Source organism: Scylla paramamosain, chromosome 5 (assembly GCF_035594125.1).
Source record: "Scylla paramamosain isolate STU-SP2022 chromosome 5, ASM3559412v1, whole genome shotgun sequence".
Classification (NCBI taxonomy): domain Eukaryota; kingdom Metazoa; phylum Arthropoda; class Malacostraca; order Decapoda; family Portunidae; genus Scylla; species Scylla paramamosain.
In genome coordinates, this window is record NC_087155.1 from 15,631,892 (window position 1) to 15,703,980 (window position 72,089).

Sequence of the window (72,089 nt, forward strand, 5' to 3'; positions counted from 1 at the left end):
AACGCTGGCTGCTGCTTCATGACTAAACGTACCGCCACGTTAATAGATTGACGTAGCCGGTGCCTCGCTCCCAGCACCTCGACAGGCAGCCCCACACACGGAAGATTATCTATCTATATACCACGCAGGCAATCCTACACGGGGTGGCCCAGACAAAGCACCACACTTTCACATACACACACACACACACCTCATTCACACTCTTAGCCCCGTCAGTCCAAAGTGGAAAGGGAAAATCTCGTGACCCACACAAATATGATTCCCTGGTGTGTCATTGTCCCCAACATGCCGAGAGACTAATCATAAGTCTCGGGATCCACGTCAAGAGGGACACACCAACGAAAATGCAAATAATCCTGTAAAGTTTCCCTTGAGCGTGCTAATCCTCAGACGCAGGAAGCCGAGACCGCCTGACACACTCCAATTAGCAGCAATATTTCACGGCCCACCGCTGGCCAGTCACTCAGCGGCGTCCCTACTGAAGCCAAACTGATCGATGCATTCCAGACACGCACCCATGGAAAAAAGGTAGTACAAAACGTGGATTCCTGACTCGATAGTGGGTAAGGCTGAGGATTCCTAACATTGCTTTCACGGATTGGATGATGGAGGATATTAGAGGTGGTGATAAAGGGGGATTATTGTGGTGGTGGTAGTAGTAGTAGTAGTAGTAGTAGTAGTGATAACAGCAGTAATATAAACACGGTTCCTTCAAGAAAAATCAGCCGCCATCCTCTGACACAAATCCTTTCGTCTACGGGAAGAAATTCACTAAGGAGGGGAAACTTTACCGGAGAAGAATCCTGGAATCGCACAAATCTAGACCCACCATAACATTTAGAATCGCTCCTCTGCCCAAGACCAAAACAAATCCACGGATAGTCTTTAAAATCCGTTGACTTTTTTTTTTCCTTTTCTTTCTTTAAAGGTCTTCTGGATAGACAAAAGAAATAGACCGAGATAGTGACAGATACATGTACTTAATATCAATAACAGCAAGCATCACACACCACGGCAAACAGCACGCCACGCCTGGTCCACAGACGCCCCTCGCCTGCCACACCACCGCCTCGCTTCCCCGCGTGTTCCTCAAATGTTTCACGGACATCAAATTCTTTCCCTTTAGTGCCACATAACCACACGTGAATGCAAAGTCGTGAGAGTATTTTTTTCTTTAATGGGCATCTGTTGGTCGTGCGTGTGTGTGTGTGTGTGTGTGTGTGTGTGTCCAGTTTATAGTCTCACTTAACTGTTTTCTTTCCTGTGATCGTTTATTGATGATGATGACTGCCATTATCATTATCATCACCACAACCACCCTCACCACCTTCCTCCTAATTATCTTCACTATCCTTCTTTACTTCTTTTTCCTTTCCTCACCCACATCTTTCAACGTCACCACCACCACCACCACCACCACCGCCATCACAAGCAAACACAGGATCACAGTAACCACACAAAACTTTCGCCACTTACTTACCTATGCATCACCAAACTCGCCCCAAAAATAGCACAAACCCGCAACTACACACGCAGAAAACACAAAACCAGAGACTACGAGGCAAGAAAGGGTTACAGTGCACAGTGTTTTCAAGGCCACGGGAGCCGCCGGTCCATTCCTTAACGAGACTTCGACTTGTGTAATCTTTTGTCAGCACGCACGTAGTTTTAGTCCAGCAAACAACGCACCACCATCACCACCACCACCGCTACCACCACCGTCATCACCACTACCACTACTATCACCTTGCTTAATAACACAGCATTACCCGCTCTAATCCCGTGTTTTGTGCCTCTCGGAGCTTCAGTCGCCGCTCAGCAAGAAAAGTAGGTTTCCTGGATGCGGCGAAACTCAAGGGAAGGGAAGTTATGAAATTATCGTACTGCGGTGTGATTCTTGCTGCGTCTATTCTCGTGTGTGTGTATGTGTGTGTGTGTGTGTGTTAAGCAGTAGATAGAGAGTACGAGCACGTGTAAGATAACAAAAACAACAGCAGCAGCAAGAACAAGAACAAGTAATATGTAGTAGCAGTAGTAACAGCAACAGCAATAACAGCACCACCACCACCACCATCACCACCACCACCACTACAAACTCCACTAACATATACTCCACGTAACAAGAAACACTAAACTAAACATGAATCAACACACGATCACCCTTCACCCCGCGTAGAGTTAAGCGAGGTACTATTTGCGTGTATTTGTGGAAGCAGGGGATCGGCAGGGCAGCAGAGAGAGAGAGAGAGGGAGAGAGTGAGTGCGGTGTGTGGGGTAAGGAAGGACGCTCAGGGCAGGGCAAGAGTAGGGGAAGAGTAGGGCAGCTGTGGTGGGATCAATAAGGTGACCTCGTGTTAAGCCAGCAGTGTCATTATGCATCTGAGCTTCTCTCACATTGAGGTCAAGCTGGGTCAGACACGCACTGCGGTTTCCTAATTCCTCCTCCTCCTTCTCCTCCTCCTCCTCCTCCTCCTCTTCCTACAATTTCTTCCTTTCCCTTCTCGCCCTTCACTTGTCTCCCTCCCTCTTTTCCCTCTCTTCCATTCCACCTTCCACTCCTCCATTCCTGTCTACTTGTATATTCCTCCTCCACCTCCCTTCACGTCACTTCCTAGCTTCGCTTCTGCCAGTCTTCCTCTTTCTCCTCACTCCCTTCGGCGCTGCGTGACGTGGGCCGTGAGGAAGAGCCTGAGAGATTCTTGACTTCGTGAATACCTGCCGCTTAAGAGGACAAGAAGGAGAGAAAGGGATAATAGGAGATATAGGAAGAGGGAAAAAAAGGGAGGGAGACGAAGGAGTGAATTAAAGGAATGATTAAAACACACACACTCCCACACACACACATACACACACACACAGAAACATACACACTCCCCCCCCCCCCCCACACACACACACACACACAAAGTGGCGTAGAAAGACAAGGACGGATGAGCGGGGAAAAACGCACCGCTTAAAGAAAAAATAAAACAGGAAAAGAAGAGAAGACTGGGTGCATTTTTGGGCTAACTTCCACGCACGTCAACCCACTCACGCCCACACGTAATCCCAAGGCACATTCCTAAGTCTTGGGTTGGTGGAGTAAACGACCTAAAAAAAAAAAGACTGAGGTGCATGCATGACTTTCACGTGAGTCGTCTTCTACGCACGGGAGGCAAAAAGTACGCTGGTTGCTTTATCCTGGAAAGAATCACTACTGCAGCCGAGCCTTTACGACCCAGTCTGCAACTCTGATTAGCGAAAACCTCCCAGAAGCAGCATGGAAGAGACGTTTTTGGCGGACAAAACCATCTAGCAGAATCGAGTAGCGGGAATGTAGCGTGAGAAGTGAAGGTGGAAAAGTTACGAAAGGTAAACAAATCGGGGAAGTGTGTGGACATGAATGACGCGTAGTGAAGTAGAGAAACTTAAGAAAGGAAAAGAGAAACATCGAGTTGCCGGAACGTGGCAGGCAAGGAAGGAACGAAAGTTAAGGAAGAAATATAGATCACCAAGCTGTGGGAACGTGGCGCGTAGTGAGGGAACGAGAGTTACAGAAGCTAAAGAAAACGCAGATGTGTGGGCACATGGCGCATGTGATGAAAAATCAGACTTGCAAAAGAAAATCCTGTTCTGGGGACGTGGCGCACACAGGAAAGAAGCTTAAGAAAGATAAAGAAAACATTGGGCGAATAGAGAGAATGGGAATGGGAATGAGAACGGGAATAACCAAAAAAATAAAAAGAATGTACTGCATAAATAAGAAGGGAAATAATCAGTATGAGGACATGAAAAAGAGACAAACCGTAAAAGGAAAGAGCAAGCAGGTCGAAGACAGAAAGGATAACTAATGTACTGAACACTAAAGAAACGACGAAACTGAAGTCAGGGAGAGAAGGGGAAGCAAAAAGGAAAACGGATGTATTACTCGTACACAGGAAGGGAAAGAATGAGCACGAGGAAGAGAGAAAGAAAGAGTGGGAGGGAGAGAGAAAGCAAGTCGAGGAAAAAGAAATGGAATATTGGCGTGCTGGAAGTAATGGAAGGGAGGTGATGGAGTTAACTGAAGAAAGAAATGCAGGTAGGGTAAGGGAGAAGAAAAAAGAATAAAAAATACCCGTGTCTGTGACTAAAATAGGTAAAAGTGCTATCTTGAAAAAAATAAATAAATAAATAAAAAGGAAAGATTGAGTACTTTGGCTCCTTCTCCCCTTCCTTTACACAAGCAACATGACAAACCTGCCTGAAACAAACATCGACAAAGATAATAACTCGATACTTTTGACAATAACCACAGGAGGGGAAAACTGACATGGACAAATGCCTTGCTTAGAAAAGTGACAGGCACGGTACAGAGACACGGCCACCAACTTTATGCAAACAAAACCAATGCATATAGACGATAACGACAACACTAATGACTATGATGGTGGTGACGATGACATGTCTAAAACTACAACAGTGACAACTCCTCAGTCTAAGGCAACGTAAAAGAGAAAAACTGAAAAGCGAAAGAGAAAAGAAGAAAAATAACAATGACATGCCTAAAGCTACAACCGTGACAACTACTCATTCTAAGGCACCGAAGTGAGGAAAAGAAAAAAAAAAACAAGGGAGAAATAAACGGAAAACACTATCACCACAATAATATTCTTCCTGGATGGCTATGGCGGCTCATCTCATTATCCACCAATTACCCCAAAAGCAAACCATAATCCCTCACGAACTTCCTCCTTTTCCTCCTCCTACCTCCTCCTTCCCCTACCTCCTCTCCTCCTGCTCCCCTCAGCCGCCTCCGTAAAAGAGGATCATTCTCTCTCGCATCAATTTCCAGCCCCGTAAAGCAGGAAAGATCCAGACCAGCAGAAGGAGAACCACCTCGTAAACTCCTCCAGCTAAGTGTACTATAAAAACGTACTGACCTTGGCCTGGCGGTGGTGGTGGAGGTGGTGGTGGTGGAGGTTGAGGTGGTGGTGGGATGGATAGTCAACGTGAGAGAGGGCTATAGTGATGTTGGTCCAAGTTGTTCCAGTACTCGTAATAAAACTATTTTTAGTCGTGCTGGTGAAGTAGTAATGGTGGTAGTTGTGGTTGTGGTTGTGGTGGTGGTGATGGTGGTGGGAAAAGAAGAAGGACGAAATATAGAAGGAAGTAGTGGAGGATGAAGGGAGGAAGAATTGGAGAGCGAGGAACAGGAGGGAGAGGACAAGAACGAGGCCGAAATATTGTCGTTGTAGCAGTTATTGCATCATCATTGCTAAAAACAGCACGAGCGAGGCCAAAATCAGTGGTAATTTAGCTTATATACATTTCTAAAAAAAATAAATAAATAAAAACAGTTGATGTCTGACAGAAAGTACCATCAACACCAGCAGAAACAGCAGAACCGGCGATCAAGACCATAAAAGGAATGAGAAAGAAAAAGCTGGAAAATCTGTCATTACTTAACCACCCAGAAACAAAAGATGTACAGAGATGGTATTTCGTTATATCATTGCTGCTGCTGTCGTCGTTGCCGTTGTTGTTGTTACCGTTGTTGTTGTCGTTATCTTTCTTGTGTTAGCAGTACCAAAAATACCAGCAGAAAAAAATAATAAATCAGTAAAGGGAACAGAAACAATAGCAAAAGCAGCAGTGGCAGAGGAAATAAAAGCAGCAGTAATAGCAGGAGCAATAATAAACGCAGCAATAATGGCAGCAACAACTCAACACCGGCCGAGGCACTGACTGGATAAAACAGACCTGGACTGAGTTCGATGTCCGTTATTCGTGCACGCTTTATTTGCCTCGCCCCAAGACGGAGGCGAGGCGAGGCGAGGTGAGGCAGGCAGGTCACCGCAATGCCCAACACGCAGCGAGCATCAATACTTCTCTTGACCTATTTCTACTCAGCTCACTATATTTCTTCCCTCTCCTCCTTTACTTCGTTGAACGCACCTCTGCACCTTTTCTCTGTGCCATTCCTTCCCTTTTATGGGTGCCACTTAACATCACCCGTCTTGAAATGCAAATAAGTTTATGATTCCTTCCTTAACTTTGATTCGCTTGGAGACAAAACAGTAAGCGCAAGATAGAACAATACGGTTATCATTTATTATCCATCTTAGAATGCATATAACGTTAGAACTCAAGCGTGTAGGCAAAACAAAACAGATCGACTCTTGTGAACTAACCCCACGTGTCCTTGACCCGCTGCAGAAACCACAAGTAGGGTTAGGTATGGAGCAAGAGGGAGAAGCGGAGAGAACGAGAGTAACATACGCTGCATTAGTGCCACGGGGTGAGAGGGAAAAATAGGGAGTGTGGGGAGGAATAATAGTAATGGTAGTAATAGGGGAAGGGGAGAGCTGTAATTGTGGTCATAAAATGTTTAATACTGGACTGCAGCATGGCGGATTGGGGGCATGAGGGCTGGCTGAGAGCGTCTACGTGTTCCATATTCATGCTCTCTCTCTCTCTCTCTCTCTCTCTCTCTCTCTCTCTCTCTCTCTCTCTCTCTCGACGCGGTATCGGCAGCAGGCACAGATCTTGTTACGCACGTTGGCAGGCACTCCACCTCTTTCACCTCAGGGAGCAGCGTGACAAATAGCGCCAGCAACACATCATAGGTCGTGAGTCACAGGTACAGGCAACCACCATCCGTCTCTCGTCCCCTGGTAGTCTTCAAGTGACTCGACTGACAGCCTCTCGCGCCACGAAGTCTGTTCTCATCGAGGCAATTGGGTTGTCGTATCTCAAGAAACCCCAGAAAAAGATGAAAGACGGAAGAAGAAAGGAGAATATGAGAAAAATGAAAGGAGGAAGTAAGATGGTGGAAGTTATAAATGAAAGAAGAAGTAAAAAATTAAGAGATAACGTGAAAGAAGGAAGAATATGAGACAAAAATGGAAGAAGGAAGAAATGAAGGAAATTCAAACATGGAAGGAATAAATGAAGGAAGAAACAAAAAAGTAGAGGGAATAAATGGAGGAGGAGGCATATAATAATAAGAGCAGGTACGAAAATTACAATAAGAAATTTACGGACGCAAAAAAGCACCGTGCAACATAGGCCTGTATTCAGAAACGCTTTGCTCTCTCACCAAAACTATTTTCAAAGGCCACAGAGAAGGCAAGCCGGGTTCCCATGAATGTTTCACCTGTTAACAATGTAGAAATCTTGTTAATCTGTCACCAGAACCATAATACCACCCTTAAAAACCCGTGTCAATTCAACTGGAGCCTTTTGAAAGTAATCGAGGTGCGATCAGAAATGTTTCAGAATATGGTTGAACGTATATAGAAGCACGACAGCGTTATCATCAAGACCTTCGCCATCACTAAATAAACTGCTGAGGAAATGATGGATTGTCAGCTAATTTCACTGCCGCTGTAAGCATCGTAAAGCTCCTTCCGGGAAGAGATAACCGCGGACGTGCCTCATAACAGTGCCATAAAAGCCAAACTAAATTCCCTACCCAGCCGCTCATTCCGCGAAGCCCAACTTGGGACGACGAAATGAAAAGAAGCCAAATGAGGATCCGCAGCAGCAGATCATAGAAGGATATAAAAAAAAAAAAATGACGCCCTTCTTATTTAAGCTCGAAAATAGAAAACTCGAGAGAGAGAAAAAGATCAAAGCATTAGTGTTTACTGCTCTCAGTTCAGTGTTTAGGCATTTGAAGGCCACAGAGAAGATAAAGAAGCAACGGATAGAAACAGAAAACACAAAAAAGGAATTCGATGTTTATAAAGAAGTAAAAGGAGCAGTAGAACAGAGAAATGTAAAACACATGGTAAAAAAAAATAGTTTACTTCTCTAAATTTAGTATTTCAGCTTCAGCCATTCGCAGTTCATAAAGAGGAAAAAAAAATAGCAAAAAAATAGAAAATAGAAATAGAAAACGCAAAAAAAGACAAGAAAATTAACTTCTTTTCTCAATTCAATGTTTAAGCTTCAAATATTCAAAGTTCAAAAAGAGAGAGAAAAATAAAATAGAAAACTCAAAGAAAAAAAAAAAAAGGGCGCACCATTAGCGTCTACTGCTCTCAAATTACTGTCCCAGCTTTTCCCATTCCAACTTCACAATGAGGCAAAGGAAGCAATGGAGCTGCACGAGGCTGCAACGAGTCAGTGTGAGCGGCCGCCAGCCTGACACTGGGCCAAGGCTGCGAGGCGCCCCTGGATGCGATCTGCCCGCGGCCACTCACAGTAATTAAGTTTTTCAAGTCTGGAAGTTTAAGGACACTCAAACACTGCGGCCTGGTTTCTTAAGCAGCGGTGATGATAACCGTTAATGAAGTGGAGGTAGTAATTGTGGTAGTTGTGGTAGTAGTGGTGGTGGTAATGGTAATGGTGGTGGTAGTAGTACCAGTAGTAGTAGTAGTAGTAGTAGTAGTAGTAGTAGTAGTAGTAGTAGTAGTAGCAGTAGCAGTAGTAGTAGTAGTAGTAGCAGTATTAGTAATGATAATAGCAATAGTAGCAGTATTAGTAATGATAATAGTAGTAGTAGTAGTAGTAGTAGTAGTAGTAGTAGTAGTAGTAGTAACAACAATAAGAGGTGGCAAGGGATTGTCGTAACAGGTGTACCCATAACAGCAGCAGTAACAAAAAACACTATAAACCACACACGCAGAGATTGGGTCATATACAGGCAGAAACGTGATGCTCTGGCGACTGGTACTCGACTCGAACACAATTTAAAGCTAAGGCAACGTCCTGTACCACCACCACCATCACCATCACCACCACCAGCTGACAGAAGGGCAGGAATAGCACAAGTCCAGCCCAGTGGAAAGCCATTCTCGATTTTTCTCCACTAAAACAGTAAAAAAAAGGGAAAAAAAAGCTATGCATGTGTAAACCCACAGTGGAAAAAAAAGAGCACGCAGTAATCTGGTGGAAAAAACAAGAAAATACAAACAAAAAGTCTAAAACAAGAGATAAAAAGAGGACACGCCGCGGGAAGTTCATCCAGTATATAGAAGAACAAGGCGTATCTGTTCACTTTTGGCGTCAATTTTCGTCCTTCGTAACTTGAACAGATGAGTTTTGCTTCATTTATTTAATTTTACTGAGGAGTGCAATTGCATATATATTTAGAGGTTTAAGCATTAAGCATGGTCACGATTTTACGTTTTCTTTTTGCGTCAAGTTTCGTTTTTTTGTAACTTGAACAGATGAGTTTTGTTTCACTTATTTTATTTTAGTGAGGAGTGTAATTGCATATACATTGAGAAGTTTAAGTATTAAGTATGCTCACGATTTTACCTTTTTTTTTTATGGAGAATTATGCCATGTAAAAAATTAATGCAGTTTTTTTAAGTGGCTACGAGGGAGAGAATATATAATTTTTACTTAAATGTTTGACGTAAGAATCGTCCATGTCCACCGCAAGACTACAGACTGTATTCTCAAAAGTTTCGCTTGATTATAATTAGTAAGCTGTAGCAGAAGGTAGCAGGCTTCTCAGATATTTTCGCGATATTAATAAGATTTTGATATTGCGTATTACAAAAAAAACATGGAGAACCCAACTAATCGTCTTTGGCCTTTCAAAAAATAGTCTGCATTAAAATATAAAGCCTTAAAGTACACTGGCCTACATGTTAAAAGGCAGGATTAATTCTCACTCCTGAGGGGAATATTGTTCTCCATCACCTTTTCATCACTTTACCTGATACATCAATAATAAACACTAAACATGCGTCTGTACCTTAATGAATACCCTAATGACCTACTTTGGAATTTTATAACTCTACTTTTGGCTTACTATAAAATCTACAGTTATTATACAGATTTTTTTTTTTTTTTCATGTTGCAGCGTACTTCTGATGTTCCGGCTCTAGAATTAATAAATTTTAGTCGCTATGTTACGGCGTCGCCTCTAATGTTTCGGAGCTAAGATGAATGTCAGTCAGTCAAAAAATGTTAATCACCGCACTGTCAGACGCACCTCTACCGTAAGGAAAAGCGGGACTATAGATCTTGAGGGAAACCATTTAGTGTCTGAATCCATTTGTCACTTCTCTTTCTCTTTTGGTGTTGGTTGAGGGTTTTACTCGTACGATGAGCATTTTCTAATGATAAACTATCTGGATAAGCTAAAACTGTATTTCTATTAAGTACAACCAATAAATACGGTGACTATTCTTTCATATTACACAAGTAGTCTTTTAGCCATGAAGTCTCCCCGGTATCGTCGCCAGGAACCTTCGCACCAGTTCCCGGACCTCCCGCCACGAGCTTTCACGGCGGCGGGCACGTCTCCTTCACTCTCCTCGAGAAACAAATGGAAAAACCAACCCTGTCAGCAGCAGCCCAATTTGTGTAGAGCAGCCTCGATACGCACCTCCCTCCCCTTTCCATCCCTCACCCATAATGCAAGGCCGCCACCTCACTCGCAGGGCAAATCTGGCGTACATTGTCCTTAACACTTCTGGGAGACAGTGAACAAGATCTACAGAAGGAAAATCAGCTCACGCCAGCCACTCTCGTCCAAAAGGGATATATATGTGTGTGACGTCATCAAGGCACTTTTGTGAATTACTTCCCATGGGAAATACACGAGGCGCGCTAAAATAGAATCCTATGACTCGCAATTAATCGTAAAGCATTTCTCGCATATGAAAGTTCAAGGTACCATGTGGGGAACTTTATCTCTTTCTTCGAAATGTTGATGTAGGAAAGATTTGTTGTAGGCTTTTGCTGTGAAGGAATGCTTGCTCTTCTATGGATGCCTCACGGTTATTCAGCTCGGCATGGGGAGTAAATTTCATGGCGGATAAAAAATATTTCTCATTCCCCGGTGCTGAGTATGATATTATGTCAATAAATGCAGAATTCATTTATGTACGTTTGATCACTTAATAAAATTTCCATGTACACATACAAATAAATTTATTACTTATATTCAACTCGGGCTACAATAAACATCTTGCGAGTTGAATAGTTATTTGTAATCTTCCTCTGGCCAGCAATTTTTGCTTCACTTTTTTTTTTTTAAATACTCGCCAGTGGCTGGTAACATAAACTGCGCATATTTAAACCTGAACATGAACACGAAACCATCAGAATTAGTAACCTCATGATAAATATGCTCACTAAAGATAAAAATTTCCTCTTTCCATAACAGTTAAAGGCGCAAAGAAGAAAGAAAGAAGAACACGAGTAAAGCCCTCAAGACACAACACAACAGCCTGCAAAAGATGAAGCGTCGCCGCTCTGCCTCGGTCACTCAAGGAACAATTGAGACAGGTTGCTCGCCTTGGCAGTATTGTTCTCCATTTTCTGAAGAGTGCAACACATTCAAGTCACGACGCGGCACTGAGTTTAGCTGCCAACGTTAGACGGCACTTCATTGCACGCTAGGAAGAATGTAGGAGGGGGGAAAGGCGCGTCGGGGAAAAAATGCGTCGGGGAGAGAATCTTAAGCCTTATGAAAGAGTTGCGCTGCACACCACTGAACACATTATTGAGGTATCGCTGTGGAGAACCTTTAGTTTGCTGTACTTCACTGCACGCTAGGAAGAACACAGAAGAGTAAAAGGTGTGAAAGGATAAAATGTGCTGGATTTGGAAAGTGACAGTGGGCTAATACCAGGAATCTTAAGCACTGTGAAAGAGTCGCTGTACATCACTGGGTATACTGTTGGAGGCGTGGCTGATGTGAGTCCCTTGATAAAATATACTGTAACCAAAACTAGTCCTTACACAAAACAAACTGGCTTTTTTCTTTGGGAACTGACACTTCAGTGGGCATTTTTTTCTTCCTTTTTGTTTTCCTAGGCCAGTACCTCCTACATAAAAAAAAAAAAACTTAGTCTACACAGCTACACTCATTCCAGCTCATTTCCAAATCGTAACGCCAGTACCTACAAATTCTTCGCTGACATGACCACAACCACCAGCCACAATATCTCCCAGAGCTGCCACAAGAACAGGTGTACGTGTGCCCGTCGTTATCATATCAGAAATAACTCCGTAACTCCATATGCCTGAAAACTCCCGATAAACAGCGAAGTAACGTGCTGCCGCGTAATTCAAACTGACGATGATGGCGATAACAGGAGAGCAATTCACTTTGTTCGCGAGTTTTTTTATGGTTCTCTATGACAGGCGTAAATGAAATGCAGGAAGGCGAGTTATGATAATAGCCGGATGAACGCGTCATCGTACCATCACTGGGGAATTGAATTATGAGCGATACATCGTTTGCGCCGCAGTGTTACCAGCTCAGGACGGCGACCTCTGACTACTCTCCCTAGCTGGCTGCCGGGGAGTTAATAAACGTGCGTAATAATGAACAGGAGGCAAGAACAGATGGCTAAACCAGGTGGCGAGAACAAGTGACGTGCAGTGTGCTAAACTAAGAGGGTAACACTTTAGAACTGAGAAACGTAGAGTGTTGATATGAGCATCGTTTCAATTTGGGCAAGTGAGAGAAAACAAGGAACTAGGAGGAAAGATAAGACAAGGAGCTGCATTCTCAAACGTTTCGGCGTTTTACCTCGAATACTAACGGGCCCCAGCGGAAATTAATGGAGGCTTTCTAGAGTGTTCCCATGATTCTAGTGATATTCTAACCATGATTCTACATCGTCTATGGAGATAGACAATGTACCCGCCTGGTCATCTCCGTGGCATTATGAACAAAAATTTTATATATCTTTGTTTCCCCGTGGCCTGTGTCCCTGATACGTAAAAGACTTAAAGGGCGTGACATTAGTAGAGAAGTGAGATCAAGGTGTATTAAGCCTTCATGACGCTACACATAGGCCATCACAATGACCAGGCTGCGAGGAGGACCATGACTGACGCCTCTAAAGGGAGAGAGAAAACTGGGTGTGCTGGAAATACGTCCGTGATGATACACTGATGGAAAATTATCAGTTTTATTTTTTTTTTCCACGTCTATCAGCAGAACGTAATTATCAGCAATAGCTACACACACACACACACACACACACACACACACACACATATGTATCTACGCGCACACACACACACACACACACACACACACACACACACACACACACACACACACACACATATTTTGGCTACATAACCACGGGTGCATGACCTCTAAATATTATCACTGCTTCCACACACACACACACACACACACACACACACACACATTCCACTCAGCACCAGCACACCAGTCACAGGCATAACAGGCAGGTATTTAATTTTCTCCCAGCTAATCTATACGAGACAAAAAAAAAAAAAAACTCATTATTTAGTAATTTCACCGCATGGTGAGGAAAAATAATACTGTAATTTATCATTTGCAATTCTCTTAACTACCATCTGGTTCCTCGATTCAAGCTCTTTCTAACATTTGGGTCGATTACTGGGTCTTTTTTTTTTTCATCAAATGTGTGTCTTTCGTCCCAAATGATGTATCCACCTCGTTGCCTTTTATTTGTCTATTTACTATTGACTTACTGATTGAATGATTGATTTGTTTATTTATATACCTATTTACTTATTCATTCATTTTGACCTCCTTCCTCACATCAGACACACTTGTGCAACTCACAGTAAATATTTGCATGCAGAATTTCAAGTCAAAGGAAAGTTAATTTACAGAATATTATGCAAAAAAAATATACGTTTTTCCTTTATTTGTCAGACACTGATATTACAGATCTCTCTCTCTCTCTCTCTCTCTCTCTCTCTCTCTCTCTCTCTCTCTCTCTCTCTCTCTCTCTCCCCCCCCCATGTATTTGCATATATTCACGGCTATCAATCACCAACGCTTCAACAATAATCATTCAAGTTTTCAAGCTGCTATAAATCGTGACAGCAGTGACGTCAACACAGACAGGTGTTTACTTAATTAATGGCCACTGACACCTGTGGGTTCGGAACACATCATTATTAACTACTAAGGAATTCAATAGTGTTATTTATTTGTGTTTAGGAAGAAGGAAGGGGGGTTTAGGGAGAGGGAAGGGGTGTTTGTGGAGGAGGAAGGGAGGGAAGGGGAAAGGGTGTTTAGGGCCGGGGAAGAGGAGGGGATGGAGATGGGGGAAGAGAGGTTTGGGTGGGGATGGGGTGTGTAGGGAGGAGGAACGGGAGGAGGGAGATGAGGGAGGATAGTTTGGGGGGATGGGGAAGATTACAGGTAATAATGGCCTAGGTGCCTTCCAGCTGACAATGAGGTTTTGATTTGTTCCCTTTGTTTTTGTTTTTTTTTACCAGGTTATTAGGTCATTTCATTAATAAATCAAGAAAAAAACTGCGGGTCCTATTCATTATTCATAACCAGACAATGGCAGACTGGAACCCACCAGTACCCTCCACCGCCCCCCATCGCCCGTGCCGCCCCACACAGCGCTTGTCAATTATTCTACTGAACGATGTGGTGTGAAATTTCTATATTACGTTCACAGGAGCAGTGGCAGCATAGAAATCTGCGGTCAACGCCACGCATTATTCAACTATTATTAAACCCCCACAAGCGTCACAAATACCTAAAAGAAAACGAAAATTAAAACTGAACCACATATACTCGTAGCAAGTAGAAGCGATTTTTACCTCTCTATTTCATGACACAGCGCCTCCTTGTTTCACGCCCCGTCAAGACACCACACTCCAGTGCCCGTCGTATCAACAGTATTCGTGACTGTGACTGCTGGCCCCAAGAATCCCTTCCAGCCACAAATATGGCCTTATTTCATCTTGTTTCTATGTAAATCAGTAAAGTCTGGCTAGATAAACTCATATAAAGACGGAAGGAAGATTGACAATTGACACTTGAAATGGTACTTTACGTGCATTTCCCTAAGAGTGATATTGATAATAATAATAATAATAATAATAATAATAATAATAATAAGAGTAATAATAATAATAATAATAATAATAATAATAACTGATCAGCAGCAGTGTTAACTCAGTTATTTTTTCTTACCTCTCTTTAGCACTTATCCAGAGCTTCCCCTACATTAATAGTAAATAAATCTTTACTATTATGTCGCAGGCAAGGCACGAAGCACCTGACAACTATGGGCAACCTCACTTCTATTACTAATGGTGGAGCTTCCTCGTTTGACAACACACGGACGCATTAAGTACAGGTATTCAGGCAGGGATGCACACTCCTGACAGCTTCCCTCCCTCCCTCCCTCCTTCCATCCCAGCCAACACGCTACCTTCACTCCGTTGCTAATTATCGCGCTGAATTATGCAATACATGACGTTAATGACGGACTTTGTTCTTGACACTCGAGTTCGAAGCGTGAAGTTCAGGCGTGCGTGTCGAGGCGGGTGTTCCACGGATGACGGGAGGAAAACTTTGACCATGAGCTTGTCATTACTAAAGTTGGTGTTCATATCTTAATGTTTTTATTGGTGTTACTTTAATAAATTCGCTTACCTTACCGGGGTGCGAGAATTCTTTTTTTTATGTATCAGGAAGATTGGCTAAAGGAAAAATGGTTAAAAAATGTTCAAATGCCGTTCCCATAAAGAAAACAGAACAGGAGACCCGAGAGAGAGAGGTCAATTTTACTTTCTCTTCCTCCAACAGAACACCTGCAGTACATCACAAACTCGTATAGCTAGCCTACAAAACAATGGTAACGAATAGCAATCATAAATAACGTTGTACACATGAGGTATCCCAGGAAACTGCACTATACAATATATTTCTATTCATGCTTAACTACATGATCTCAATTACTGTTCTCCTTTAACTTCTTTGCATGAACCGCCTTCCACACGTATATGGACAGGGATAATGTGACACAGGTACAAGAACGAAGAAGTGTTAGGAGAAGCAAGGAGCTGCGTAAGGTAGCAGACGTGGGGAGGTCGCAAGTGAGGAAAGGCGTAAGGTGTGGCTTAAGCTCGTGAGAGTTGCGTCAGAGGCAGAATCGTGGACCAGCCAATGGAAGTGCAAGGCCCAGTAGATGATATGTTAGTTCACTTACATATTCACGAGGCAACTTTTGAGCGGAAGTGTTTTATGGCGGGGAGTAACGACTACTGTTTACACTTCGTTGACTCCGATACGTCCCCTCCCCGCATCCCACCCTAACAAAAAAATAAATAAATAAATAAAATAAAATAAAATAAAATAAAATGAAGCGAAGAAAAAAATTAATAAAAACCTTATGTCCAATATTTACTAAGACATTTTACTAAGACATGGTTTACATTTTGAATTATGTACAACAGTTCGGTGAAAGACTTTGCATCACAGTTTTCCTCGTTTTTCCTATAATGTAAAGGGAAAAAAAATCCATGTCAAAAAAAGGCCTCTCAGGCAGTCCCTCCTTCCATCACTCCATCCCCAATATTAGGATTCCAGTTCCAATTCCAGTTCCAGTCTTTCGTGTTTGGGTCTGTAGAAAATCCTGCGTCACTTCATTGTCTTAAGCGGTGAGTGTTCATGTTCCCCTCTGAGTAATGTCCTTCCTTGACACCCTCCAGTGATACCCCCAGTGTGGCAGACGCCTTCAGATATAAACGTATTGCCCTCTCGTGTTCGTATTCTACTTTTAATCTACTGTAATGGGGTTAATTTGGGTTTTTAAGGGTGATTTCATGATTCTTGTGATAGTTGACATCATTATAGATAAAAAATCGCAAAAGCTCTACTGATCATCACTGAGGCTTTTGAAAATAGTTTTAATGAAAGTCCAAATGGCCAAAGTGTTTCAAAATACAAACTTAAATGCATAACATCTTTCTCCTGCGGACATTTTTCCCACCAAGACATGTTTGATAAGACTGTATTATGATAACGATACAGACTGAAGTCCTCACTGTTTATAGTATAGTTCAGATTATGTTAGGTTAACGATTGAATACATTACGGGAAAGTGAAAACGTCTGGAAGGATAAACAGTTCAGGAAAGAAAATGTTCACGGGAGGAATAAGTCAGAGGGAGAAGTGTCTGGAAGGGAAGGGGCAGAGATCTATACTCGTTTGTCCGCAGCCCTTGGTAAAATACAGACTATCAATATCTTGTTATGTATTTACACGGAGACGCTGCTCACCTCCATCCATCTTGTATGCATCAGGGTGTCTACTGTTCATGAATATATATAGTGTCATCGGGGGTCTCCGTTCCAGTCTCGTGGATGAGGTGTCGAGTCTATTTGAGCTCCCGAAACTCAGCCAAACAGGATGGAAATGTCTATCTGATGGGATACTTAATTTCTAACGGAAGAAAACAAAGCCCTGTCTTTCTAGAGTTTCTCTCTCTCTCTCTCTCTCTCTCTCTCTCTCTCTCTCTCTCTCTCTCTCTCTCTCTCTCTCTCTCTCTCTCCCTCCCCCTACCTATTTTGCTACATACCTGTCTATCTTTTTATTTAATACCATGAAAGGCTCTGGCCCGTATCCTTAAAGAGATTACTAGTCAGGTTTTCATAGATATTTTTCTTACTGGAGATACAGAATCCTTGCTAAACTGTGGAAACTCTTAATAACTTCCACAAGAAAACTTCACAGTAATTTCCACCAGAAACTAATCAATATGAGATAAGACAAAGAGAGGTTTAGAAATACGATTTTTTAACTATAACCTGCTCCAGGAATACATATTTCACTAAATACAACTTGGTAGTATCACCTAGTCCAGACTATTAACTTCCACTAGAACCTGATAAACATGAACAATACGACGAAGGAAGATATTGAAATAAGATCCTTCAACCACAAGCAGGTCACTGTTCTCTGCTCCCGGAATACGTCCCACTATAACATAGTTGTCTAACACGGTCCAGCCTCCACCAATCCGCCCTCTCTCGGCCGCCTCCGCCCCGCCACCTGTTGCCCCGCACCTACCACCGCACTGAGGGCCGTCATGTGCAGCGCGGCAGTCGTGTGGTGCACTCCAAATGCCTCTTGACTCACTACTTGACGGCAGCCTCGCATTTGTCGCAGCGCCCCAGAAAACCTTGCTATTACTCCCGCCTCGTAACTCGTGCTCTATCTCTATCCCTTTCCCTCTCCCTCTCCCTCTCTCTCTCTCTATCCTGCACACAAGTGGGAGACAGTACGGTTGAAAATATACATAAGTGCCCGTATTGTGTCGTCCCGTAAAAGAAACAAAGGGGAAAGTTTAAAAATAATACGCCTACACCAATTTTTAACCCTTCCGGGAACTCGATATTCCAGCAAGCCTTGAGAGAGAGAGAGAGAGAGAGAGAGAGAGAGAGAGAGAGAGAGAGAGAGAGAGAGAGAGAGAGAGAGAGAGAGAGAGAGAGAGAGAGAGAGAGAGAGAGAGAGAGAGAAACTGGAAGTAAAAAAAAAAAAAAGACAACCTACTAAAAACTACTTCAAAAATTCCTGAGCGAGAGAAAAATGTGAGAAGCACCTACAAGACATTTTCCTGAGTAGAGAGAACACAACACCCGCGGCTCTCCATAGTTTCCTTGCGGCACAAAGACACTCAAAGACACTCGCCCTTACCACTGCCTTCCTTTATGCATTACAATACACAAGGGCACTCCAGCCCCCACAAAGGGACTTCCACCACCGCCAGTACAATAGCGGCCAAGGCCAAGCTGGGGAGTAAGTGTGTTATGTAAGGCGTGGAAAGTGACGCTAGCATTTCCTGTGGCGCGGAGTCTCATTACAACATAAGGAGCTAAGGAAGTACGCACATTCTTCACTTTTTTCTATGCTGTAGTGAGTGACGACAAAGGGATAAAGAGTTACGTAAGGCGGGTAAGTTACTGTGGTTTATCGTTACATTTGCATCATGGGTACGTGTTGTTCTTATTTCCTATCTAATCAAGACAAGCGGGATGTGCGGCTGGTTCATCTCTATTTGCATATTATCGATAAAAGCGCAAACACTGACAAGCAAGAAAGGCCTGAAGGCAGCTATGAGATCCAAGTCAATGGTTCTCATGCACAGTATACATTATAGAGTGCTACACGGCAGAAACTACACCGAGTGAGGCAAAAACAAGCTTTAGGCAGTAACTTTCTACAATATTATCCACGCATATGGAATTCTGATACTTTGCAGGTACGCAGCAACAACTTTAAGGATATTCGGTGTTATTCCATCAGGATTTACAAGTAAACTCATTTGTTCTTGGGTTAACAATATGATAGATCTTAAAATAAATATAAAAAAAAGATAGATTACAGCAAATTTTACAACATTATAATGAACACAACAGTATAATGAACCAAAGTTAATCAAAGGGCAAGGACATCTGAAGAAAGTTTTGTTACTAAGGATGCAAAAAAATACTGCTTTTACGTGAATAAAAGCGAAGACTAACATGGTCCATATTTGCTTTCCATCACGAAGGAAAATAAATTACAAACATTTAATCCGCTGATTGATTGATTTATTGGCTGTCAACGCAGCAACAACAATTCCATCCAAAGGCAGCCTTCGTGCAAAGCGTTTTTGTTCCCTCGTCCTAATAACACAAACCCAGAAGCACAAGATGGTTTTCTTCTATTTGCGATAAAATTGACGATCCTGAGTGCCGTCCATTAGAAGAAACCCATGTTTTTTTTTTTTCTTTAAGGGCAACCTAAACTTACTAACCAGCTTCCTCTTAACGACTAAGACTATCTAAACTCATTTTCAAAAGCATCCACTGGCAGGAACATTAAGGGAAGCGATCTCACAAGCCTGTACCACAAGGGCCTCACCTCCCGCTAACTCTCCAAGGCATCTCTCTCACTTTTACTGTACTTCACGTTCATCTTTGTCACCTTTATGGGCAATTCTCATTAGAACTTCCCTCCTCTCGCACGGTGGTCGAGTGATCGAGAGTGGGCGGCTCGAAGTGCTAAAGTTAAGGCCTCCATTCTCTCTCTCTGTAAAAGGTTACTGAACTACATATGACAAAAATGTTTCACTACCTCTTTGTGACGAAAAGACCTTTGCACTTCTCACAGACTTGAAGTTAGGAGGTCGTGACACAGATGCAGGATATCGTCATACTCCTCCCATGAACATTCCTCCCCTTGGTATTTCTCCCTGCATATGTTACCCCCTTGACACTTTATCCTGTGGCCGGGAGGAAAAATGTCATACTCGACAAATATATTTCCATCATAACGTATATCACTAGATACAGAGAGGAAGGTGAGAGAGAAAGCGACGTGTTTTCTTGTAACAAAATGCTTCCACCAGCCCAAGAACGTGCTGGTGGGACGCAGTGACACCAAGCACTTCCCTCCATCATGCTTACCGAGACGTGTGTGTCGCTCTGAGTCTCCCTCGTATGATAAGGTCACAACAGGTGTCCTCGTGCAGGGAGAAGGAACGTGAATGCATCAGGTGTGTGTGTGTGTGTGTGTGTGTGTGTGTGTGTGTGTGTGTGTGTGTGTGTGTGTGTGTGTGTGTGTGTGTGTGTGTGTGTGTGTGTGTGTGTGTGCATTTTAAAGAGTGTGATATTGGTGATAAATCACGCAATAATCTGTCTATTATTATTATTATTATTATTATTATTATTATTACTATTATTATTATTATTATTCCTACTGCTGCTGCTGCTGTTGATGTTATTGTTGTTGCTGCTGTTATGATAAGTTATCTCTTCCTTTTGATAACCAATGGGAGGAAAATTTTTATTTTTCAAAATATATTTTTCGCTATCTTACGTAACGGCTGGCTTATGTACAAAGAATTTTCTTAACAAAAACGTCCCTTCCATACGCAAAGACTCAATACACAAGACGGGAAGCCAGCACAAACACACCAATAACTATAAGAAATAAAAAAAACACCCATTGTCCCTGAAAGCAAAAGAAAACGTAACACACCAACATTCAATAGCACAACTAACTTTCACGCACACGGCAAACACACATGAAATAATAACACACATTATCAAACCCATATAAAAATCATACTACAAGGCTACATGTATCTTCATCTTGTTACCGTAGAGAGCTGGAGGAGACGTGAACGCGATACTGGGAACTACTGAAGAGACAGGAGGGGGACGAAGCTGGGGTCTGGCGGGGTGCAGGAAGGTAGACGGAGGGAAGTAATAGCCGGAGGAGGGAGAGGCGACGCGTCATAACTACAGGAGATGAAGCTCAAGTCTGAGGCGCGACAGGGAAGCGACGTAGAGCCGAGTAAGAACGTGAGATGTGGAGACTTGGCGAGGAGGAAAAGAAAAGGAAAGTGTAGTGAGAGAGAGAGAGAGAGAGAGAGAGAGAGAGAGAGAGAGAGAGAGAGAGAGAGAGAGAGAGAGAGAGAGAGAGAGAGAGAGAGAGAGAGAGAGAAACATTTGCGCTCAGTCTTCTCCCTACAACTCGCACTGCCCTCGTATGCATTTTTAATTATTGTTGAAGAGGAAATCACGAGAGGTAACAAGGCGAGGCTGCGCAGTGCATCAGTTCTGTCTCTCTCTCTCTCCTTTGTTTCTTCTGCCAGCCTCGTGCGTACTCGTCCCTTAAACACGTCACTCTTTCCCTTCGCTCTAGAATCATGAGCCACAATAAAGAGAGAACAATGTGTGATACTGCCTACATTTAACTGAAATACAAATTAGTGTGTAGGTAAAATTCCGTAGAGCTAATTAGTGTAAATGCAATTATTTTTTTCTCTAAGTTACTGACTGTGTGTGCATGAGTTTTTGTTACCTATGTTTACGAATACGAGTACACACACACACACACACACACACACACACACACACACACACACACACACACGTAGATAAAACCAAAACTCTGAACATGGGAAAGTAATTATGAAAAAAATCTTTCCGGGAAATACAAAGGCAAACACCCAGACAGGCAGTGTTTGTGATGCACGCTAGTACTGCCACGGCTTAGCTAGGGCCGCGCTAGGTTTATTTCGACTCGAGAACAAAACGGCATAAGCTGAAAGCTATTCTAGAGAAGTTGAATTAATCACATTTCCTTGATGCCCATACAGAGCCCATACCTATTCACCTCCTGACAGGCTGCCGCACGGCGTGAATAGGCTTATGAGGCCCGTACTGTAGGATTGATGCCAGGTAGATTGTCAGGATATTGGTACCAGAGGCTACTGGGCTCAGGAACAAAGAGACTTCTTTGAAATAGGGATGTTCGATTTCGTAGTTCAAAATAGAGAGAATTATTACTGCAGACTACTCAAAGCCCAGTGAACAAAGGGAATCTCGAGCACATAATGAAAGGATATATAATGTGGCCCAAGACTCCTTCACTCTGCTCTTCGCGACGTCAGATGGAATGGCACGGAAGTCTCGGACCTCTGTGCAAGCCTCGCCAGACGCATTAGTAGCCAAGGAGTAACCAGAGTAGTGTATTGAACTGAGCTGAATGACCTGCAGGCTTTCCTCCTCCTCAGGTCAGTCCGGATCCAGCTGCAAAGAACAAGTTCGTAAGTCCCAACTATGATCTGAATTTCGACGGTATGAACGAAAATCATGCTACCGTGTGTCAACTGTCAACAAAAATGGTTAGTGGACAGACGCTGGCAGGGTTGAGGGCAACGAACTCCTGTGACAGAACGCACCTTTTCGTTATATGAAGAGCCTAAAAGAGGACTGATTTAATATATTTCGTGCCTGTCAAATATTAGTGGTTATATAGCGTCTGTAGTAGTAACTGTAGTCGTAGTAAAAGTAGTAACAACACGCACGCCAATAATTACGTACGCAACTAAACAGACCCGACGTGAAACCGCTATACAATGAAGAACACTCAATGAAATAATTATCATTTCGTGCAGGTTATATAATCAGAACCTAACCTCCTTAAATCACTTAAAGCAATGGAAATCCAACTGGAAGCATCCGTCAAATTCTCTGCAGCACGACTCCACACTCGTTACAATCTAAACTCAGCCTGCTCCTACTACCTTACATTTCTTATAATCACACGCAGAACTGCAAGACTGTCAGGAATCACGCCAGCATCCTCGTTCTTTCATTCCCTGCACGCAGAAGTAGGTCAGGGCTGGTGAGCACCTCGAAATAAACACCCCATTGGATATGCTGCGCTTGGTGAAGTTAAAAGTTCGGAATCAACATTGCCTTACCAGCTTCTCTCCCTTGGCTCCTGTAGCTGGATAATCAAGAATCCTGCCAGCGCCCTAATTCCCACACACAAGAGGTCAAGGTTGGACAGCACCTCGAGACAAACACCACACTGATCTGCGCCACGGTAAAGTTAAGTTCTGAATCAAGCCCTGCTATCTTCCCTTCCTTCCTTCCTTGTTGTAGTTAGATAAACAAGAATCCTGCCTGCACTCTAATTCTTGCTTCCTCACATGCAAAGGAGGTCAGGGGTAGGCAGCAACTCAAGACGTAAACACCCCACTGATTTTCGTCACGAGGACGTTAAGAAAAGTTACACAAACCTGCCTTGCCAGCTACCCTTCCTACCTTCCTGCTGTTGGATAGTTAACAGTCCTGCTATCCTAGTTCTTTAATCCTATCTAACACGCAAAAGAAGGCCAGGGCTGGGGAGCACCTCAAGACAAACACTCCACTGATCTGCTGCGTCATGAGGTTAGGAAAAGTTTTGAATCAACCTCGGCCTGCCAGCTATCCTTCCTACCTTCCTTCCTTCGTGTACTTACTCATCGACCCACACACACACACACACACACCTGCCCCTCTATTCCCTTTCCCCTCACTCTCCCCGCCTCCATCCATCCCCGGGGCCAGTGATATGAGGCTCTAGCAGTTGTCACTCGATAGGAAAACTAATGCACGCAATACCCGGCGGGGGTCGAAAACTCAAGACATGTTTACCATTACATCATCATTTAACTGCCTGAAATTACTTTGAGCATGACGATAAGAGGTAAGAGTGGATATACAGGAAAATCACGAGAAATATCTATTAAATTTAACTAAGTTCTGCGGGTTTCATGAATAAAGCCAGCAATTGACTCTGGCACCAAAGCTGGATGGTAAGGTTTATATTAGGAAGGTAATCTGAAACTTAATGAAAATGAATATAAAAAATGTTGGATATGGAAGAGGCGCAGGGAAATGATCTATGTTGATAAAACTCATGAAGGGCGAAAAAAAATAACTTAATGAAATTGATGAATAACGCTGGATGAAAAATTTTAACCTTGGACGCTGACAGACGAGGAAATATTCGTGGCGGCCTGCACCATCTTATCGACAGCACGGGTTATTAAAAAATATGGTGGAAATGTGTTTTATTCCGCGCACCACCAGGCCCGTATCACCTCCACATCACCTCCACCTCACACTGGCCATCACTTGACACCACATCACCACCACACACTCCCATCACCTCCACCACACACTCTCGCATCATTATCTCCACCACACACACACACACACACACACACACACACACACACAGACACTAGCATTGATTCACATTCTCATCACCTCTACACTCATCTCACACCGCTTTCAGTCACGGATTCTCCAAGTAAGAACAAAATTGGGCCCTGCTCTCGCGTACATATTTTCGGCGCAGGACTACAAAAGTAAACTGGTTAATTAATAACCTTCAGACTGAAAGCCAAGGCAAAATGCGATGAAAGTAGCACGAAAAGGAAGGAAAGTGCATACTGATTCTGTTTTTTACGAGTGCTGTAGAATATTTACCGTTTATTATTCCCTGTAACTAATACCAACTATATTACAGACAACGCATTCATTGACAGCACCAGGAAACACGACGAGCATTTGTTTCACTGGCATTTAAATAAACAGGGATCATGATAAATGCTAATAATGGATCCGCTAACACTTAATAGAGGATCTCATAGATAATCACCTGCAGTCAAGTTACTCAGATTAGTGAAGTATTGCAGCTTAATTGGCAGCGCCCACTACCACTGTTGTGCTTTTTTTTTTTTTTCGAGCCATTCACTTTTCGTTGTGTGTCAGCGAGACTCCGCTAGGTTATGAAAGCATCCCTCCTGGTGCTTAATGGTGCTGCCGTGCCCATCTGTCTCACTGCCATGGCCACGCTGTTTCCGGTGCTGGTGAGATCAAGGGACGCAGTACAAATTTACCTGCTTCATTTAAGAGTTATGTGCTTTGATTATTTCAACGGGATTATTTTCGAGTTCAACTAATTTACTGGTTTCTCTTATGAATCTTTATGCTTCCATTATTTATAATAAATAAAATAGCCGACGTGGCTTTGTTCTCAACTCTAACACTCAAGGTTTTCTTTCGCTTACCAGTGATATTGTACGTACGGCCCTCTACTTCTTGTCTTCAGAATATCTAATGGATGCAACACTACAGTCTGTATCACCACTTTAAAGTGAAAAACTGTATCCCCACAACCATAATAATGTGTACGCTGATGCAATTAAAATTCAGTACTTTGCAGTAAACTGACTGTTACTATACGTCTATCATCATTCTTGTCTTCTACCAATACGTAAAAGCGCGTCCACACGATCCAGCACAGCTTGACGGGCACTGCCTGTAACCGGGCTAAGTCGACGGGCACAACTGTAGCGTTGTCCACACGGTGTTGATATGGCCCAGTCATAACCGGTCAACAGCCAGGTCGTCCGGGCGCGGGTACTATCTGGTAATTTCACACAACTTAATAACACAGGCACTTTACCACGAGCGGGGAGCCTGTCAACGGGTAAACTACCCGCTTGTGCTCGAGGGCACAGCTCGATCGTCTAGGCGCGGCTTTTAGTAAGACAAAGGTCCTGCAATCGTTAGTCTTTACGTTTGCACTATATCGAGAAACTAAAGAAACCCTAAATGTCGCCTCCATCGTCATCACCAACGCCCTCACGCCGCGACCATCACTACTCCTGCCCGCACCGCCCAACCACCTCTGATACAACCACCATTACGATCATCCACTGCCTACAAGACCGCCGTTATCACCAACTGCCTTACTGTCACCACCACCTTTACTTATCTGCGTATTACCTCTCATCACCACTGCTTTCCACCCCACAGCGCCGCCATGACCGCCAACTGCCTCATTATCACCACCACCATCACCTATTCTGCCATCACTACTAGTTGGCATTACTGCCACCACCACAAATCCCACTTTTAACATTTATTTCTCGCCCCCACCATTACCTTCACCTTCCCCAGCTTTCGAACAGTCACCTACACCACGGCAACTGTTTCCTCCTTGTGTCGAGTCGCAGTGGCTGGAATATGATTAGTCAAACAAGCAGTACACGTTAAGGCGCCTACTTACCTCGTTAAGTTCTCAGCCGAGTCACGTGCGCGGCGCCAGCCTCTCAAATATTCGTAAAAACGGAAAACAACACGTGCGGATCTAAGTTCTCGGCCACATAGCACAACAAAAGCAACTACAAACTAACCACGCGGCTCAACAGGTACGAGGCATCACGCAACCAACACACTACACCCACAAAACTTCGTGACCAACTGGGTTTGCCTCCAGGCTCCAGGCTCAGGCTCCCAACTCGAACCGTCTTCGGCCCAACATATCGTACACCAAACGAATTTATATCCACTCTCGTATAGATAGATATTATTTAGAGTGTATTTTCATGGTGAAAAAACAAATTATATAAACATAGAACATCGAGTGGTAGAACTGCTGGGCGCCTGTAGTGTATTTTATAAGAATAAGCAGACGCTTCTTGTCTGGACTCAGACGGTGCGTCGGTGCGGCTCTTGAAGCCGCGAGTCGGAGAGCCAAGCGATGTTGTTACCTGCACCTGGCGGCGTGAGAGGGATGAGTACTCAAGGACACACACACAGATCGGACTCTATGAGCTCAAAACATACTCAGAAAAATATTAGCTGAAGATCACAAGTCTTGCATGTGATCCTTACGACGAACACCACACACTCACACACACACACACACATACACACAATACTGATGAACGTATCTGAGAACTCACTGCCTCTCCTACATCCACAGTGAGTGTAGCTGCCCACCTGGTGCAAGGCCTTTCCGGGCCATCACTCACGAGCAGGCATCACGTCCGGGCTTCGGTTAATGGTCAATGCAATCCTATCAGAGCAGCGTCAGGCACTGGCACTCATGTTGGGACTCACAAGGCGTCATCGTCGTGCTCCTATTTTTTTTTTTTTTTTTCTTTCTTGTGAGATACACTTCAGGGCTGCTGGAGTCATATTTAAAGGGTGCTGGAACGAGCTTTTATCGAGTGTGGTGAAGCAGTTAACGCCAGCGGCCTACACATCACTGCCAGATGAGTGGCTGTTATCAACACGCAGCCAATGTATCACTGTTTTCTCTTACTGGCTTTTCTTACCGATACCACATTTCATCCAAGGTTTTCGGAAAATGAACGAAATCAATCGTCAAAGCTACACAAGATGTTTAGCTGTGTCACTCATCTCCGTCTAATCAGGTTTCAAGTATGTAATGTGAAAACACCTTTCAGTCACCCCTTAAATTTTAACATTCAGCTTTCCCGTCTACTCTTCTTATGCATTTGTCTAATAACCAGCCCGTAACAGACGAGGACTGGTCGGATGAGCTGTGAGATCGGTGCCAGCCCCATTCTCTACCTCTGCTCTGCGGTCTGTCCCCGTGAGCAATTATTACACGGAGCGTCTCTCCTTTCCCAATTCATCATCGGACAAGATTTTCTTGCGTGGAAAGTGATCACGTGTTCACAGAATGCGATCAGAATCCTTCCATAAAATTTATTCATGGAATATATATCATATGATAAAGATCTTTAAGTAATCAAAATACTAATTATCTGTGACTAATTCTTTTACAAACGTGTAGTCCCATACCTTCTAAGATTTGTTACTTAGTCCAATCATGTAAATAGATCAGTGATGATTATCAAACTGAACAGAGCCACGCATCATTGTTTGTTTCGAGGCGCTTAGCTCAGCAATTATATCCCAACAAACTGCATCCATAACTGCCTCGCATCCGTAGCTCTTCGTCGCTACGGACGCGGTGTGTTTACTAGCTGCTACACGGTGTCTTGCCGAAGATAATTCAAGACGATTAATAACTTCACCTCCTTGAACGTGACGAAGAAAATTGACGTCCTTGTAAAGGCAGCTTGAGGGAATAATTACTACACCATGAAGGCGAGGTCACCCCGGGTAGTTATAACCATATTTGCTTCCTAATTATATCTTGTGGAAATACAATATGCACTTTCCGGTTGTAAGAGCAATTCCCGTTCACAGAAAACTTTTGATATGGCATTCTGTTACAATTTCATACTGTTCTTCCGTTTCCTCTAGTCAGAAGTCCTCATTTTACAGTGCTAGCGAGGGCGAGGCGCACCTTGGCCGTCCGTCCCCAGCGAGGCCTACCTGGCGCCATTGATCGAAACAAGATTCATGGGCCGCGAGCCACGCACCAGGCGGGCCTGGTGACAATAACCACTCGTCCTGGTGAGGGATGGCACGACGGGGTCTTGCTGAGTGGGTAACATTCATTCGATTTTTCTTTCTTTTTCTTAGCATTGTGTTCCGCCGAACTAGCTGGCGAAGACTTGACTGCCGTGTGTGACTTGCATCGTACGCCTGGCCGCGGTGACGCAACGGTGCCGGTGTCGCCTGTTGAATGCCGCCCTCCTGTCCGAATTTCACTGAATATTTATTTATCTGTCCTTTGGAGTGGTAAGAAAATGCTGGTCTCCATGACTCTTACAGTGAGCAGCGCGTCCATCTCCCAGCCTTCTATCTTCCTTTTGGAGAGCTGGGACTGAAAAGTAACTGCAGCAAGACTCAAGCTTGTCTCGTTACAGGAATGATTAGTTTCTTCGGTATTCCTTTCCCACCCCCTTTCTTAATTTTCTGAATTCACGTAGATTTGTTTTCATTGTTATTAATACCTATCCTAATTTACTGGTGCTAAGGGATCTTGTATTCTCTCTCTCTCTCTCTCTCTCTCTAAAACCTCCTCTCGCGTCTCCTTCACTCCTAGCCTACGAAGCTTCGGATCCTAAACAAGTCACTTCAAATAAACAATCACAAATAAAAAGAAAACGCATTGCCATTAACGCCAACTGCACTGAACTGGATTTATCTCCCTTGCCCCACCAACTCTCACACTCTGCTGGTCGTTGAAGAGGGCGAGCCACTATAAGCACGCCCAGAGTCATCGTGCTCCCTAGACCTCCCCTTCATACCCAGGACACAACCCTTACTCTGAAACGCTTTGTTCTCTCACCAAGACTATTTTCAAAGGTCAGAGATGATTAGTTGGGTTCTCAAGAGTGCTTCTCCTGTTAATAATGAAAGAATGTTGTTATTCTGTCACTAGAACCACAGAAAACTCTTAAAAAACACGTATAATTTCAACTACAGCCTTTTGAAAGTAGTGGAGGTGTGGCGAAAGTGTCTCAAGATATGGGACCTAAGAACTGCCACTGACGCCTGACACTGATCTCCGCCACCCTCCACACACCGCCCACTGAGATGTCCCTTGTGCACAGTACTGAAACATTTCCACCATGTCTGTAGAAGTGTAAAGGGTCTCTCTCTCTCTCTCTCTCTCTCTCTCTCTCTCTCTCTGTACGAGGGACACTGACCTACGGAAACAAAAAGGAAGAAAACCCAATAAGGTGCCACTCCCTTAAGAGAAAGCCATATATCACTTCACATAATACTTTCCGCTGCTACTATTAATCATAGGCCAACAATTATGGCACGCTATTACTGTTGTAGGCGTTCCTTTCAAGGCTTACCATATTCAAACACTTTCACTTCAAACTGTTAACGAGATCTTTGGTCTCGTGCGTTAAGGTTTTCTTCCCGGTTCTGATAACGCGGATACTGAGGACCATGCATCTCCACTACATGGAAAAAAAGGGCTCTACTTCAAGTTTTATTGTTTTTTAATGCTATTTTCACGGTTCTAGTGATAGATCAACAAGATTTCTATATAATCAACATGAGAAACACTGTTGAGAACTCGGCTGATCATTTCCGTGGGCTTTGAAAATAGTCCTGGTGAGAGAGCAGAGCGTTTTATTATATGGGCCTGAGGCAAGGAGGGCTGACTTACACAACTACACTGAGTTAAGTAATGTTAGTCGCGTGTGTGATTATACGCAAGGGACATATCAATGGAAGGTACCTCTCTCTCTCTCTCTCTCTCTCTCTCTCTCTCTCTCTCTCTCTCTCTCTCTCTCTCTCTCTCCAGTTGAATGTACGTACATATATTTTCAAGTATAAAATACAGCGTTTTCTGCCATATAATGAGTAAACCCAATACCATAACTAAAATAATTTGGTTCTTCATTTTGTCGCAATGTAACCTCGTTTGTGCGGCGTCTTCAGTTCCGTCAGTCAGTCAGTCAGTCAATCAATCAGTCAATCTTGACAATCATTAGCACGATACTGACAATCCTGAAAAAAATATTGTAGCCAAGTTGTGACGGATTGGCGAATCAAAACAATAATTTAATGCCCACCAGTCACATGAATATTTTGTGAATCATAACTGTCTTCATATACTGTGGTGAGGAGGCTAGAAAACACTCCTTTACGTGGGAGTTTTCAAATACTGTGGTGGTGGCGGTGGTAGTTGTGGTGATGAGGCGAGATAACACTGCTTCACGACTCTTGTTTCATGTGGGAGTCGTTCACTCGTAGCAAGCTTCATAGAGTTCAGCAAAAGACTTAAGTTTCCTTAATGTGCCTTTGAATCCTAGGATCACTTCCCGAAACTCAACACTGTATGTTGCAGATGAAGCTGGAATGGAGGCGTGGTTGTACTGACTGAGGTGGAACTAAGAAAGTGCTATACGGATTTAATACCTAATATAATAGTACAAGTGATGACAGAAGCCACCATACTTCATTCCTTACAGTTATAGTATATAATGATATTTTTTTATGCATGACAATGTTGGTTATAATGTGCGAGTTTCAACACAACCGTGGCTTACCTCCGTGCTTCTACTCTGCATCCAGAGAGCACCGCCACCTGCTGCAGGGGTGACTAATGTTTTTCTCTAAGCAAGCGCCGATCAGGTCTACCGGAAAAATTTTTTCCGGACCCAGGCAACATATACCTTCCTTCCCTTCAAACTATGCACGGCCATCAAATTCTAGAATAAAGATTTCTTTCTGCAGGTACCATAATGATCCTTACATCGAACAACAATGGAACAAGTGAAGCGGCAAAGTCAGCAGGTCCAAACGTTTATATATAATACATAATATATATACAGATACAAATCGCCTCTATCAGTTATTTTGCCTAATCTCAATCTCAATCTAAATCATTCATCCCTTTCTCTGGTAAACTCTGGAACTCCCTACCTGCTTCTGTATTTCCACTTTCCTATGATTTAAATTCCTTCAAGAGGGAGGTTTCAAGACACTTATCCATCAATTTTTGACTACTGCTTTCACCCTTTTATGGGACTGGCATTTCAGTGGGCATTTTTTTTATTGGATTTTTGTTGCCCTTGGCCAGTGTCCCTCATATATATATATATATATATATATATATATATATATATATATATATATATATATATATATATATATATATATATATATATATATATATATATATATATAATCTTCCCTTGCAGCATTACTATACATATTTTTTTAACCTCACTGTTCAACAGGTAAGGATTCTCGATCGCTGAGTCAAACCTTCTCTATGATGAATCTGTCCTGACAGAAGCCACTTGTGTGTGTGTGTGTGTGTGTGTGTGTGTGTGTGTAGAAATTCAGGGTATTCATTCCCCAAAGAATAGAATATCCATGAGTAAAGGAGATGGAGCATATATAATGGTGCAAGAAATGCAATACTTTATAGTTAAGAAACTTGTCCCATCAAAATAGATGATATATAGGAGGCTGAAATGTACTGAAAGGAGTGTAATGAGGTTGATGTTTAATATCTCTGTGACTGTTAAAGGAGTGAAGAATAAGGAAGAAAACTTGGGAATAAAAACTTCCCAGAAGCAAAGAGGAAAGGAATACTGAGAAGACAGGATAAGATCCCAAGGGACAAGATACAGTGTTGGCAAGAAAATCATCAAACATGAGTGTCAAATATTATTGAGAAGAATAAATGCAATAAGGCTATTTGTACTCCATACTAAAATATCATAGCTGAAGGCTAACATCATACCCTGGGCACCTCAGTGGGTCATGGGTAAGGCAACCAATGCTTTCTTTATTGAAGCTAAGTGAAAGTTCACATCACTCTCGACTCCCAGATCCCTTTCCTCAAGATACTAGCATCCTATTTTCTAGCACTATAATTTAATGAGAAAGTTCCTATTTTCTCATGGAGGGGTAAATTTTCTACCAAAATAACTGCTAGGTCTACTGTTTATGATAAGAGCACCATAATCATGGCCAGTTCCCATTTACATAATGTTCCTAAATCCAAGAGAACACAAGACTGATGATCTTACCCAAAGGCTGGATGAGATTTTTAAACCTTTAACATAACAAAATCATTACAGCACCTCAAAGTATCTTTCTATTGTAGGTCTATCATACACCAGTTTTATGCAAATTACATGACACAGCATAATCATGTTGTTATATTTAATCTTGGTCTTTGGATTCCATATTCAATCCTCATTTCCTTCATATTTCCAAATTGCTGATAATCACAACCATTTGCCTCACATCCATCAGCCCTCAAGGCAACTCATTTCTAATGTCTCCTTATGTGCCTCAAGTACCTTCATAAAATGCAAGTGATTTCAGTATAGTCACAATTACAGATAAAACCTCACTTTCTTTAATGTTTGTTCTCTTACTGTACTAGTCAACCTACACATTCCACTCTAATGATGCAACCCTAACTGCTGAGACAATGGAAAAATTTTGACTTCATGAGCCAAGTGAGAGACATTATTGTGGAAAAGAGGTCTAACAACTGATGAAAACTGATAGCAAAGTTTAACATTACTATTATGTATATTCTTATATTACAAAAAGGGTGCATAAGTAATACAAAAAAATCTATGAAACACAAGTTTATGTCAGCACCAGAAGCCTGATACAATGTACTATCACAGCCAACAAGACACGTATGTGTGCCAATTCATAGGACAATGTTTCTACCCTGAAGATGTGACTAAACTTCTCTCACCACCCAGTTAACTGGATGGGTTCCTGTGGCTAGCATGGCACATGGCCTTCAACACACTGTCACATGGACAGTACTGACTTCTGACAAATCTTTGGATAGACTCTTTCTTGAGCTACCTGTGCAAGCCACTTGTCTACACACACTCACACACGCTCACTGCTCATCAGACCACCACTCCAAGCACTCAACAACAGTATTTTCTACACAGACCAAGACTGCTGCTTTGCTTCTAGAAGGAATTTCTCTAAGAGTTGCTTCAAAACAAATAAATACTGAATCATCCACAAGGCATCTTTCTTCACTTCCTCCTTAATCACTGGACTCAAAACTTTAGAACACTAAAGTCTTTACAGCTTTCATGAAAATCATCTTCTTGTTTGACACATTCAAAATCTCATTCTTAAGTTGATATTATAGAGGGAATGTTTTCTTCATTAAAATAGCTTCCCTTTGACAGTTTCTCTCAACCACAATCACAATAACCAGGATTCAGACAACACCTGCAATGATGATTCTGCCAAAACTATCTGGTATTGGTGTTGGTCTTGGCTGTTGAATCCCTTTTGTTGTTGTTGATTAGTGTTTGACTCAGCACTCCCCTACATCAGCTAAGATGAGGGAAGAAAAACAATACATTACTCCTATACAATGCAGAGGAGATTCTATTACTAAAACTATGCACAGCACCAATAAGGACCCATTCAAGACCATTTACTACATAACTTTTCTGCAGAAGGACCATGATTTTGACAGTAAAAAAAAGGACAAAAATACAAGACAAGAGGAGGGGGAACACATAAAAAGATTTTATGTGGTGAGAGCATAGATAGTGCAGTCAGGATATGGAGACAGGGAGTAAAGTTCTCATAGTAAACAACAGAGCTGGTTGTTTCAAAATAAGTACACCAAAAAGAAGCAGTATAAAGAATTTGTCATAATGTGTGAATGTGGATCATGTACACCTATACACACCTCAATCAGCGGCATGCTCTCAACTCTGTGGCACTCAGCACTAAAAACTTTTGTTCACAGCCATGTTTTTTTATTGTTAATTATAATATGCATAGTTTTGGGTTTATGTCCATCACACAACAACAGAATGACATCTCACTCTAAGGCCCTGCAAACACAGACAATTTTCAACCAATTTATTATCCTGCATACACTTAGCATTCTTCACCGCATGGCAGAGCAAACACACAGCAGCATGTGGCCACCTCCTTATACTGCCAGTGACTTTGCTACAGCACAGCAGAAACACGCAGCTGAAAATGCTCATGTATGCAAGGTCCAAGTGTGTTCATATCCCTCATCTCTGTGTTCATCATTATTGAGCCCCTTGTTTCATAATGCATGCTTTATGATGACTATAAATACATGTAAGGAAAGAAATTGAGATAGCTTGCATTCTTATCTTATGGGAGGCAAGCATGACAGCAAGGGAATTTAGGAAGCAGAGCAGAACAGGAGTGCAAGAAAGGGGAAAGGAATCCACCGCCAACTATTGTTTACACTTCAAAATCATGTTCTGGACATTCACAAGTGCCATTAAACAAAGATCAAACAAAACAACAATGTTAAACAGTGTTCTTTTAATCCTTCTTTGTGCTCTCTACAGCTTTTCTTTAGTTAATGTATTTGAACAGAAAGACAAGGTGAAAGGTAAAGTATTGGCGCATTAGGATCTAGAGTAGTACCCGTATAGTGAAAGGAAATGAGGCTAAATTTCCTCCATAGCACAGAATTAAAAATCAATACATCCTTTCCTAACCAAAATTCGAAAAATGTTAGCTAATATACCAACTCAACATATGCAAGATGAATTACCCTTCTTTTAACCAACAGCTATACAAACCATTTAGTCTCACCCTTGGTACAGATAACAATGAATAGTACATACCTTACACATGAAATGGCTTGGCATCCGCAGCTTCCATATGGCTGAAAGGAAAGGCAAATTTTAAGATCATCCCAGTGAGATGCACACTATTATACTCTAAGAGATTATGAAACTCATCATAAACAGAGGAACACAGCAGGTAAAAAGAGCTGAAATTATAATATATTTGAGGGATAAATGTACAGTATAAGAAGATGTATGCTGTGTATCTGTAAAAATAAAGCATGACAAGTTGTTAATTTGCCAGTCTATCAACAAAAATTTTAAGAAATTTCACACCTTTCAATACAACTAAGTTAACGTAACATGCTTCATTACTGCAATACACACAGGTAATGCAAGACAAAACTTAACAGGCAAAATCAAATATGCACTGCTATCAATTAGACTAGTAGAAGTTAAGATGTACAGGAAAGGTTGTGAATGTCAATGTATGTATTTATATGCCTTGCCTCAGGTATATTTTTACGAATGGGATGTTGCATACTTAACCCCCTCCTCACTTCATCCCTCTCTTAGATATATACCTAACTGAAGCACTCTACATCTCTCATTTGTTCTGGGGCGTAAGCTTGTAATCATTATGACATCCCCTCTCACTTTTATCATCTATCATTTGGTTCTTAAGAAGAACACTAGTTAACTCAGACAGACAAGGGAGAGACAAGATGCCCATCTCATAAACATTGAGGTATCCTACTCCTCTTACCTGAGTGTTCATGGTGGGAAAGAGTTTGTTCCCTGGTCCACTGCTTCACGTCAATGCTTCTTCCTGCTCAAACCACAGCCGGTGCTTCGGGTCATTGATGAAGCGCTTGATGGTGTGACACGTGAGGCAGGTCACCACCAGATGCTTCTGGCGCCGGGACCGGTGTCTCACTCGGGCATTGAGGCCGTACACCAAGGCTGTGCCACAGCCTTTGCACAGGCAGCGCTTCAGAGACGGGGCAAGGCGCAGCACACAGCGGCGCCCCACAGCACTGGCCAGGCTGCCCACTTGAGCTGCCAGTGCCCGCTGACCTGTGACTCCACCAGATGAGTCGGCTGTGAGGCCCATGGCTTGGGACGCCTGGACCAGGAAATTGATGCGCTCCTGGTTCTCTCCAACCAGCTTTTTCTTCAGCTTCTTGATCTGCTGTTCTTGCTGCCGCTGCTGCTGGTCTTTGTCTGAGGGTTGGAGCCTCTGGGGTTGCTTCTGGTTCTGAGTGAATTGTTTCATTTGGTGTTGCTCTGAGGATGAGAGTGACTGATCGGCCTGGCCTGCAATGGAGATCTGCTGCTCTTGGTTATCATGTGCTGCCAGCTCTTGGCTTTGATGTGCAATTTTTCTGTGGTCTTCTTGCTTTTGTATTTCTTGACTTTGCTGTGTTGGCATCACTTCATTTTTCTGTGCTGGCAAATCCTGCACAAGTTGTGTTTGTTTCAGATCTGTTTCCTCTTGCTCTAAGTATGAAGGATGCTGATGCTGTCCCTCTACTGTGCTGGGTTTTGCATCAGTTTCATCTGTGTAGGGGGTGGAGAGACTCCCTTCTGGCTGGTCATTCTGTTGCTGCTCCCTGGACACATCTCTCTGGGGATGATCCATGGTGAGCCTCAGCCAGGTGGATGGTGCTGACTCAGCTCAATTGACACTTCACTGGTCCTGCAATGGTTGATGTTCATTAGTTTTGTGGCACTTCAGAAATATATCTCATGAAAGCAAAATCTACTTTTCTATCAAAACAAAAATAACACATCATTGGATATCACATCATTTAGAATTATTAAAGAAAGCAAAAAAGTTTGACAAGATATGAGCTTACCATTCTAACAGTCAATTATATCTTTACTTTGTGATGAAAAAAAAAGTTATTCATCACTGTCAAGATGACAAAATTCCATGTTTACAGTGACTGCTCTGTCAGCTGAGAAATACTCAAACAACAATGTTTTCAGACAGAAAAGTACTTTGAACAGAAAGAATGATGGAACGTAGCATCATGCCTAGCATTTGCAATCTATAGCAGCACATATATACACTGTTTATCCACTGTTGCCAGGAAGATCATCTATAGCATCACATATATACACTGGCTATCAAATGTTGCCAGGTAGATCATCAATCAACTGACTAACATATAACTCATGTGCACAGCAGCAGACACCCAAAATTACATCTGTGTAACAGCTTTCTTACTAAAAACAAAAGATGCTGACTCACTGCTCAAGGAGCTCATGGTATTGTGGAGAAAACACTACACATTAAAATTCACACAGATGCCATCAATTTTGTATATTTACAATCTGGCATCCATTAGTCAATATGCCCTACCACCTCCTCTCCATATTCAATCTGAGTGATGACTAGAATACATTGTTGGTCAAAATGATGCCCCTAAAATGTTAAAAAAGGGAACAGTGTGTACCATAATGCTTACCAGATGCAGGGCAGTCCAAACCATGGTATTTACATATCAACATCCAAGTAACCAGAAAATTCAATCAAATGGAATGAACAGCCTCCATGGATGCCAGACAGCTGTGGTTCCTCTGTACCATACAATAATTTTCCTTTTAAGCTGATAGCCAATTTTTGTATAACATGAATTTCTGTAACATTATTTTCACATAACACAACCTAAAAATTCAGGGAACATCTTACACAACCTTTTCAAATTCAAAACACGCATCTGCCTGCCACCACCTCTTGGCAGCTCACCCGTGAGTAAGACTCATGGGTCACCCATTCAAACAGAGTGACTCTTTTTGCTGAATTAAGTGTATCAAGTCATCATTTCAAATAACCTGACTTAAGGACTAAAATGTCACAAATGAGTAAATACTAACAACCAACCTGGTGTGCACTCTTGCCTCAGCCTTATGCATAACGCTATACAAGTTGTTCTTTTTTTTTTTCCTTTGTATGGTCAGTGTTACATTATGCAGCACAGCCACATAGAGCACATATGTAGATCCCTAACTACTATGCTGTAACCCTGGTTCCAGTACCCAGCCACTTCACCTTGGATGAGAAGCTGAACATTATAATAGGCCTGAAGATGGAGAAAAGACAGTGATAAGGAAGGCCATTAAAGTAAATGAGCAACTACATTGCATTTTTTGGAGCCAAAACTTCACCAATAATAAGCTTTGGGTTAGGAATGCAAAAGGAAATAAGGAGCTCCTAAAGTCCTTCTAACACAATGGCCTTGCAAGGGAAAATTATCACATTAAAAGTAAGTTCAACTATACAGGGTGCAATGTGAGTTTTTGCAAGTACTGAAAGAAGTGAAGGAACGTGTAATTCTAACTAGAAAATGTTCTATACACATATGCATTTTAAGGCTTTGCTTACCCATCAGAGGAGTTGAAAACATATGGGACTCACGGGTGTGTTCTGCATATAGCTATGAGGTGACGGACAGACAGCTGCATTGTCACAGCCTCAGAGTTGGCACTTGCTCAAATTACGAATGGTTTAATCTTATTTTTTGCATGCTATGGAATATTACAGTATCATATAACAAGACAAATGATATTGAAAAATATTACACAACAACATTATTGCATGGATTAAAAATACTCCCGTAAAATCCTATGTGGCACCATCACTCTGCAGTTTTCAAGGTCGCTCGGAGTCACTCCTGCCTCCTCCCTTGTTTCGATGATGCCATGTAGCATTTTACAGGAGTACTTTTAATCAGCACAATAATGTTGTTGTATAATGCTTATCGGTAAGTTACATGCTTTTTCATACCATCTGTCTTGTTATAAGATACTGTAATATTCCACAGCTTGCAAAAAACAAGATTAAACCATTTGTAATTTGACCAAGTGGCATCTCCGAGGCTGTGACAATGCAACCATCACCTCATGGCTACATGTAGAGCACACCCATACACCCATGAGTCCCATACATTTTCAACTCCTCTGATGGGTAAACAAAGCCTTAAAATGCATATGTGTATAGAACATTTTCTACTTAGAATTACACGTTCTTTCACCTCTTTCAGTATTTGCAGAAACTCGCATTACACCCTATACACAAATGTGCTTATGAAAGTATGTTTGATGTCTTCCTTTTTATCAACTACATTGATATTCTGTGATTACAAGAGATGACAACACTCACTGACTGCCAACCCAATGTGTGCATTGGAGCCACCCTAAGAGATGCTGGTGCTGATGATGCCTTCACAGGTTCAGTTTATTTCTTCCAAGAATTTTCTTGTGCCTTGTGTTAGACTGGCTCTGGGATGAGTTCTACGATGTGTTATGACCTGGAAGTAGGTCAGAATGATGAAGTACTTGTCCATATTAAATAAAGAATGTAGTTCCTTATGCTACTTTAGTAATTCAGAATCAGTACTGATAGAACAGTGAGAAAAAACATTCATTGGTGACAAATATAAAAAAATAAAAGCAATATCTATGTCATAAAATAAGTCCAACAAAATAGACTTATTTGCTTCAGATATTTTTTTAGAGCTGGGAGGTCAGAGGTCACTGAACAAATCATATTTTCATAACTAAAATTCACTCAAGCTTTAGTGATCACCTCAGTCTGATAACATGTAGAGATTCTACTAGTGTAAGTTTTCTACTAAAGGTCTGACTGCCAGCCATTCCCTCTTGCAGCTCCTTTATCCTACAGTAAGACCAACTTCTCACTATTTCAATAACATTCCTAAAGATGGACTGACACAAAAACTTACATATCTAAACTCAAATAACCTTAACCCCTATAATCACTATCAACAGACATTCACACTAAAAACTTGATAATTACGAAATAAATTGATATTGGCATCATCCCGTGCTCTGCCTTATAAATTATAGTATTTTGCCGATACCTCTTGACAGAATCAAAATTTTGAATTTGACATTGTCAACAACACAATTGAATCCCAAGGAGGATTCAATTGTGTTGTTCAATTAAGTTTCAATAAGCTCTGAGAGTACTAGATGAGTATAGAGAGGATAAATTCAAGTTCATTTAGATTGTTCTTGCAAGTCAAAGAAACTGCACAGACTGGCTTCAATATATCAACATACTCTGCATACAGAGTGTAGAGCACAGAACCCATGACCAGCCAGGCCAGAGAGGCAAACTGTGAATGACTGAGACACATAGGGATGCCAAAAGAGAGATCCCAACAAGACAAAAGGGGACAAGAAGTGCCTTAAATCAATAAAATAAATAAATGATAAATAAAAAAGTAATAATAATAATAATCGTAATCACAATAACAATATAAGAAAATTAGCTTACAGTATATATATATATATATATATATATATATATATATATATATATATATATATATATATATATATATATATATACTATAATAAGTTCAGATTACAATATCTTATGGCAAATTAGAGCTGAAAATTGCTCACTTCACATAGTTTAATTGATAAAGTCTCCACTGCACATGCAGCATGTGTTCTATGTAGAATAGCAAAGAAATCTAATCATTCAAGTGACCAGTTTTCCCTGTGCAGCAATCATAGTTCATCTCTGGCAGGGACACAGAATTGTTGTACTGCTGTCACTGTTTTGTGTTCTGCTGAAGGTGAATCATGTAAGAGCTGCTTGTGTGAATACTTGTGGAGGACAAGCCACAAAGTTACAATATAATAAATCTAAAGGATGAATATCATGACATAATGATTAATCAAACTGCTATATTTCCTTAAGCTGAAAGTCTGGTGTAGCAGCCAGTGTTTCAACTTGTGGCTCACCTCTTGTTTGTGGGACTGTAATTATTGGGTTTGCTGTTACCTATCTTGCATGTAGTGAAATAGTGGTTTCCTTGTTGTTCTGTGCAGCGAAAACACCACAATGACACTATTTTTTCTTCTTTCTCCACGATGTTGACTGCAGAAGTACTACGCAAGACTCACGCCTTCCTGAATCTTGATCTTGATCTAATATAGCCCTAGGTTTGCCTTTACATATCTCTCTCTCTAAAGTACTCCATTCTTTGTCTCCCCTCAAAGTTTTTATCGCTGCATAACTTGGTGTATTCAGTGCCATTCTTGCTACTCTATTCTTTACTACTTTTAACTGTTCTAGTTAATTTTCATTCTATGCAATCACATCCATACCATACATGATGCTCGGAACAACCACTCTTTTCCAAACTTCTCGCAGCACATGAAGCTTGCCTATCTATTGTGTACCTCTCTATTAACATCCCCCTACCCTATTCGTCCCCACCTCTGCTACCTCCAGTATCACCACTGCTCGTACTCCTACACCTCAGTACCCCCTTCCTGACCCCAGTGTCCCCCCCACACTTGTATCTAGAAGCTCCATGTATCACAACGCACGTTATAACATCCCTGACACCTTCTAGCATCGCAGCCCTTCCCCAAAACATCACAGTATCTTTCATCATACCTCAAGCACCCTGCCTCTACCTTGACACCCCCAATAATTATTGCCAACATGCCTATAACACCCTCAAAACGCCAAAGCAACCCCAATCACACCAACATATACAAAACCACCCCCAAAACACAGTAAAAACACCCCAAATAATTTCAGAACACACAAAAATACCTTAAAACACTCCAAAATAAAATTAACACCAGCAAAACGCAAGCAAAAAGTCTCAAAACACACTCAAATATTCCCCAAACACACATAAAATATTCCTAAATACACCAAAAAGCAGCTAGAATACACTTCCAAACCCAATAGCATCTAAAAAAAACCCCTGAAAATACACCAAAATACACTTAAAGCACCCCAAATCATATCAAAAACACATCCAAAACATACTTAAAACATCTTAAACACACCCAAACACAACTAAAACAACCAAACACATAATATTAATAATGATAATAATAAAAATACAGTACTCTCAGCTAAGGCAATTATTACAAAGAAAGACAGAGCAGGAAGGAGAACTAGCTAAATATTGTCTTCTTGGCATTTTCCTGTTTTGCCGACTCTTCCTCCATTTCTTCTTTCTTCTCCCTCCTCCTCCTCTATTTCTCCTATTTTTCTTACTCCTACTACTCCTATCTACACGCCTGAGTTTAGGAACAGATTAAAACACCTGAAAAATAATGGAATTTACCCTAATAATGACGAACAGAGACTGGAGCAGGGAGAGTCCCGTGTTCCTGATGACGTCACAGCTCACAACTGTTTTACGTAGGTAACGTATTTCATTTTGAAATTGACCACTCGCAAAAATGGAGCTAGGCCGGAATGCCTTATATATTCTGAAAGGCCATGTACTTTAACTAATACCGGGCATATACAAATATTTCAAGCCTCAGTAATAATAAAGATTATAAAAAAAATAAATAATTGAAAAATTATTGGAATATAAACACAATAAAAAAAAAAAACATTCTAAACTCCACAAACCTGATTTATCAAGAATGTAAAACACTTAAAAAAAATCTGAGCTATTCTTAAAAATAATCAAAAGTTAGCTGGTAGCTGAAACAAAGAAAAAATAATAATACAGAACCTCACTTTTTCAACTTTTAAACATTCCTATAAATCTCTCTTAAAGTCTACATATTTAACTGAACAGGAACAAAATATACTTAAAACAACATAAGCAATTCTTGGAAGCAATAAAATCTTAACTAAACAATCAAATAAAAAAAAAAAAGTGTATGATATTTAAAAAATCGCCGAAAAAAACAACGTTTATTTAGACACAAACCTATAATCAACCTATTTCCTCTAACACACATATGGGAAACACTTAAAAGATCATTAGATATTAAAAAAAGAAATGAAAAAGTTACTTAAGACATATATAGAAGTTAAGAAAATAAATAAAAAAAAAATATTGGAATCTGGCCAGACTCTGACAAACTATCACGGCGGCTCGGGGACCTCAGCTGAAAACAAAGATGGCCGCTATTCCTTCTCACTTATTATTTGGGATTATTTTGGAGTTATCTATTTATTTCTCGACTGATTTTGGCCGTGTGTTGTTGTTGTTGTTGTTGTTGGTGGTGGTGGTGGTGGTGGTGGTGGTGTGTGTGTGTGTGTGTGTGTGTGTGTGTGTGTGTGTGTGTGTGTGTGTGTGTGTGCCACTACTTCAAGATAAATCACTTTACCCGCCTCTTATCCTACCCCTCCTGCTCTTTCCTGCCACCTCCCTATCCTTGTCATCCCACTCAAGTAGACATGTGGCTCTATTTTGACATGGTTGGCTTACGGTAAGTGAGAGATAAACAGAAATGCCTCTACCTCAGCTGGTTGTTTACATATTGACGACCCTTTAATATTTCGCTAAATTTCCAGCTGTTTCCAAAGTCAGACGTAAAGAAACCTAAAAATAAATAAATAACCTCAAAAAATACCCAAATAACGAATAATAAAGTTTAAATAACAATTTAAAGACACTACAGCCCGCGGGAAGATGAGTGTTATGGTGAAGGAGGTAAGGCTGATTGAGGCGAAGCTGGCACCATCTCACTGACCTTAGGTAGTCGTGCCTCTCTGGTGCTCCTTGGTAGTGTTCGATGCAGGAAGAAGTTGCAGGAATATACAAACACTGGTAACTAGAGTGTGTGTGGCAAGACAGACCAGTGTCGACCAAAACACTCCATCCTTCTTCCCTTCCCACCACCGCCACTGTCACCTGCTCTCACAACACTGTCCCTCAACCCGCCCTACACACACACACACACACACATACACACACGGTCTGCCAGCAAAGTTGATTTGTTATAAGAAAATATATCAAATAACAGATATATCCTAGCTTCCTCACTCTTCTTTTCCCACTCCCTACTTAATATATTTCCTCACTTCCCCACTCCCCACCCACATCGTGACATAATCTCTGGCCTCCCCACTCCCCACTCCAATTCCCTACTATTACTCCTGGTCCCTTCACCCTTCTCCCCACTAATGTCAGTCCACTAGCACTACACCACGGTAACTAATCAACAGCCACTTAAGTCACTAATGACGCTCTAGTCTGGTCGTTACAACACACACACACATCATAACCAGTATATAATTTTTCGTGTATATTCTCATAGTGTGAAGATGTAGGAAGGAAAAGGAAAGGAAAGGAGGAGGAGGTAGACGAAGAGAGAAGAGAAAGGAGAAGAATAAATAAATAGACAGAAAACTCGACAACCATTAATTTTCTTCTTTAAAAAATATATATATATAACAAAATGGAATACAAAAATAAGCAAGGGATGAAAAAAAAATAAAGAAAGGAAATAATGCAAGCAAGAAGAGGGGGGGAGCGCGCCCCTCCCCCTCATATTAAATACTGACTCTGCCACCCGCATCCCTACTCCTCTTCCTCCTCCTCCCCACCATACCTCCTCCTCTTTCTCTTCTTCCCCCGGGAGTGTAGCCTTTCAAACGGCACTCCCTCACGTGCTCCTTCTCACTGTCTGGGCATTTTGTTTCCTTCTATCTCTTTTCCTTTCTTTTATTTTCTTTTTGTTGTTGTTGTAGCCTTTATACTACCGACACTCCCTAACGTGTCCCTTCGCACTATCTGGGTATTCTTGTTAGATCTCTGTATATCATATTCTTTAGATCTTTTCTCTATGCAACAGTTCACATATTTTCTCTTACTCCGATGCTTACATTCAGCTTCTTGATATGCATATTCTTCTTTTCTTGAAACATGTGCACCGCACGTTTCATCCTTTTCAGTGTTTTCTTGTCTCTTCAAATTAAAATCTTCATTCCTTCTGACAAACCCTATCAGCACATTTTACATTATCTTTTGATCTTTTATTCAGCTTCCCTTTGTTCCGGGAACCTTCGCTGTCCCACATTTTCTCATTCAAATAAGATTGCAAGATTTTCCAGCTCACATCTTTCTGACTTCATTTATTCTTTTTCCATCTTTGCTTTTCGAATCACTTACACCTGACATCTTTCAGTTCACCACAATTATAATGTGATCAGACGCAGTATGATTTAAGATTTTCTACCTCTATGGACAATGGCTACCTTTCCTCTCTTGCTTTTCTGTATCCCTCTCGTCGTCATTACCAGCCATTAAAATTTAAATTTCAGTCATGTCTCAGTCATTATGTAGGTGTACATTTGACTTTTTTATCGGTACTCTGAACACTGAATCATTTGCAGTTCTGTACGTCTAGTAATGGTTTTGTATCTTATTACTGAACATTGGCTCAGAATCGTACTGTAAGTTATATAGTGAGAGCCATTCCGTGAAACACGACAGCATGTTAGTACTATGCAGCATTTCTACAAAGAAAGTACGTATGCATTACTATGAACTCGTAATGCATGCTACTTAAGTTGTATTGTCAGTCATGTGACAATATGAACATTTTTCTAACAAGATGACTGCACTTACTTAATGCTGGTAATAGTGGTTGGTTAGCATGGAGGAGGAACTTGACAAACAGATATAATGTATAGATAACAATTATTATTAAATAAATCGATCATGATGAAAAGATTAATAATATCGTATCATTAATAAGAAACATATGGACTGCTTCATGTGGGCATACTGGCTTCTTGAAACTCCCCTTATACCTTTCCTTACGTTTTTAATATGTTCTCACGTTCTTATGTGTTATGAGAAACCATAAACACGTGACTAATGAAACATACTCGTACACGAGCTGCCACCACTGCAAGATGTCTGGGCTAGCAGGAGGATCAGCTAACCGATAACTTTATACAACAGGGATTTTCGTACAGCAATTCCTACTGTAATATACTGCCATTTCTGCTCCTAATTGCTGAAACTGCATCCCCTGCCACGTCTGTCACACTCTTCTCGCACTCATAAATCTCCGGGTGGCGCACCGAGATCGCGACTAGACAGCCAAACTGCCGCGGAGGACGACCAGCGGCGGGGACGTGAGATGCGTGGAGATGTCCGGTTTTGGCAATTAATGTCTCGCCTGAGTTTAATTGAAGCTTTATGATTCGACCTACAGTTTACGGCCATGAATACAAAACACCCTGTTGTAACATACGCGCTTTAATGGCAAGGCGTGAGGGAACTGAGTCATACTCTTTGCAAAAACGAAAGCTAATACTCTGAAGGACAAGGATGACTATTGGTGAGGCGTGAAGAATCTGCGTCACACTGTCCCTGGCTTAGAAACACGAGAACGAAGATTCAGAAGGACAAGACTAACTGTATTTGAGAAAATACAAGCTGACACGACTATTCGACTGAAATATTTCCCTCGCCTAGCGCACTGCTGTTCTTTCTCCAGTCATAGTAATACAAATTCTAGAAACCGTATTCAGCCGCGGACAAACAACGCAGTAAAGACGTCATCAAATTTCATGCACACGTTTCATGGAGACAAGTGAAGGATATGAAGACTGGCGTTTCTGATTCCAACGCGGACGAGTTTTACCCAACAAGGATGCACAGATCTCATTCTGACTAGGACTTAGTATCCGTGTGGACTTGACCATTCCCTTAGATGCTGAGGTGTAGGCATGGCAGAACTCAGTGTCAGCAGACTAATACATTTACCTTCACTCACAGTTCAGTTCAGTTCAATTCAGTTGTTGATCGGGAGTATAAACTTTGTATCGGCACTCCCTGATGTCCCTCTTGGTCTGTTTTTCAGTTCATTTTACTCTTCCGCTGAAAGAGAGGCGGTGTGAATAACGGTGCTTTGTTCCGCACTCTGAAACACTTCAGCGGTGCACCTCCACAACTTTCAAAAGGCTCTAGTTGAAATGACAGATTATTAAGGGTGTTTTTACGGCTTTAGTGACAGACGAATGATATTTCTATATCATTAATAGAAGAAACACTCTTGAGAACCCGGCTAGTTATTTCTGTGGCTTGGAAAATAGTCAAGGTGAAAGAGGAAAATGTTTCTGAATACTTTGTTCCAGGAACCGAGGTCGTGGTGTTTCCTGAATGGTGATGGGGGTGGCGCCTCTGCTCCGTCCCAGCAGCCGGCGAGGTGGTGGTGCAGTGATGATCGCGGCGGAAGATCTGGGCCAAGGGTGATGGATGGCCAGCGTAATAGACAAGCTAATATTGGGAATCCCCGGTTGGTGCTAAAAGACAACGAAACTTGTTACACGAAGCGGCTCACCGGGGAGTGTCCAGCCAGATTTGTTCACCCACAGACGTGCCTCCGTTGTAAGTCTTTGTGTTGGGAGTGAGGCGGCGAGGTAGTACGGTCCAGAAGAGAGTGAGAGGGCGTGAGGTGACTGCTGGACTGATTTACTTCCGCCTCTCTCTCTCTCTCTCTCTCTCTCTCTCTCTCTCTCTCTCTGGGGACTCCTTACGTTATGTTGATGAGGCGCCCAAATTACAAAGTCGTAACAAAGGCCACAGTTAAGTCCAATGAGGCCGCTGCCGCACCTTAAGGCCACACAGGCGAGTCATAACGATTATCATAATATTATACTCTGATATACTGCAGCGAGGGAGGCGGCTGATGGGATAGTGGTGGTGGTGGTGGTGGTGGTGACTGGTGACGCTGAAAGGACTTGCTAGTAACGGCGATCGCATCAGGCATTATTGGCAATACGAGGAAGTGGTGAACACACTCACACACACACACACACACACACACACACACACACACACACACACACACTACTGGACATCAATACTTCATTCCCAATCTCTCTCTCCATTTCAATTTACCAAAGTTTCTGGAAGAGTTGGGCACGAGAGGTAACTCTTCTCTCCTCTTCATCCAGAGTTCCGGAGGGAGGCAAGCCGAGTGTGAAGCAAAGGGGAAAAAGGAAGGAAACGTGGAGGCAGAGAAAAAGGGAGGAAAATCTTTGAAGTAAGGGAAGAAGGAAGGAAGGGAGGAAGTTTATTGTCCTTCCCCTCTCGTTATTTCTGTATGCCGTGTTTCCCTATATATCTATCCTTTCTCTTTCTTCTCCTCCTCGTTCACTGATATTTTAATATCTTCAACTACCTTCACACAAATAAAAATAACAATAACAAGACCACTGAAGGTAATTACAGGCAACACGAAGTAAGCCCAATATCGAAAGCTGGCATTGAGATAAGATCATATTGTGCACTGTTCCTATGTTAAATCTCCACTGCCTTTCTCGTCCACTCCCTCTCCATATTTATCGCTGCCCCTGCACTCTGTACTCATCACTATCTTCAGTCAGCCCTTCAGTACATAACCTTCACCTCCTCAGCCACTCTTGCACCTTAGGAACTTCTTAACTGGCTCATTTCAACAGTTTGTATCTTTGATGTTTGCTTTCCATTCCATATCCAAACTCTCTCTCTCTCTCTCTCTCTCTCTCTCTCTCTCTCTCTCTCTCTCTCTCTCTCTCTCTGTATCTCATCACTAATTTCCTGATATTTTCAATTTACTCGCTAATTGTATTTTCTCTTTGAAATTTCTCCCTCATAATTCAGAATGTTGATTTTGAGCAGGCATGGTATTCTCTCTCTCTCTCTCTCTCTCTCTCTCTCTCTCTCTCTCTCTCTCTCTCTCTCTCTCTCTCTCTCTCTCTCTCTCTCTCTCTGACTCTCAATTACACACACACACACACACACACACACACACACACACACACACACACACACGGAGGCAAGGATGCAGACTGTTGCCAGTGAAACAAGCACGCCACGAGAGCTGTTGCCATGCCTGTGACTCAAAGGGTAAGCTTGGTATTGGCAATCTACATGGTAACTTAAATGGAGAGCAGCCTGGGGTTCCAACACTACACTATCTGCTGCCTAAAATAACATAATAATACTACAACCCTCTGAAACTCGCTACCTAAATTTATATGATACAAAAATGCGTGTTTTTTTTAGCTGGGGTTCATGTTCCTAAAGGTTTTGTTGTCTTGTTTCTATTAATTTATCAGACTGTAATGGAAGTGGAAGTTATTAATGTTTTCAGTGGTGTTTTCCTGTTTCCGGTGATTGTTTAGCAAAGATTCTGCATCATCAGTGGGAATAAACTTTCATGAGAACCTGACTAATTTATTCCCTCTGAATTTTTTATATACGCATGTACATGTAAGAGGGGCTCTGGCCAAGAGCTACAGAAAGCTGAAAAAATGGCCCACTGAAGGTACCAATCCATGAAGCGTACAGCCAAAGGAATTATCTAAGATTAGAATAGTGTTTCATAATAAGGGTCCTGGTGTTTGTATACCTTATAGCACTAATGAATGTTTGGTCAAGTACTAGTGTCAAACGCCAGTGTGTGGAGGAAAGCAAGGAAATCTGACGTACAGTCACGGCGAGCAGAAGTCGAGTAACTGGCCACATTTACTTCCCCTGTGTGTTACATTTCCCTCACTATCAAGTCCTTTGTTTTCTTTACAGTCTATCACTTGTCAGGGTTTGCAAGGAGACTCAACAGATCAGAGGACTTATGCTTAAGGGAAAACGTTAAACACAGTGGTATTGAGTGCGGTGTGTTACTCGACTATAAACCAGCATTGTATCGTTCAGGAGTGTGTATTATGAGGCGCTTTGTTCTCCCATTAGGATTACTTTCAAAGGCTGCAGAGATATTATTCACCTTCTTACTGGTGTTTTTACTACCAATGGTCAATGTTGAAATAACGCTACAATCACGAAAACACTAAGAATTTCCACTAAATCCTGCTTAAAGGTGTCGAGATAAGACGCAGAAACGTGTCAGAATACGGACCCAAGTCAGGGCTGTGCTGGGGGCGATGCATGAAATACAGAGTTACGGAAGATCATAACCACATTTGGCATAAGAGCTTAAGAAATAAAAAGACTGCAAAAGGCCAGTTGGTGTACACAAGGCAGCTTCTGAACACAAGAGACTTATCATCTGCTTCCTCTTCAAACAATATAATACATGTGCAACTACCACATTCTTGCTAAATTTGCTCCTTTCATTTACTAGATTTACTAGATTTTACTAGATAAGCGTTTAAAAAGAAACAAAACTGAATGTGAAATAAGGGTTTAATAGAACCAATAGTGTATAAAGCATTAAAATTAACGAAGAAAAGAGAAAAGTGGCGATGAGGATCTGGGTGGATTAGTGGTAAAGACCTCAGGTAACACGGAACAGCAGGTGCCTAAGCCTCTGGTTCTGGCGTGGCGGTCCTAATTGGCCACCTGTGAGGCTGGCAAAACTGGATGAAAGTCAGAATATCTCTTGCCTAAGTCTCTGGCTCGTGTTTTTAAACGCTTTTGACCTTTCATTGCACTATTTGCAAGGGTTTTAGAGGCGATTATTTTGGTTTTCATGGGTGGCTTTCCTACTGCCAGTGTAGAGTCCTTGTTAAACTATAACCATGATAACGAAAATACTCTTAAAATTTCCAGTGACTGCCACTGAATCATGCTGAAAGTTGTCGAGATAAGACGCAGAAACGAACCAGTCTAAAAATAAGTGATGTTGGCTATGCACGCTGAATTGTGAGTGGCCGCCGTGCTCGCCTTGCCTTTTTGCCTCCGGCTGTGTGGCAGGGATGGATAGGCTGGAGAGAAGTGAGACAGATGCCTGGGAGAAGCGGTACAGGAAAACAGGTTGAATATCAATCTACCTTTAGCTTGCTTTCCCCACAAAGACGAAAATAAACTGTGAGCGGCCGCTGTTTATCTCGTCTTCTAGTCTCTGAGTGTGGCAAGGAAGGTTACGTTAGACAAAAGTGAGACAGATGCCTGGGAAAAGTAGTGTAGGAAAACTCAGATTAAACAGCGCCGTTTCAGCCAGAGTTTCTTTAATAGCTTTCACAAAGACGAAAATAAACTGTGAGTGGACATTGTGTTTATCTCGTATTCTAGTCTCTGAATGTGGCAAGGATGGATACGCTGGACAAAAGTTAAACAAGTACCTGGGGAAAGCTAAAAAAAGGTGAAAATCAGATTGAATAGTACTGTTTCAACCTGAATTTCCTTAGCACCTTTCAAAGATATATGCAAACAGAACAGTATCTGTGTTTATCTCGTCTTCTTGTCTCTGAGGGTGTGACAGGGACATACGCTGGACAGAAGTGAAACAAATGCCTGGGAAAAAGTGGTACAGGAAAACTCAGATTGTATAGAATTGTTTCAGTCAGAGATTTCCGATTACATTTCACAAAGACGAATATAGACTGAGCAGTAGCTGTGTTTACCTCGTCTCCTTGTCTATGGATGTGGCAAGGAAGGATTTGCTGGGCAGAAGTGAGATAAATGCCTGGAAAAGGTGGTACAAGAAAACCCAGATTGAATAGAACGCCTTCCACCTAAACCTACATATTCCCTATCACAAAGACGGATATAAACTGCTTATCTATTTCGTTTTTGTCTCTGGGTGTGTGGCAAGGACGGATCTCCTAGAGAGAAGTGAGACAAATGCCTGGGACAAATGGTATAAAAAAAAAAAGACATTGAATAACACTAGTTCAACCTTTACGCTCCCCAGCACCTTTCACCAAGACGGATATATTGCCCGGCACACAAGAATGATGGGGACAGCAGCTGATCCCTACACTTTAACTTTCACAGATTGTTCCAAAAATAGCAGGTGGTCGACACAAACCCAGGTGGCCCCCATACCTCGCCTCGCCCAAAAATGGAAGTTAACACGAATTGCACTGATGGGAGAGGTGATGGAGTTAGGAGGAATGGAGGAGTGAAAGGATGGAAAATAGAGATTGGGAGTGGAGGGAAGGGGAAGTGGGACAGGGCTGGAGAAGGCATGGAGGGGAGGAGGGATGGAGGAGTGGAGGGATGGAAAGCAGAGAATGGGAATGGAGGGAAGAGGAAGTGGGACGGGGGGGGAGAAGGCATGAAGGGGAGTAGAGGGATGGGGAGGTGGGAGGAAGTGGGAAGTTTCATTAGAATTTCTGTCGATGTCGAACATTTTTCATTGGAATCAAATGTTGCTTGTGATGGTGTGTGTGTGTGTGTGTGTGTGTGTGTGTGTGTGTGTGTGTGTGTGTGCTCGCCACAGGTAGCCAAACTTTGTCATACTGATGTTAATATTTTACGCATTTCTCCCTTTCTCCTTCTTGTCCACACTTCTATCTCTCTGTCTATCCCCACACTAGGCAAACATGGTCATGAAAAAATAATGAAAGAAGCGATAAGGTAAAACAAAAATAAATAAATAAAATAAAATAAAATAAAACATACACTACTATACAGTCATAATTACTTTTCACCTGCGATTTCCAGTCATTCAGTGGGACTTCAAATCAATCAAACTTGCTCATGCCAATAATCCCATAAAAAACTCGTCAATTAACCACAGGCAGCAAATAAGTTATATAGAAGATCATTTCGTTGACTCATACAGATCAAGGGGAAGCACTGGCGGATATTTCTTATCGCCAAGCACCTCTATTGATTGGTGGATAGCTCATATAGTCATGTCCTTCCATTGATTCTTCACGTACCACCGTCAGTTTGTTCGGCACACAGCCAGCGGCGGCGCGGTAACTCAGAGACAGGGAGCTTTAATTAAAGGGACGTCTTTCTCCACTAAAAAAAGAAAAAAAAAAAAACCCACACAGCGGCGGAAAGTATTTACATAAATGTTAAGTATACAGGCGGCTAGGGTTAAGATTCTCTCTCTCTCTCTCTCTCTCTCTCTCTCTCTCTCTCTCTCTCTCTCTCTCTCTCTCTCTCTCTCTCTGCCTCACCCCCCCTTTCACGCCTGGGAGAAGGAGGTCAAAGGGATCCACACGTTAAGCCATCAGCGCGCTGCCTCACTTTAATACCTCGCCATTTGAAATCATGGGAATTATAACCTGACGTGTTGCATTATGAAACCAAAAGCCTCGAGGAGCTGTACGCCTCAAGAAACGCGTGGTGAGGCGAAGGTGCGGGCGAGCAGAGACGGGAAGAGACAGATGGCGGTAAAATTCTTGAAGGGGAGATTATTTTTGGTTGCCCTTTTTTTTATAGTACCTTTTAGCATAGGTAAAAATAAACCCCATACAATATATACACAATAAAAGCCGAGGGTCTGGTAAGATAAGACAACAACAACAAAAAAAAAAATACGAGTTATAGTTACCATTGATCTTCGTTAGAGAGAACAATACATGAAGGGCAGGAGCAAAGTAAATCGTGTTAAAAGCAGTAGTCCCTAAATAATATCCAAGTTATATTTAGCGCTAGTCAAACCTCATCTATGCTGGTCCCTATATTACAAGAAGGATATAGGGATATTATAATCGACACAAAAGGAGAATGACTATAAACATACAGGGGATGAGGAGTATTCCTTACGAAAGGAGATTGAAGCTTTTAAATATACATTCCCTGAAGAGGCGTAGGTTAAGCAGAGGTCTTTAAGTGGTATATGAAATAAACAAGATTCACCACAAGGCCAGTAATCAGAATAGGACAAGAAATAAGAGTTTCAAGAAAAGAGAGAGAGAGAGAGAGAGAGAGAGAGAGAGAGAGAGAGAGAGAGAGAGAGAGAGAGAGAGAGAGAGAGAGAGAGAGAGAGAGAGAGAGAGAGAGAGAGAGAGAGAGAGGAACTGGTTCCCAAATAAAGTTGTACATGAATGGAATTGATTCGATAATCAGGTTGTTAGTAGTGAGTCATTATGGAGCCTCAAAAGAAGGTTAGACAGGTTTATGGATGGGTATGATAGGTGAAGGTAGGTAAGTATGTTTCGTATATTGACTGCCACGTGTATTCCTGACGACTTCTTGCAGCTTCCCTTATTTTCTTATGATATAATGTTCTTATGTACTATATGATACTGTGGTCTCCGCTAATAAGCCAAGAACAGGATTATTTAAGAAGGAATCCCGCAAGGTAAGAGTAAGTATAAAAGCCTCTTTTGGGCGTACCATATGATACTGTTGTCTTCAGTAGTGACGTGAGAGGCGTCTTGTTTAAGAAAGTGTCGGAGGAGGAGGACACAAGAGAGTAGAGTAAAGGAGACTCATCTATTTCTTAACTAACCTCACATCAGAGCCACCTTTGTTACTATATTGAGAGTCGAGGGATTCAAGTGTTATATTCTCTTACAAGGGACGCTTTAGTAATACATGGCATACGTCTGTAGGCTGCGGTTATTCCCCAAGGACGAGGTGCGCACTAAGTTAAAAGGATTAGAGGTGAGATTCAAATTATATTTAGTTTGAATGACGTATCTTGAACCCGAGTCTTCTTGTGAGGTTAATGTGCTGACAACTACAGCAGCCTCTCTTCCCTGGCGGTAATTCAATAATGGAGGCACGCTGATACTCCACATACTAAGGTGAACGTTGGAGCGGCGCGTTGCTGCAGCCAGGGGCCTAAGCCTCCATAATGTTTAAGTAGTCTTGAGAAGGGACGAGAGGCAGGGGAAGAGAAGAGCTTGAGGGCCAGATTATCAAGTAAACTATTCTTCTTCTACTCACAATTTACGAGGAACAATCATCTCTAAGAGTTTTCGAATAGAAGCTACAGTTTCCTATCTGAGAAAGTTCTTCAGGAGGAGGGTAATATAATAACACGGGCTGCAAGGTACAAGATGAGAAGCGAAGTGTTATGGGAGGTGGAGGGAATATGAGTGAAACAAACGAGAGTGGCTCGGGTTATACCTAAGTATTTCAGGCAGCATCCCGCAGCAGCCTCAGGCCTAACAGCGAGTCTACACAGTGAATGGAAGTTCTATTTGCAAGGTTAGGGTCGGAGCGCCGGGATTGATGCCGAGCAAACACTCCTGATCGCCATACATCCCCGACCTGGTAGCAGCGTGCGAGGGAGAGGGAGCTAGAGGATGATGGGAAAATGTAAGCAACAGCAGCATCATCGGAAGGGGAAGAGAGAGGACACACAGGAAGACGGAAGCTTTAGAAATTCAAGCAGCAGCGTTCATTGTCATTTGAAGGTGGCGAGGACACAGAGCATTGATGACTGGAAGCTTTAGGAGCAAGAGCGTTCCCTTTCGTTGGGAGGAAATAGGAAGGACGCAGTGGAAGAAAGAAGCTTTAGAAATTCAAGCAGCAGAGTTCATTATCACTGCGAGATAGTGAGGATACAGAACATTAATAGTTGTGGAAACTAGAAATATAACCAAGAAGATTAATTTACACTTGGAGGGAATGGCGGGAGGGGGGGGGGGGGCGCACAGAACAGTGCTGCTGATGGAGACTTTGGAAACATAAAACAGCAACGTTCGCCATCACTGAAAGAGGAACAATAAGGATACAGAACATTCTTGAAGGTAAAAGTGTTCGTATGCAGGTCGTTTGTCGCTCTTGATCAATACACATTCGTACACACAAAACTAAAATCTCCCATATGCAAGACCAAGCGTTGTACAGGTGCCCATTCAAGTGGTTACTGTGTGTTTGACTATAAGTTTTCTAGTGTTGTGTCAGGTGCCGCAGCGTGTGTCTCTGTGGCCTGTGATGTGCCTTGTAGGGAGTAACTCATTATCTTGTTACACTGCTTGGCAATGGAAGCATCTCGTGTTTTTAAGAATGATAGGAGAAACAACTACTGATGAGATTGTAATGGGAGAATAGAGTGGGGCCGAGGAAAGAGTGGTAAATGAGGATGAATGAAGTAAGGTTAAGAGATCATAAAGTACTTGATGTGGAGTAAAAAAAAAAATGAGGCCAGGGAAAAAAAATGAAAGGCGATGATAAAAAAAAAAGAAGAGAAGAGATGAAGTACTTGATAGGAAGTGAAAAAAAAAAAGAAGTTACGATGACACAGAAAAAGCAGGTAAAGAGATGCAGATTAGTGAGAGTGAGGAAGCACACTATCATATTCATTCTAAACCACAGTGATTTTACAACTACACACTGAAAGTAAAAAAAAAAAGAAGATACCTGGTATACATACACATTAAGATCTCACATTTACACATAGTAAATGAGAAAAGTACATAATATTCATACGCACTTCCATATTCTACACATTTACTTGCCAACCACTGACTCACTCTTTCCTAAACAAGATTATATAATTTCCTAAAGCAACAATTACCGCTGTCTCATAATTCTATAAAGTTATCTTACAGCTACCCATTGCTAGTGAAAAAAAAGGTACCTAATATTTACATTTCATATTTCACACACTTACATAATCTATATTTACTCCCTACGCACTGATTCACTCCTTCCTAAACAACCTGACATCATTCCCTAGAACAACAATTACTGCTGCCTCATAATTTTACACAAGCGACTACAAATATTTCCCAGCGTGACAACTTTTACATTAACAATAAACACGGAGGCGAGCGGACAACTGTTGCCCCGGATACGTGCGTCAGGACAGGAAATGAGACAAAGAAAACGAGGATGCACATTAATTAACAGCCGGAGAAGTGTTACGAACGGGATAAAGCGAGCAAAACGAAAGTCACGTTGTGATGAGATTCGCGAAAAGGGTGTAAAAATGCAGGAAACAAATCATTACCATCATTATAGATTATTTAGCGTTAGAAAGATGCGTAGGATAACTTATGTAGAAATTTGAGGGATAAGCTGGAGGTCGGTGCATGAAAGGAGAGGGCGGGATGAGAAGCTACAGGGACAGCTGCTCTCCCGCCTAACACAATTGCGGTGAAATACAAGCAGACTCTCCCTCGCTTTCTGAACAAAGAGATGCTAACTTTTCATCTGAGTGCAATGACTGTCTTTACCAAGCGAGATGCAGTCAAGGAAGAGAGTATGAGACGAAGGAAAAGCAGGTTATTACACTTTTTTTCACCTTTCCTTTGAGTTTAACGAGGGAAAGTTTGCAATTATCTGATCAAGGCGATACTGGGAAGTGTGATTATACGTACGTAGTCTTGGATGAGAGGAAGAGAAAGCAGGTTATTATGTTTTCTAAGTTTTCTTTGAGTCTAAGACGGAAAGCATTGTGATTTCTACGTTCCTTTAAGTTTAACAGGGGAAAAAATCGTGCCAGATTTCCATTAAATTTAAAAGAAAAGTGTGTTATTTTGATAATGGTAATGCTGGGGATACAGTATCTACCCTATTATGAGAAAATAGGTATAGTAACGTAATGCTGACGAGGGATCTAAGTTTACTTAAAGTCCAGTGAGGAAAAGTTCATATTTTCTGAGCAGTGGCAGCGTTTAAACTAAGATTATGCTTTGCGAAGGGAAAGTTATCTCTCTTAACATTAGTATTAGCCACAATGGTTCTAGCAACATTAGTGTTAACCCAGGTATAGCGCACTGGGAAGATCTACATACGTTTTCTTTGTCTGTAGCAAGAGAAAGGTTTGTGTTCTGGGCCGTGCTAGTGTTGTGAATCATTATTATGCATAGCCAAGGGAAAGCTACATTTATTAACATTATTATGATTTACCAGCGTGAGAGGGAGAGGATAAGAGGAGAGGCAGGCTGTTGTCTGTTTCCTGGTTTTCCATTCAGGTCAGCGAGTCTGCAGTGTTCTGGATGAGCAGGTGAACGGAATTAAGGTCATGTACAGCAACTAGGGAAAAAGGCCGGTGTCTGGGTCTTGTGAGTGCAGGAGCGACCAGCTGCAGTTGTCTGGTGCTGTGGCTTCACGGGGCTCGCCACCACTAATTGCCTTTTGTTTTGTGGAGCCATGTAATAGTTTTGTAGGATTCACCCTCTCTCTCTCTCTCTCTCTCTCTCTCTCTCTCTCTCTCTCTCTCTCTCTCTCTCTCTCTCTCTCTCTCTCTTCCCAATTAATGAATGCCTAGCCTCATCTCTGGATTAAAGTGGAACTCTACCATAGTGATTTTACGTCAAATGAAACCGTAATACGTTATATATATATATATATATATATATATATATATATATATATATATATATATATATATATATATATATATATATATATATATATATATATATATATATATATATATATATATATATATATATATATATATATATATATATATATATATATAAAGTTTTCATTAATACTTGAAAACTCGTGGATTTTGGGACCGTCGCGTACATCAAAGATCTTACGTAATGTTTTCGGAGTTTTCAACCAAAGTTGGAAACCACTGCTCATAAGTCTAAGATGCTACACACACAATAAAAAGTAAGTGGACATAAAAGGTACAGATGTAACATATGGTGATAACAATAAGCTCACTGAAGTAGAATTAAAATAGGTAAAGTGGACGTTGGCTATATTGATGCCATGAACAAAACAACGAACATTACTGTATCATGCAAACCAGACTGTCGAAATACAATGCAACTAACGACTCTACGAATCTCCTTCAAAAAATTAGTCTTATGAATATTAGTGTTACCAAAATAACTGGTTACTTTGACCTTTACCTAATGAAAGAATTAACTGTTCACTCTTCCATTCTTTTCTCTAGTAAATTTTGAAATTCCGTTCTTGTTCAGTATTTCCTCCTGCCTACAACTTGAATCTCAAGAAAAAAGCATCAAGACACATCAAAATCTAAATTGGCTATGTTTTTTTGGTTCCTTCTTTGATTATCTTTGGAAGCGGCATGGTGAGAACCCTTTTTCATCCAGTTTTTACCCTTATTTGGTCTCCCTGACACATAAAAATATGAAGTTATCTTCAAAGTTTAAAGTCACGTTTCAGTCCAGTGGCAATATTAAGTTATTACGAAAGTACACTCACGCACATTTTAGTGAAACGCCAAGCCGCTGCCCACTGCTGTCTGGGATCAGGATGAACTCGCTACACATCGATACTCACACGTCGATACTCAATGGACAACTTTAGAAAATATACTCTTGAACTCGAAAAGGAAATAATGCCAATGACAGGCTTCCCACACAACTCTGACAAGAAAAATGAAAGTTTTCAGGGGCCCTTTTTTTATATAATGTTTTGTTATTCTTTTCCAGTCTCTTTCATACATTAAAGATAATAAAAAAAATATAACGGTACCTGTGACAAGACTCCATACAACTGTAACAAAAAAATAAATAGGAGTTTTACATAACCTCATTTATAATGTTTAGTTGCCCCTGGCCAGTCCCCCTTTACGTACTTACTCAAAAAGAAGAGGGAATAAAAAAAGAGCAAGCAGTGCCTGTGACGGAGTTCTCCCACAACTTTGAGAAAGAAGATTCAGATAGTTTTCAGTTTTCAGGACTTTCCGAGAAAAAAAAAAATATGACCTGTTTTCCACGACAAGTTTACATCCACCTGAAGAGAAAAAGGGTCAGCGGCAATCTACCCACGCGAGGAGTTTCATCATCTCCTTTGAAAACAAGACAATTGTGACAAGAGAACACGGTCTACTCCCTGGCAGCAGCAACACGATGGCGGTGACGGAATGGAAAATGGTAACCCCGTGTATTACAGTCCGAACAGCTACCCGATTGTTAGTGAACGTGGCACTAAACAACTGTTAACCAGATCAACGTGAATCACTGAATATGATCAGGATTAATAAGATCTCATAACACTAGTATCAACAATAGTCACCAGCTGCTTCTGTTTATCACCGCCTCTCTTTTTGCTGGTCCATCAATTATTAACTTTTTGTACCATTGACTTGTGAACACGTCTATTAACCTTATCATTGAGCCAATTAATTCCGTTAGTTGCTCAAATATTCCTTTGCAAAAATATATCAAGTTATTTAGCATGATAATCCAATTAAAAACATTCATCAACATATTTTTTAATTGCATATTTTGTGCTATTACTGTTTCGTTATAAAAGACATTCATGTGTATCAATTAGCCAGTTTAATTAGCTGAGCTATTCAACATTCCCTTGATAATAAAATCATCTATTTATCTGCTAATTCCCTGCAATGCTTCCTACTATAATGCCCATATTTGCTTTTCCGCAGATGTGGTACTGTCGCTTTTTGGTGCCAGCAGGGGTGAGGTAGGGGAGGCGTGGCTGAGGCAGGAGCGGTGTGGCTGAGGTAAGGGCGGTTAGGTTGAGATAGGGGCGGTGTGGCTGAGGCAGGGGCGGTGGGGCTGAGACAGGGGCGGTGGAGCTGAGACAGGGGCGGGACGGCAGGTGGATGGGCCCGCTGTTTCTGTCCTGTTTTCACTCAGGCAGCGGAGGAACGAAGAAAGGACGAGTCGCCGCGGGCAAGTAACTTCGTTATAAGTTAAGAGGCTTTCTGTTATCTATTATTCTATTGTTCCTCCCCAACACTACTCTTCCTCCTCCTTCTGACTCTCTCTTCTTCCTCCTCCTCCTCATCATCATCATCATCCTCATCCTGTTCCCCTATGTTATTCTTACTCTTTCTGTCCCATTTCTCCACCTCCTCCTCCTCCTCCTCCTCATTCATATTCATACCTACTACTATTCCCTCTCATCATCACCTCCTGCCAGACAACACCTTTCCTCTCAGGCGTGCTTAGCAATCCTACACACACACACACACACACACACACACACACACACACACACACACACACACACACACACACACACACACACACACACACACACACACGTCTAATCTGTTTGGTAGTGTTGGTGTATGTTTTCTCTCTCTCTCTCTCTCTCTCTCTCTCTCTCTCTCTCTCTCTCTCTCTCTCTCTCTCTCTCTCTCTCTCTCTCTCTCTCTCTCTCTCTCTCTCTCTCTCTCTCTCTCTCTCTCTCTCTCTCTCTCTCTCTCTCTCCTCCTTTAGCGTGTGTATGTAACGAAGTTTGAAATAAAAAGTCACAGAAACTGAGCACGCGAGGAGAGGGCGTGGATAAAACAGACAGGGCAAGAGGGGCGTGTGGAGGAGGAGGGGTATGTACTTTTCTAACCTTGCATCTCCTCCTCCATCACTCTGCTCTCTCACACCTATACTGACCTTCCACGTGCCTCTCACACGCGAACTGAGATGTATGTACTGAGCGAGATAGATAGATAGATAGATAGATAGATAGATAGATAGATAGATAGATAGATAGATAGAGAGAGAGAGAGAGAGAGAGAGAGAGAGAGAGAGAGAGAGAGAGAGAGAGAGAGAGAGAGAGAGATCCCCTAAAGAAAACAAGATAATCCTGAGACACGAGCCTTCTCCAAGGACCCATAAAAAATGTGGAGGCTGAGAGGAGGAGGAGAAGGAGGAAGAGGAGGAGGAGGAGGAGGAGGAGGAGGAGGAGGAGGAGGAGGAGGAGGAGGAAGGAAGGACGGAAGGAACAAGTGACGAACATGGGTGGGAGAAAGAAATGGGTTGTGTCACGAGAGAGAGAGAGAGAGAGAGAGAGAGAGAGAGAGAGAGAGAGAGAGAGAGAGAGAGAGAGAGAGAGAGAGAGAGAGAGAGAGAGAGTCATGCCAACTAGAAATTAACATCCTGAATTATGAGGGAGGAACTTCAAAGAGAAAAAGACAATTAGCGAGTAAATTGAAAATATCAGGAAATTAATGATGAGATACAGAGAGAGAGAGAGAGAGAGAGAGAGAGAGAGAGAGAGAGAGAGAGAGAGAGAGAGAGAGAGAGAGAGAGAGAGAGAGAGAGAGAGAGATAGGGTAGGGGGAGGAGAAGGAAAATAAAGGAAGAGGGAAAGAAAACATATTAATTAAAATGGCGTAGACAACAGGAGAAAAAATTTAAGAAGAGGAAGAGGACGAGGAGGAAAAAGAAGAGGACGAGGAGGAGGAGGAGGAGGAGGAGGAGGAGGAGGAGGAAGAGGAGGAGGAGGAGGAAGAAGAGGAGGAAGAGGAAGAAGAGGAGGAAGAGGAGGAGGAGGAGGAGGAAGAGGAGGAGGAGGAGGAGGAGGAGGAGGAGGAGGAGAAGAAATAGGTGTAGAAACTGATAAAAAGAAAATGTTTTTATAATGATAGGATTATTTAATCGAGAGAGAGAGAGAGAGAGAGAGAGAGAGAGAGAGAGAGAGAGAGAGAGAGAGAGAGAGAGAGAGAGAGAGAGAGAGAGAGAGAGAGAGAGAGAGAGAGAGAGAGAATATGATAAGGCTTGTTTGGCATCTGGTAAGACATGTGTATGATGATTATTATTATTATTGTTATTAATATAGTCGTTGTCATTATTGCTCCTATTGATAGTCTAACTATCATTTTTAATACTAGTATTACCAGCAGTTGCCATTATTGATATGATCCAATATTTTCATTCCTATTTTTATCATTATTTTTACTACTGAGTCAGCGTCAACACTTTAATGATTCCCTCTCTCTCTCTCTCTCTCTCTCTCTCTCTCTCTCTCTCTCTCTCTCTCTCTCTCTCTCTCTTTCTCTCAGCATTGATTTTCCCTCCTCCGCCCTCTTTCCCTCCTGCAACTTTTTCCCTTACCTGGTCCATAGTTTTTCCTCACTCCCTCCTTTCTTTCCCTCGCTCTAACTCTTCTCTCACGAACCAAAATTCATCTCAGGAACAAGTGATAGGAGAGAGAGAGAGAGAGAGAGAGAGAGAGAGAGAGAGAGAGAGAGAGAGAGAGAGAGAGAGAGAGAGAGAGAGAGAGAGAGAGAGAGAGAGAGAGAGAGAGAGAGAGAGAGAGAGAGAGAGAGACCCTTCTTCCCTTCCCTCCACTACATATCGTGCCTAATTCTGATTCAATGATACATTTTTATTTTTCTCTTTCTCGTGGATCAAGCCCTGTTTTCACACAGGTTCATTAAGCTTTTTGGGGGAGCAAAAGTGATATCCAGTCTTCGGAAAGTTTGGTTCTCTTTAGTGGAGGTAATAAGATGAGGTAATAAGAAGCAAATGTGAGGCTGTGGGCTTAAGAAAGAAGAGAGGAAGAAGAAAGAGAGGCATGGAAGGAGAGAGAGAGAGAGAGAGATGTGGAAGGGGGAGAAAGGTAGAGAGAAAGAGCGAGGCAAGAAGAAGAGAATAGAGAGAGGGAAAGGAGGGAGACGTGGATGAGGGAGAGAAGAAAAGAAAAAAATAAAGGGGCACAAGAAGGCGGGGAGACGCGAGTGGAAGGCAAGGATGGAGAAAGGAAGAAAAAAAGGAAAGATATAAAAAAGAAGAGAAACGAAAGGGTTGGAGCAAATGGAAGGAGGGCAGGTAAGAGAGACGTGGAAGAGAAAAGAAAGAAGAGAGAAAAGGGAAATAGGAAGCAGCAAATGGATGGCAAGAAGGGAGAAAGGCAGGAGAGGAGAGAAAATTAAAATGAAGGCAAGGTAGGAAAAAAAAGAGAGAGAGAGAGAGAGAGAGAGAGAGAGAGAGAGAGAGAGAGAGAGAGAGAGAGAGAGAGAGAGAGAGAGAGAGAGAGAGAGAGAGAGAGAGAGAGAGAGAGAGAGTAGCAGAGGACTGAGGCTTCCGGGAAAGAAAGTACCTAACGAGAAAGGGAAAAGTTAGGAGCCCCAGATTTTGTCCCTTGAAGCCAGGAAGCGAGGGAGGCAGGTGGACAGGTGATGACTCTCAGGTAACGACGCAGGAAAGGTAGACTGGTTTCCTTATCATCGCCCTTGTCGTGCCCTTCATCCTCCTTCTTCCGAGTCTTCTTTTTTTTTTTTTTCCCCGCTTCTTTCTCCTTTTCCTTTGTCTATTTCTTTTTTTTGTTTTCTCCTTCTCCACGTGTTTATCTTTTTCCTTTTATTTTGTTTTTTCCATCTCCTACTTCTGTCCTTTTCTTCCTCCTCCTCATTGTCTACTGGTTCTGTTTTTGTTTCTCAGTCTGGGTAAGTTTCTGCTTCTCTAGTTTCTTAGCGTCATTACGTACTTTCTACAAACAATGTTTAGATATAGACACTGTTACCACAACCACTACTACTGTTACTAGTGATTTTGTAGTAGTAGTAGTAGTAGTAGTAGTAGTAGAAGAAAATAATAGTTGTTGTTGTTATAGCTGTTTTATCACTAACATTAATACTAGTTGTAGTTATTACTGGTTTTGCTTGCTGCTGTTGCCATTGTTGTTGCTGTTATTGTTGTTATTATTGTTAATGTTGTTCTCGTTATTGCTGTTGTTGTTGTTAGTGTGTTATTTATATGTACTTTCCCTTTCATGGCTAGCAGCAAATAACAATAAAACGAGACACTTATCAGGAAGGTGAGGGAAGAACAAGTCCTAAAGCAAGCACCTTAACGGCTTTCACGCTGAGTGGAAATAGGGACGGCCGGGAAATGGAGCTTTTTATACCCCTTCTCCCTTCTTGATGACGCAGTGTTGGTGGTGGTGGTGGTGGTGTTGATGGTGGTGATGGTGCGCAGTGATGGTGGTGGTGGTGGTGGTGGTGGTGTTGATGGTGGTGATGGTGCGCAGTGATGATGGTGGTGGTGGTGGTGGTGGTGTTGATGGTGGTGATGGTGGTGGTGGTGGTGGTAGTAGTAGTAGTAGTAGTAGTAGTAGTAGTAGTAGTGGTAGCAGCAGTAATAATAGTAGTAATAGTAATAGTAGTAGTAGCAGTAGTAGTAGTAGTAGTAGTAGTAGTAGTAGTAGTAGTAGTAGTAGTAATAGTAGTAGTAGTAGTGGTGTTAATAGGAGCAGCAATAGTAAGTATATTACTATTGCTGTTACTACTACTACTACTACTACTACTACTACGACTTCTACTACTATTACTTCGTACTACTACTACTACTACTATTACTTCGTACTACTACTACTACTACTACTTTTCTTCTACTATTACTACTACTACTACTACTACTACTACTACTACTACTACTACTACTTTTTTTTTTTTTTTTTTTTTTTTTTTTTTTTTTACTACTACTAATACCTCCACCCCATGTTTATTGATGTGTCAGTTAGGGGCTCCATTACTTGGAGGTCATTAGCCCCAGCTCCCGCTAATGACTGTGGCATCCAACCATATCTAATACTCTATGATATAAACATTAGTTGTTAACTATAAATTCATTCTACCTCTACTCTATCTACTCTTATGCCACTCTCCACCACTGTAGCCTCGCAGTCGAGGCCTCCTAAGTCTGCAGGTATGGGAGTGGAATGCCTTGTCCCCTGAGACACAGGAGGGCAGATCTGAGGAGGAGAGAATGAGAGACAGCACCTCATCCATGCGACGACATGGCTCCTTGGCTGGTGCTTCTTTTCTGCCATTAGGTCGGCTAGTCTTGAGTAGAAGCACTGAGCCTTGGAGCCCATCCCGCCAGATGTGGTGAAGACCAGAGGTGTGAAGCTGCCCTGGTCAACGTGTTGGATTCTCTCCCCATACGCTCGGATCTTCTCCTGCTCATTCTTGCGGTGGGCGGCCTCCAGGAGAGTTCGTGGTGACAGGCGGCCATCGGGTCAAAGATCCGTATGTCCATGAATGCTTTCTGTCCCCTTGTCCAGAACCCTCGTGCACTGACGTCGACTCGAGCCTCGTTGGTGGTGTTGGCTGTTCTGTAGCGCAGGTGCTCGCCGTCTAGCGGCAGGAGGGTCGGTTCAGTGGAGACATCGTGGCACACCTCCCTGAGCATGCTGGCGGTCAGATCTCTCACCTCATCGTGCCTGATACATACGAATCCCCCTTTTTGCACGTCATGGTGTGGTTGACGTCATTGGGGGAGCCACACACACAAGTATTGGGGAGTCCTTCCATCGGCCAGCCGTACCTCAAGAGCAATGGCGTCGACAAATTCTTGTTTGTTGAGGCTGAAGCCCTTCGCTCTGATGGGCAGTGACGTTAGCCAGTTAGAGGCTCCCGTTTCCTGTGCAGTGAGGATTTTCTCACTGTGGTTGCAGGCAGGATGTTTATCAGGTCTTCGAGACAGTTTCGTTGATGTTGTTGCCTATCTCTAGATATAATTCGTCCTTGCTCAGTGACTGCACTTTGGGCTATTTCACCATGTGCGTCCTGAGCAATGATCTTCTCTGTGAGGGACCTGGTGAGCTTGAGGGAGTTGAGGTTCTCCACAGTCGCCAACTTCTCAGGGGAGGTGATTCCCATCCCACCCAGTCTTGGTGGAAGTTCGAGCAGCGCCCTTTCCCCATCTCCGATGGTGTGGTATCTCAGTAACGCTGGGAGGAAGGTGTTCCTTATCGAGACCTCCAGTGGTGCAAGGAGAGGGCTGATGCCTGGGATGGTGCGCATGGCGAATCTCCATCGATGCTGCAAGCCGTGGGTGTAGGCAGAGTAGGCTGCATGAGGCTCAGTCCTGGCCATGTCAGACAGGACTTCCACCTCATGTATCCACTCCTTCACCTTTTCTCCTATGTACTCCTTCTTGAACTCCTCTGTTCCGATGACAGCACCCAGATGCCGTTGTCCATCCTTTGTTATTATAACTCCACTGCCACTGAAGCTATCCACTGCACTGTCATAGTGTTCAGGCTTTACAATAAGGACGGACTTAGCGGCATTGGGTGTGTACCCTATGATGGGACCATTGTCGTTCACTAAGCCCCACCATTTTTTCAAGTCTGTTATTTTGCCGGCCCCTGACAGGTCATCCGCGTACGCCACTTGCTTCACACTCGTTTTCTCATATGAGATAACTTGTTGCAGCACTGAAAGTCCGAGGGCGTACATCGCCATGGCCACTGGGTCACCTTGTGTTGTCCCTTCCATGGACTTTAACACCTTAACACTATTACCACTATTACTACATATGTACAAATCCGAGGGTCACTATATGTGTTTTCTACATATTGTGCCAGAGAGGGACATTTTACTCGAATGTTGTGAAGCATTGTTTTTCTGTTAATAGTGTTGAAAGCGTTTTTGGCGTCCACTAATAACACCGCTTCACAATTGTCTTCACTGAACATTTCCCTCATAGCGTGGATGGCGGCTTCCCCTCCTGCCTGCTGTCCTGCACATACTTGCAGGTTCCCCGCTGCCCTCCTTACGTCGTCCTTCACCACCGTCATGACGCATTTACCCACGATGCGTCTTATCACCTCGCCGATGCCAATTGGTCTGCATCCCGGCTTTTTGTCCAGCGGGATTAATCGGCATGCGGTGAGAGCCTCGACGTGGTGACAATTTGTGGTGGCAAGCTTCCTCGCCAGTGCTGCCAGGGCGCCGCATAGGTCGTTAGCGGCGCTGCCACAGAGTGCGCCGCTCAACAGGCGACGCCACCCTCTAGCGTCTAGTCTACTACTACTACTACAACTTCTACTACTACTACTGCAACAACTTCTACTACTACTACTACAACAACTACTACTATTACTACTAATACAACTAGTAGTTACTACTACTACTACTACTGCAACTTCTTGTTACTACTACTACTACTACTTCTACTACTACTACTACTACTACTACTACTACTACTACTACTACTACTACTACTACTACTACTACGAGTACTACCACTACCACCACCACAACCACCGCCGCCGCCACCACCACCATCACCACCACCAGCAATAAAAGAGATCAAGGCGTTACATCTATACTGTTGTAGGAGTTCACTTAATTTCGCCCTTACTGTCCCTGTACAAAATGTCGATTATTCTTTGCAAGGAAAGAATTTCTTCGAGGGTTCCAATTTACACAATTTCTAAAATATATTATCAATTGTCTCCATTTCTGGCAGTTGATAGGAGGAGGAGGAGGAGGAGGAGGAGGAGGAGGAGGAGGAGGAGGAGGAGGAGGAGGAGGAGGAGGAGGAGAAGGAGGAGGAGGAGGAGAAGGAGCAAGAGGATAAAAAGGAATAGCAGAAGAAGAAAGTGGAGATGAAAGAGGAGGCGGAAGAAGAAGTGGAAATAAAGGTGAAAAAAAAAAGGAAAAGGATGAAAGAGATGAGGATGTCAAGAAATAATGTAGCCAATTAATGACATAAAAACAAAAATAAAACAAAACAACAATAAAAAAAAATCACACACGCACGAAAACAAGACTGCCGATAAGAAAAGAAATCATCCTTAAGGAAATTACTCGATGCGGAGGAAATTAAAGAAAAAAAAGAGAAAAAAAAGACGCTTATGGAACCGTAATCACGAATATAATTACAAGAAAAAAGAAAATAGAAAAAAATACGACAGTGACACGAAACATTAAAGGACAAACAATTATAAAAAAAATGACAATAACTAGCGAAATGATAGAAAAGAGGAAATAAAAAAGGCGACGACGGCACAAAAGTGGAGGTGTAAATATGAAAGGGGAAAAATAATAGATGAAAGCGCCAGAATTAATTGGTTGGCAGAATTCCATGATGGGGAAAAATGGAACAAAGATCAGAGGAAAGTTATGCAATGGGGAGAGAGAGAGAGAGAGAGAGAGAGAGAGAGAGAGAGAGAGAGAGAGAGAGAGAGAGAGAGAGAGAGAGAGAGAGAGAGAGAGAGAAACACTATCCCACACCATATCTCATTTTCTATAACGCAATATACATCCTCCCTTCCTGTAGCAGCGCGCGTCAGTGTTGGCCATCCACACACGACACGAATAACTGGTGATAAAATGCAGTAATGGAGACAGGCGACAGGTGGAAAGACGGAGGAGGCGGTCTGGGAACAAGGCCACTTCGTTACCCGGCAGGTCACGACACAGCGGCTGCCACGAAACATGCTCATGAGTCTGGCAGTGATGCGGTGTCAGATGGAAAGTTGAAGCAGTATTATGGAACTTTTTTAGCGTCTCATCACGTCTTCATTTAACTATTTTACTGCTAGGCAACTTTTCCTGTTAATAATCTACTTTTTTAGACACTTCTTCTTGTACTTCACTTTCTTCAATAGTGCTGTAATGTAGAAAAGATAAAGTTAACCATCTATTATCTCTCTTTTTTTTCTGCTTAGCCATCCAATTTTTGACAGCGCTCTTAAAGTTAGCAGGGGAAGATCACAACCAGTAAAAGGACTAACAAGGTGTAGTGATAGTTACCGGAGGGCTTTCAAGGATGTTTTTATGATTCTAGCGAGGATTGAACAAAAATTCTGCATTATCAATTAGAAAATCACCTATGAAAACTCGACTAATGCTTCTGGTCTAGATATATCGCTTGTGAGAAGATATAGTGTTGGTTAGCGTGTGGGTGGTTGGACAGGGAGTGAGGGAAGTCATACAGTACAGCTGAGTTTGGTCACTTTATTTCTGTCATCTGTATATGATAGGGGCGCAGTCAAGGCCAAAGCCAAGGGTTAATAACTGCAAGAAGTGCTGTAAGTTTGTTTGATTGGATGAGTCCGTCTTGCGTCACACACTTGGAATCGCAGTGACGCGGATGACGCTCGAGTGAGAGACCGGTCTGTTAGTTATTTCCCTTTTCCGGAATTTGTATTGTTTTGAAAATTAATAAAAAAATAAAAAAAACATATGCAAGTTTATGCAATTAAAATATAGAAGGATGGGAGAGAAAACTGTAAAATGAATCTTCCACGTTAAAAATTCACAAGAGCAAAAAACACAGTAAAACAAATTTCCAACATAAAACTCCACACACACACACACACACACACACACACACACACACACACACACACACACACACACACACACACACACACACACACACACACACACACACACACACACACACACACACACACACACACACACACACACACACACACACACACACACATATATATATATATATATATATATATATATATATATATATATATATATATATATATATATATATATATATATATATATATATATATATATATATATATTTACGTTAAACGAAATATATATTTACGTTAAACGGAGGACAGCGAGAAATGCAAAACAAAACACATAATCCCTTAACATTCCCCAAACTGGATTATGAACACGAAAATATCACCCTGGAAAGTTAAATTTAGGCAAAGTTAAAGCTTGTAGACGCGGAACAGCGAGGCAAGGAAGCAGGAAAACACAACACAAACATAATGCAATTGCCGAGACCTGTGGCTGGCTGGGAGGCACAGTCACTCACTCTCCGCAGCGCCGCACTCACCAACACGCTGAGGAGGACGAGACAACGACCCACCACCAGCCAGTCATGCTCGCCTTTTACCCTGAGCGAGGAGTGTTTATTGAGCTGCAGGCGAGGGGTAAGTAGGGCAGTGAGGCTGAGGGCGAGGCGAGGGGTAAGGCAAGGGCGAGGGCGAGAGAGAAGGGTAAAGGCGAGGGTGAACGCACACGGGTCAAAGAGGACGAGGGAGGAGTGAAAAAGTATACAGCGGCATGGAAACACGGAGGTCCAGACACCGCGCTGCTCACGTTGGAAACAAGCGGATGTTGTTGTCAGGACGAGAGACCAACCCGGAAATAGCTAGACTGTGGGGTGGGAGGAGTGAGACAGACGGGAGGAGAGGGACGGGAGTGGGCGGGAAGGGAAGAATGGGAGGCACGGGTAGGAGGTGCGTGCAAACATTACTGCCCTACCCCACATCAGAGTTCGTGCCCGTTCTTCCCCCTTCACGCAATCAGAGCTGGGTAAAAACTGAGCTGGATCTTCCTCTCTCTCTCTCTCTCTCTCTCTCTCTCTCTCTCTCTCTCTCTCTCTCTCTCTCTCTCTCTCTCTCTCTCTCTCTCTCTCTCTCTCTCTCTCTCTCTAGGTCCTTCACCTCTCTCACTTTTCCTCTTCCCTGACAGCGTCCACTTTTAGCTGAACACACTGAACACGGCCAGTAACACAGAGGGTGGCATGTCGCTCCCATCACACACAAAAGCAGACAGACACGACCCCACACTTGGCAAACAGATACACAAGCCTACAAGAAGGTATACACTATTGGGACACACACACACACACACACACACACACACACACACACACACCCTCAGAGCGAAATGCCACCACGGGAAGACAAAAATAAATGACAATAACTGTATATAAGACGATTGTGTTCCCCTCACTCCATGCATTTCAGGGTTCAGGCGCCTCATAACACTCGGGACGACCTGCAAACTTAACAACCTCGCTATATAACACTGCTTTATGGGGGCCATGACTCTAAGTACGTACCTAGCATAGCACACTTCCGCCTGCTTCGTATTGCTGCTTCTCGTTGCCTCAAACTTTCCTTTATTTAAAATCACACCAACACTGAGACGCATTTGGGAAAGCATAAAGGAGTTTCGGTCTTGCGTGAGATGGTCATACGGGCAGAGATTCCGTGATGAATATGGAATGAAATTTACAAGGAACCTCTTTCTGCCAGCTTGTTTTTATAGAGCTAATCCGGCGCTGCTGCAGAGACGCTCTCCTGCTCAGCCAGACAACGAGGTCGCTTGCTTTTGTATTCTTGGCTTGTCGTATATGTGTGTTGTGAATGAGGGAAGGAGACTGCAGTGAGCCGAAGAACAATGTAATGTACAAGTATATTTATTCCCCTGACTAATTCTATCCCATATCTTCTTTATCCTATCTTCACTTTTCTCGTGTTTTCCTTATCACTTTCCTCTATTACTCCCAGCAATCCATATTTCTCTTCCTTCCCCCAATTACTTTTTTTCTTATTTTTCCCTAACCATCTCAACGGGACCAGTAAAAAGTAAAGCTTCGCGCTGGATATGAAGACCGTGGAAGGCTTTAGACAGTGCAACCTGACGCCACACTGGAGATGAGCGGAGGGAGGCGAGGTAACGAGCCAGAGCACCAGGGCGTGAGCGGGAACCAGACAGGCGAGGCAGCGGGAGGAAACTGGGTGGTGCCTCGGACAGTGACGGTTCAGAGAGACAAGGTGAAAGGTAGAAGAAATTTGCACGTCAAAGCATTAGGAGAGAGAGAGAGAGAGAGAGAGAGAGAGAGAGAGAGAGAGAGAGAGAGAGAGAGAGAGAGAGAGAGAGAGAGAGAGAGAGAGAGAGAGAGAGAGAGAGAGAGAGAGAGAGAGAGAGAGAGAGAGAGAGAGGAAGAATGAAAGCAAAAAGAAAGAGTAACAGACAGGCAGGAAGACAGATAGGTAGACAGGAAGACATAGACAGACACAGACAGAAAACAGATACCTAGAAACGGGAGCAGAAACACACACACACACACACACACACACACACACACACACACACACACACACACACACACACACACACACACACACACACACACACACACACACACACAAATAGAGACAGATAGATATAGATAAATAAACAAACAGACACAAATACAAATAGAGAGGCAAACAGCGATAGCAGGAGAGGCAAGCGTGCGCCCCGCCAGGTTAATGCTCGCGCTGCAAACGGTGATAAATTTGCCCACTCCCTGAAAGCGGTGACAACCACTCATGCATATATTGCGCGTGGCGAGACTAAACATGATTGCCTGTAATTCTGTACCCAGTTAATGCACCACGGCTATAGTCTCTCTCTCTCTCTCTCTCTCTCTCTCTCTCTCTCTCTCTCTCTCTCTCTCTCTCTCTCTCTCTCTCTCTCTCTCTCTCTCTCTCTCTCTCTCTCTCTCTCTCTCTCTCTCTCTCTCTCTCTCTCTCTCTCTCTCTCTCTCTCTCTCTCTCTCTCTGACGCCAGCTCTCTTTTATTGTTCAGGGTCGCACCATTGCTTTGTTTACTGCTGACCCAATATGATTATTTTTAAAAACGACATAGCCTCTCCCACCACCACCACCACCACCATACCCATAGCGTTCCCACTCC

At 42.4% G+C, this 72,089-nt stretch overlaps 1 protein-coding gene and 1 long non-coding RNA gene across 4 annotated transcripts; both read right to left on the reverse strand.

Annotated features, from left to right (window-relative positions):
* Positions 1 to 20,235: 20,235 nt before the first annotated feature.
* Positions 20,236 to 28,911, reverse strand: LOC135100584 (uncharacterized). The gene is made up of 2 exons (XR_010268803.1): positions 26,102 to 28,911; positions 20,236 to 22,278 (listed from the first exon to the last, which is right to left on the reverse strand). It is a non-coding gene; the product is annotated as an uncharacterized LOC135100584 (long non-coding RNA).
* A 3,914-nt stretch (positions 28,912 to 32,825) lies between these two features.
* On the reverse strand, positions 32,826 to 40,781 carry LOC135100585 (putative mediator of RNA polymerase II transcription subunit 26). Of its 3 annotated transcripts, XM_064003622.1 has the most exons (6): positions 40,584 to 40,770; positions 38,968 to 39,115; positions 37,690 to 37,888; positions 35,566 to 36,498; positions 34,857 to 34,897; positions 32,826 to 33,564 (listed from the first exon to the last, which is right to left on the reverse strand). In XM_064003622.1, exon 4 carries the CDS (start codon positions 36,439 to 36,441, stop codon positions 35,611 to 35,613), a length of 831 nt encoding a protein of 276 aa, XP_063859692.1. In that variant the 5' UTR covers positions 36,442 to 36,498; positions 37,690 to 37,888; positions 38,968 to 39,115; positions 40,584 to 40,770; the 3' UTR covers positions 32,826 to 33,564; positions 34,857 to 34,897; positions 35,566 to 35,610. The 3 variants fall into 3 exon arrangements, with proteins under 3 accessions (XP_063859692.1, XP_063859691.1, XP_063859690.1); XM_064003621.1 differs by lacking the exon at positions 37,690 to 37,888 and having other exon boundaries at positions 40,624 to 40,781; XM_064003620.1 differs by lacking the exon at positions 37,690 to 37,888 and having other exon boundaries at positions 40,584 to 40,769.
* Between the last annotated feature and the right edge of the window lie 31,308 nt (positions 40,782 to 72,089).

Excerpts from the sequence above, each read along its gene's own strand:
- LOC135100585 (XM_064003621.1), bottom strand. The coding sequence starts at position 36,441 with ATGGATCATCCCCAGAGAGATGTGTCCAGGGAGCAGCAACAGAATGAC.